This window comes from Ambystoma mexicanum, chromosome 10 (assembly GCF_040938575.1).
Source record: "Ambystoma mexicanum isolate Mex_15411 chromosome 10, UKY_AmexF1_1, whole genome shotgun sequence".
Lineage (NCBI taxonomy): Eukaryota > Metazoa > Chordata > Amphibia > Caudata > Ambystomatidae > Ambystoma > Ambystoma mexicanum.
The window spans coordinates 1,496,571,731-1,496,643,819 of NC_090932.1; the positions used below are offsets into that span (position 1 = coordinate 1,496,571,731).

The 72,089-nt window shown below is 46.6% G+C and overlaps 1 protein-coding gene across 1 annotated transcript; it reads right to left on the bottom strand.

Moving 5' to 3' along the window:
• Positions 1-1,913: 1,913 nt before the first annotated feature.
• On the bottom strand, positions 1,914-39,938 carry LOC138493045 (hydroxycarboxylic acid receptor 3-like). The gene is made up of 3 exons (XM_069620278.1): positions 39,170-39,938; positions 4,851-4,933; positions 1,914-1,949 (listed from the first exon to the last, which is right to left on the bottom strand). Exons 1-3 carry the CDS (start codon positions 39,936-39,938, stop codon positions 1,914-1,916), a joined length of 888 nt encoding a protein of 295 aa, XP_069476379.1.
• Positions 39,939-72,089: the final 32,151 nt, after the last annotated feature.

Consider the following 72,089-nt stretch of genomic DNA (forward strand, 5'->3'; position numbering starts at 1 on the left):
AGGAGGCGGCTTAGCCATCATCGCTAAAAATAATCTCACCATAAAAATAGAAACGCCTTCAAACACCAAATCCTGCGAATCCTTAACTGCTAAACACTCAACATCATCCTCTCAATCTATCAATATACACCTCGTCTATAGGCCACATGGTCCCATTGGAAATTTTGAGAAGGACATCTCTATGATCCTCTCAAATAATCTAAAAAACTGATTGCAAGCCATCATACTGGGAGACCTGAACTTAGGCTTCAATGACCATAAAGATTTGCAAGCGACCAATATCGCCAATGTCATCTCAGAACTAGGATTCACCCAAAGAATTTCACAACCTACCCACGAAAAAGGCCGAACACTCAACTGGGTAGCCAACCACAACTGTAATATAACTATTACTGATGTCAGCCCACAAATCTGGACAGATCATGCGCTAATAACCTTCCTCATAAATGAAAGCACTACCCAACCTAAGGAAAATATATTGGCTCCCCCTTTATCAACTAGAAATACAAAAAACATAACCTCGGACAATCTGCTACCACTTATCCTCCCAACTCTAAACTCCCTATCTGAATCACTAAACCCCTGAGCTCTAGTGAATGAATTCAGCTCAACCATGGCCATAGCCTTGGATACTATCGCCCCTTTGAAAATGAGAAAAAGAAAGCCCAGAGCACATTTAAACACCTGGTTCACCCCTCACCTCAAATCCCTAAGGATTGAAAAACGCAAATGTGAATCCGCCTGGCAACTAAATCCATCTGAGACTAATAAAGCAGCTCTCGTCAACGCATCTAAGATTTACAAAAATGAAATTAGGAGAGCTAAAAAAGAGAACTTTAACAACAGAATACTGCAGGCTAAATCTGGAACCAAAGCGCTATTCATTATACTAAAGGAACTGGAAAACCCCATCCCTTCTCCGGAAAACTGCGACAAAAATAAAACGTGGTGCTCCAACATCCAAACAGCGCTTAACGACAAAATAGCTACACTCCAAACTAAAATTGAGAAAAAGAAACAAAATATTCCTCCTTCAACTAATCAAAGAGGTAAACCACCTACTTCTACCAAACCAGAACAAAAATTCAACTTCACCAAAGTAACTATTTTAGAGATTGAAAATATAATAATCTTGCTCAAACCTTCTAACTGTCGAGGTGACATATGCCCAGCCCAACTGATAAAAGATGCGGCCAGAGACCTATCCCCATTTATTTCTAAACTCATTAATGCTTCCTTTGCATCAGGCATGATCCCAGACAGCCTCAAACAATCATGGGTCCTCCCCCTCCTTAAAAAGCAAACTTTGGACCCGTCCATCCCGACTAACTACAGGCCAATTACAATGGTACCATTTCTGTTAATAATACTAGAGAGAGTGGCTTACTTACAGATCCAAAAATACTTGGAGCTGCATCAACTATTAGGTACCAGACAATCAGGCTTTAGACCTCAGCACGGTACCGAGGCTGCGCTTATCGATCTCAAAACCCAGGTCAATGAGCTGAGAGATCTTGGAAAAACAGCCTTACTCCTCCTACTGGATCTCTCAGCGGCATTTGACTTGGTAGATCATGATGTGCTCTGTACCCACCTGGAATCTGCGGTCCACTTCTCCACACATAACATCAAGTTGTTCTTAAGTGGCATAACTGAGGGTTATCTCTACCTCAGCAGCGACTGACCCAGTACCTATCACATGTGGCGTTCCCCAGGGATCCTGCATCTCTCCTACCATGTATAACATTTTCACAAAGCCTCCGTTTGATGATCTGGACCTTCGGGGTGTCACCTACACTAACTATGCAGATGGCACTCAGATTCCCATCCCACTTTCGGGGGATTATGAACAGGATTTGGCCCTGGTTAATAAGATATACCTCATCATCCAGGCATGGATGACCCGTCATGGTCTATGCCTGAATGATGACAAAACGGAACTCATCATTCTGGGGAATACACAAAATATCAAAAGAATGAACAATGACTATTCATCATTTGTTATAGACGGCAACACCATTAAGGATCAGAGGTGATGGTGGGTGTGAATGGGCCATGTCAAAGCAACAGCACACAACACACTCACTACACATATTGACAAGGCGTATTGGCTTGTTGGCAATCATTAGGCTGTCATCGCCTTTCCCATCCATCCAATTCCTCGTATGGTCTCTCTCCGTGAATATGTCCACATTTGTCATTTTTGCATAATTATTGATTCTGTTCAACCACTTCCGTGCAGCACGTCATGTACCTCAGAATGCAAGTACACTTTCAGGCATGTACTGATTCCCAAAAATATTTACAATCTAATCTCAATGCAGATTAACGTCCTTACCTGTGTCAGCCATACCTACCAGGTCTGCGGCCCCTGGCAGGGTCTGCCGTGTCGGGCACACCGGCTGTGTCAGGACAAAGACTATTTTGCAGGCCGGTGAACATTGCCACCTGGTGATGGCACCCACACACTTACACCCGGACAAGCCACAATTGCATTTAGCACTTGTCATTACATTGACATTGATAACTGCAGACGTATATCCCTAAGACATCCATTCACACTGACAATGCGCGTTTTAACATGCCAAAATATGACATATGCTACGTCACCAGCAATTAGCATGTGTCGTTTTGCATTGTTTAGTGAACACTATACAGACTGTACCAAAATGATACGGGCACAACTATGACATTGTACCCTTTCTGTCTCTCCTATGCAGGTGATGCTGGATATCCCCTGATGCCATGGCTGATGACCCCTGTGAGGCAACCACACAACCAGCACAAGCCGGAATTCAACCGTGACCATATCAATACTCGTACAATTGAGCAGATATTTGGCATGTTAAAGGCAGGTTCCGATGCTTGAGCAGATCGGGGGGCGCACTTATGTACAGCCCTGAGAAGTTGGGAAAGATAGTCCTGGCCTGTGCCATGTTGCACAACATGTGTATCGGGCGCAACATCCCACTGCCCCTTGACATGTACATGCACCCACCAGAAGCGAAGGAGGATGAGTGTGATGATGAACTGCCATTTGCACATAGCTGTGATGGCACGGATGGCCATATTGTATGCGAGGAACTGATTTACCACTATTTCTGATCACTTCACACACTCGCGTGGCACAGGCCAGCCAACAGAATAGCGATGGTAAGTAGAGAGTAAGAGTGAAAGAGAATCCCAAAAAGTATCCAGTTTTTGATAAAGTAAATACATTTCTCACTTATACTGAAAAAGCAATGTCCAGTCATGATTTCTATGCAACACCAACTGTAATGTGTACAATGAAAATATTTACAAATGTGGAAAAACAATAACTTGCAATACTATCCCTCCCCACTCCCTCTCCCCAACTATCCCTCTTCACTCACCCTCCCCAACTGTCTCTACACAACAATTACAGCCCTGTAATTCAATCAGTTGAGCAACAGGTAATGAGTTATAGGATGAGGGGAGCTGCTCCTGGCCCTGTGCTACCACCGGCTATTCAGAAACATGTGGCACCGGGAGATAGGCCACTTGCTTGGCCGCAGCATCTGAGGCAGCATTGCCGAGTGAGACCTCGACTGTGTCATTAGTATGCGTGGTGTATTTCAGAACCGCCGTTAATGAGGGCAGGGACAGTGCTTCAATCAACTTGTCCAATAGTGCTGCATGCTGTAATGGGGAGCCGTCTGCTCTCCTAAACCCTCTTCTTTTCCATCACGCTAGCCCTGAGTGCACCTTGGTGGTGACATGGATCGAATTAGAATAAGTTGTTAAGCGACACCCCTGGGATGCTTGAAGCACCTCAATTAGCGCTATAGGCTCTGCAGCTTGGGCTGAATAATACGTGGGTAGTCTTTTTTGCACCAGTGTCTCATACACCCCGGCTACTAGGCGGACCACTGCCTCACTAGTATGCCTCAACCCTGTCCCCTGGTCTATATTTGCTGACCCGCCAATTAAGAGAACCCCCCGCACTCCTGCCCGAGCGGGCTATCTCTTGCTTTCGGTGTGTCATCCTGTTCCCCTTCAAATGTCACACAGTCATGTCTGGCAAGGTGTTTGTCAGTACATATATTTCAGTTAAAAAGGTAGCAGGATTTACTGTTTTGCATCTCACTATGTGGATGTTTGAGCTGGACAAGATTACCTCATATTGTGAAACTTTTTTCAATTGTCAAGGCAGCGGCAGCAAGCGCCTGTTATATTGGGATCTGTCCTTGCATTACTGAATCTAACACACTGCTGTAATAGGCAATGGCTTGTGGCCCATTGTGCTCTTTTGTGTAAGTGCTGCATTCATCAATTGTCCATTTGAATGGGAAAACAAGCAAAACTTGTGTGTGTAATCTGGGGCTGCCAGTACTGGGGCAGTTGCCAGTAATGTCCGATTCAACCGCCTCCTCACCTGACTCATCAGAACTTAGGTGCATGGAGGAATTGTCCATGGAGGAGTGTTTTGTGAACAGATGGTTTAAAAATAAATGTACTTATATTTTTTAACCAGAAACCTTGAGTCAGTGTTTGCTTGAGTCACAGTAATTGTAGTCCTTTGTGTAATCTCTACTACTGCTCATTTGCTCTTGAGATAAGTCTGGCTACTCAGCCATTGCTACCACTTTTTCTGTGTAGTACAAGCTTGTACCAAAGGTGAAATTGTTCTACCACTTGTAGTCTTAATTGTGTGCAGTGGTCCCAAAGGGCACTGCACAGGATTCTGCCAAACACAGGGTTGACCCAAAACTGGAATCCGGGAGGAGAAAAGAAAAGAGGATACGAAGAGCAGAAATAGTAGCAGAAAAACAAAGATACTTCACAGCAAGCAGAGAGGAGAGAGTACATAGAGCACTCAGCAAGAATACAGCATCTGGCCCAAAGTTCAAAGAATAAGCGTGTTGCAATGCGCGGCGGTCAAGTCGCACAGCAAAGATGTAGCCAGCATAGCCTGTAGGTAAACAAAGAATAGACAGCTTAATGTACGTTCACAGGCAGCGTGACGGGAATATCAATGGCGCTGGAGACGCCATCTCTTCCACAGGCTCCAGGAAGGGCGGCTGATGACAGCAGCCCATATTACTTCTTTTAAGTCATTGAAGGTAATCATCATGTCCTCCATCGATATTATCTTTTAGTCTGTCTTTTGTGCTTCTTTGAGGCTCTTTAGCAGGGGCGTCTATGCTGCATAATCTGAATTCCATGCTCGACAATAATTGCAGAGCCCAAGGAATTTCTGCATTTCCTTAACAGTGGTGCACCATGGGGCATTGAGCACAGATGCTGCATGTTCTGGTATGATTTTCTGATGGAGTCACTTCTGCAATGCTGCTCGTGTTCACTGCACACTAGTAAATCATCCACATACTGAATGATGGTACTAGGCACATGGATGTTTCCTAGGTCAGCATGAACAATTCTGTTAGAAATGCTGGGGTACTTGCAATACCCTTGTGGCAGTCTTGTGTGTTCAAAGTGCATTACGCTATGCATAAACATTCATCTACATACCCCTGCACCCAGACTCACATGGTGAGATATTGTGAGTCTGGGTGCAGGGGTATGTAGAAGAAAGCGTTCTTCAAATACACCACTGTGAAATGTGTTGCGTGTTCCAGGATGCTGCACAAAAAGGTTGCATGGTTAGGAACCATAGGAAATTCTGCCAGTACAATATAATTTAAGGGGCGGAATCCCTAAATCATTCTCCAACTCCACTCCCCAGTCGCTGTTTATTTGGGTATATGGCTGTGTTGCATGGGGAGGCAGCGGTCACACTATTTCCCTGATTGAGCAGTGCAGTAATGGTGTCTCATATCCCTTCCACCGCCTCTTTTGATAGGGGATATTGCTCTACTCAGGGCAGCACTGTGCCTTGCTTGAGTGTTATGGTTACGGGTGTCACTCCCTGCAAAAGTCCTACATCATGGGCACTGGTTGTCCATAGTTGCTCAGGGACCTGCTCTATGTCTTTGTGTGTAAAAGGGGGCGGTGCAGCAAGGGACATCAAAGAACATTGCACTTTACGATACTGCACCATAATTTCACAGGGAATACAAATAGCCAGCACTATTTCTCCATCATCAACCCGATCCTCAAACTGTTCTGCATCTGATACCTCTCTCAGGGGCACATTGGGGTCGATACACAACACATTGTGCCACTTGCACCCATCTGAATCAGTTCGGATGACAACAATTATTTTTTTGCAGATACCACTAAGCTTTGTATATCCAATGAAAGTATTATCCCTGCTACTATCTCTGGGGTCACAACAGGCCTAAAAATGAAATCAGATGATATTTGCCAACATGCTTTACCAATTTGGGGCACGGCATCAGGTAAAACTGTGATCCCGTACACAAACATATCAGGGTCAACTGAGATGCCGCGAACCACCACCTCCCCACCTCTTGCGTGTATTATAACCATCGCTCTCATTGCTCACATCCCTGGAGTGGCACACCCTCTCCCCCTATCTGTAAAGGAGTTGGTATATTCAGTTTGCTCAGGAGGTCACGCCAGAGCAAATTTAAGGGGGAGGTTTCTGAATACAATAATGGTACAGCCACCACTTTCCCTCCTGTTTTGATTGCTAACTTTTCTGTGTATGGAACCGAAGAGACAGCCCCAGAGAAGCCCTGCGTTTCAATCGTTTCACCTGACAGAGGGGAGTTTCCTTCACTGATGCACGATTTAGTGGCACCTTTGTCGAGCATGAAGATGAATTGTTTGTTACCTATCTCAGCTTCCACCAAGGTTTCCTTGTCAGGATGGGTAGTCCTGGACAGGAAGTGGCATGCAAGAGCTTTCTGTGGGCTGCCCTAGTCAGGATATGTGTTTGTACCCAGGAATGTGAAAGGATTTCCCCCTCACACTCACCTCCATTTGGGACCGTGTTTGCTGCAGGTGCCCCATATGATTGGTTTTGCAGGGTTGCTTGCATTTGAGCATGGGGCGGGGCAGACAGCTGTGCTTGTGGGGCTTTGGAGGTAGTTGTGTGTATGCCTGGTGTATTCCATATGGGATGGACATGGCCATTGGGGGCGGGAATTGAACTGGTTCTGGTTGCCGTACTGGTCCTATGGGGGCATATGGATTGTATCCTACAGGCATTATGTTCTGCTATTCCCTTGTAAAATGACCCCACTTCCTACACGACCACCATTGCACTGGCCCTGACCCCCCTCAGCCCAATTCCTCCATAACCACCTCTGCCCCCTAGAAACCCTCATCTTCCCTGCTGCTGACCTCCTTCGCACCACTCGGAGGGCTGTGGCTGCTGACCACCGTCCCACTGTCCTTGTCCCCCTCCTGGCCAAAACGCCACCATCCTCACGTGTGTCCGCACTGCTGCTTGCTCTGTGGAGTCTGTCTGTGTCACTGCCATTACCACCCTTTCAACTGCTATCTTAGCTAATTTCTTTTGTACTAGTTTTGCTTCCTCAGCCTGCAATCTCTGTGCTGTTTTATTTTCCCTCTCTTTAATTCTTTTACAATGGTGTATAATTATAGTCTGTATTTCGGCCCACCCCTTTGCCTCGATACCCACTATCTTTTCGAGCGCCTTCTGTACCTCTTTGGGCCAGCCCCTTTTAATGACAAAATAGAAAAGGAGAACTGATCGGTACCACTTGTCTCCTGTCTCCGCTTGCCACAGCCTTAACCCACACGTTCCTAGCCTGATCTCCCACAATGGTAACAAGCACATTTTTCATGTCTCCCACCGCCAAAGGGATCCCGCATGTCTGCTTTTCAAATGCATATATCCATTTCCCACCCCCAGTGAGGGGCAGGAGCGCTTTTATCAAATTTTTCTTATCCATTTGGGCCCAAGGCACATAATGCGCCCTTCCAGGGCCTTTATGCAATAATGGCAGCTGCCTGCCCAACTGTTGCGTCGCCTTCCGCCCATCAATTCCCTTTTTCCTTGCTACTGCTATCCGTCCAAACCTGTTCATCAGTTGTGGCCCCCACAAGCTTTCTACCCTTGGTGAGAGCTCTGGCACTTCCTCTACTTCCCCTACCTTGTCCTCATATTTATCCTTGGTGTCCCGCTCTCCCTCCCGCAAGTCTGTGTTTGCGTCCCTGTCCAACCTCACTGTCCTATAACCTACACTTTCTGCTCCTCAATCACCACTATTTTCCTTCTCAATACGCATATCCTTGATAGTGGTGCTATCCACTCTAAACAAAATGTCTCCAGCACTCCACATGTCCAATCCGCACCCCAGTTTGCTCTCCCTCAATCGTGCCAATTCTGCCTGCATTGCTTCTAACGCCTACTCTAACTCCTTCTGTGATTTGTTATCCAGTGGGGTGACAGTGTTAGGTGTCGGTCGATATGGAGCTAGTGCGGTGGCGGACTAGCCTACGTTGGGTTTGTATATCCTGTAGCTGGGTGGGTGGTGAGTGGGTGGGTACAGCCCACCTAAGGGTGAGGGCTGTGGTGTTTCCTCTGGTGCTGTGGCTCTGGCTGCATTTGGGGTGTCACTATCAGTCTACTGCGGCTTGCACCCAGTCTAAAATCCCTTAAGTTTTTTGCCCTTGTACTTGACAACCACAAATGTGAACGTTTGTTCCAATATCCCCCTGTCATTCATTCCCTGTTCTGGCCATTGGTGGGACATCCCTCCCTGCATTTCCGCTATCCACTGCTTGTGAAACTTCTCTATCTTATCCTTGTACAGCGGCAAGACACTGCACATGTACTCCAATGGAGACATTACTCCTATATTGATTATTTTGAAGCTTATCCACCCCGCACAGTTTTGTCACGAATGTCACTACCAATCCTTAGTCCCGCCTCCCCATTACCCGTATCCACCCCCCATCCCAGCATACACTTCCCTACTTCTCCCACCTGACACCAACACCACTTCCACAGGCCCTCTCTCAGCCTCCAACCACTTCACAATAATAATTTCAATACAATAAAACAACAAGCTAAAACAACACGCCAAAATAACAACCACTACTCTGTCTCCTTCCCCCCCACAAAATATATATATATATATTTTTTGTATTTTATTTTATTTATAATGCGCACCTAAACCAGGGGTAGCCAGGCGCAGAGGCAGCAAGAGAGTTGCAGAACTTAGTTACATACAGTAGGGTGAGGTCCAGCTGCGGTTACAGTGCCGGACGTATCACGCCGAGTAGGAGGGGTAGAACATATTCACATACATACATATACATATACACTATGGGCAATACTATATACATATTTACATTCAATGAGGTAAGGAGCCACGTTACGCATCCGGGCATCGGAAAGGTCGTTATGAGTCGAGAGTTTTGAGCCAGTGGATAGTCCTGGCTCTGAACTGGTGGTAGGGTAGGTCCTTCCTGCAGGTAAGAGGAAGGGAGTTCCAGAATTGTGCTGCTTTTACTGGGAAGCTGTTGCCTCCAGACGTTGTACGTTTGAACCTAGGCACCAGAAGAAGGTTGGAATTGGCCGTTCTCGAGGGGCGAGAGAGGGTGGGTCTAGTAAATTTGGAGATGAGGTATTGAGGGGCTGCTTGGTGGAGGCATTTATGAACCAGAGACACCGATTTAAGGAATATCTTGTCCTTGGTGGATAGCCAATTGACAGATCTTCTGGAATCAGAGATATGGGCTTTCTTCGGGATACTGAGGGCCGCTCTAAGGGCATTATTTTGGAGGATTTGGATTTTGTTTGAGATATATTTGTTACAACCTACATATAGAGCGTTGCAGTAGTCCAGCTTGGACAGGAACAGCGCCCTGGCCAAGGTGGTACAGTTGGTGGAGGAGAGAAAGGGTTTGGCTGCCCTAATGAGTTTGCAAGTGTAGGAGGTGGCGGAGGCCATTGCATTCACTTGTTTGTTGAAGGTAAGGGTGGAATCTAGATGGAAGCTGAGTGTTTTAACCTCCTTAGCTACCTTGATCTTGTTATCGTCAATTATGAACGATGAGTATTTGTGGTCCAGCTTGTTGAGGTAATGTGTAGAGCCTAGAATAAGGAGTTCCATCTTGTCATCATTCAGGCATAGACCGTGTGAGGCCATCCATGCCTGGATGATGAGGTACACTCTATAAACGAAGGCCAAATCCTTGTCATAATCCCCCGACAACGGGATGAGGATCTGGGTATCATCGGCGTAATTAGTGTAGGTGATACCCAGATCGTCTAGATCTCAAAAAGGGGCTTCGTGAAGATGTTATAGAGTGTAGGGGAGACGCAAGATCCTTGAGGCACGCCACAAGTGATAAGTGTAGGGTCGGCTGCTGCTGACAGTGAGAAGACTCTCATCGTGCGGTTATTAAGGAAGGATTGGATCCAATTGGTTGCTTCTTGAGAGAAGTGGGCAGCTTTTTGTAGGTGGTTGCACAAGATCCCATGGTCGACCAGATCAAAGGCCGCCGAGAGATCAAGGAGTAGCAATAGTGCTGTTTTACCCTGGTCTCTCAGCTCGTCTATCTGTGCCTTGAGATCTATAAGTGCAGTTTTGGTTCCATGCTGTGGCCTGAAGCCCGATTGTCGGACACCTAGGAGATGGAAGTGCTCAAGGTAATGTTGGATCTGTTGGTACGCTATTTTGTTGAGGATTTTAAGAAGTAACGGTACTGTGGTAATGGGGCGGTAGTTGGTTGGAGTGGATGGGCCAAATTCGTTTTTTTAAGCAGAGGGGGGACCCAGGACTGTTTTAAATTATTAGGTACGGTGCCTGATGTGAAAGACGCATTTATTAGTTTGGTAATAAATGGTGCGAGATCACAGGCTGCATCCTTAATCAGTTGCGCGGGGCATAGGTCTCTGTGGCAGTTTGAAGGTTTGAGGGTGAGAATAGTATTTTCTACCTCTTTGGTAGATACTTTATGGAAATTAAAGGGGGGGTTGTGCGCTGGGGGGGATGATTGAGTCAGGTGAACCTTTTTATGGGTGACATTCCTCGGTTTAGTGGAGGAGAGCAGAGATTCTTTTTTAATGCTCGTTTTAGTCTTAAGGGAGGTGCTTTTGTTTGCTAGGGCATTTTGTATGCCCGTGCACCAGTTTTTATCTTTGATACACGAGTCGGGCACTTGGATTGGGGATTCAACCTCTTTAAGTATTGTGAAAAGCTCTCTCGTGTTAGATTTAGCTTGTGAGATTCGCGTACTATAAGACGTTTGTTTGGCCAATATAATTTCCTTTTTATATTGGGAAGCTAGACTGCTCAAGTTTTTTTTGTTGTTTTCTGAGGGGTGAGCTCGCCAGATTTTTTCACAGCGTCGCTTTTCCTGTCTGAGGGCTTTAAGATGAGGCGAAAACCAGGAGTTGATGTGTTTCCGGGACTTGCTCTTTTTTAGTTTCAAAGGGGCTATGGCATCGAGGGATGAGAGCATGATTTTATTATAGATGTCCACCATCGTGAATGGATCTATGTGATCCTGGATGGCGTTCAAGGTTGGTGTGATTAGCGGGATCACGTTTTCAGGGGTGATGTTTTTTTTATTTCGGGAATGGACAGCTGGAGCTATGCTGTTAGCTTGTGCTAGGGTTGCCTCTAGGGTGAACGAGATCAAGAAATGGTCTGTCCAGGGCTGCGGGAGTATGGCAGAGACCAGGACTGGGCAGTTATGCACAGCTAGCCAGTCCAGAGTTCTCCCTTTGATATGGGCGGGCTCAGTGATCTTCTGGGTGAAGCCCAGTTCCTCTAGGGTGTTATTGATTGTACTGGCGTTGGCGTCTGCAGGGTCGCTAAATCTGAGGTCAAAGTCTCCTAGTAAGATGCGTTGTGAGGAGTTTTTAAGATTGTTTGATAAGATGTCTGTGAGGTCTTCTTCAAATGACCCTAAAGGGCCCGGTGGCCGGTAGATAAGGTGAATGGAGATGGATTGAGTATTAGATAGTGTTAACTTGGCGGTTAGAGATTCACAGGAGCTAACATTGGTGGGGGATTCAATAGTAATCGGGAATTTAGTTTTGGCTATGATGGCAAGACCTCCACCTCTAGAGATGGTACAATCAAGTCTTCATAGCGTGTAGTCATCTGGTACCGCTAGCATAATTGCAGGGCCTGCCGTGGGGTGAAGCCAAGATTCAGTGGCCGCTAAGAAATCCAGGTCTTCGTTGTGTAGCAGGTCGGCAATGTCTGATGCATGGGCTATCATGGAGCGGGCATTTATTAGTGCACCCTTGGTCCCGAGATCTGCTGGGTTTAGGGGTGGTGACACAGATTTGTGCATACTTTTCTGGTCACGGATGGGCTCGCGGTGGAGTCTACTGTTCAATTGAAGAGGGTGTAGGGATGGATTCCTATTCACCTTGTTGTGGGCTGGTTTAGATAGAGGGTCATAGAGCCTTGGGAGCCTGGCACGTAATCTAAGGTTCCTCATGAGAACAGGGCAAGGTGTGGAGGTCATTTCAGTTAGTGTGTATGGGTTATGTGCGGGCTCAAGTGCTGGTAAATTGGGTAGCATGGTTGGGTATTGGCTGTTCAGAATGTGCAGTATTGATCTTAGTAACACTGTGTAAAGTGCCTGGAGATACATTGTGATACTGGCCAAGGAGGGGCTAGTACAGTGTAGTTGTTGTCCGGTAGCGTAAGGTCTAGTGTCATCTAGGTGATGGGTCACAGCAGTGTAAGGGATGGCAGTTCAAAAGCAAAGTAATAATTCCCTAAGTTCGATGTTAGCACTAGGTCTACCGGAAGACAGTCTGTATGGTGCAATGGCAAGCGACCAAAAGGGTCTCAAATAGGTCACAGGGTGCAATGGTAGGCGGGCGACCGAAGGGTCTCAAATGGGTCACAGGGTGCAACGGCAAGCGACAAAGAGGGTCTCAAATGGGTGCAATGGCAAGCGACAAAAAGGGTCTCAAATGGGTGCAATGGCAAGCGACAAAAGGGTCTCAAATAGTTGCAATGGCAACCGACCAAAGGGTCTCAAATGGATGCAATGGTAGGCGACCAAAGGGTCTCAAATAGGTCACAAGGTGCAATGGTAGACGACCAAAAGGGTCTCAAATAGGTCACAAGGTGCAGTGGTAGGCGACCAAAAGGGTCTCAAGTGGGCCATAAGGTACAATGGTAGGCGACCAAAAGGGTCTCAAATGGGTGCAATGGTAGGCGACCAAAAGGGTCTCAAATGGGTGCAATGTTAGGCGACCAAAAGGGTCTCAAATGGGTGCAATGGTAGGCGACCAAAAGGGTCTCAAATGGGTGCAATGGTAGGCGGCCAAAAGGGTCTCCAATAGGTCAGCGTCCAAAAGGGTCTCAAATAGGTCACAGGGTGCAATGGTAGGCGACCAAAAGTGTCTCAAATAGGTCACAAGGTGCAGTGGTAGGCGACCAAAAGGGTATTAAATAGGTAAGCTTCCAAAAGGGTCTCAAATAGGTCACAGGGTGCAATGGTAGGCGACCAAAAGGGTCTCAAATAGGTCACAAGGTGCAGTGGTAGGCGACCAAAAGGGTCTCAAATGGGTCACAAGATACAATGGCAGGCGACCAAAAGGGTCTCAAATGGGGGCAATGGCAGGCAACCAAAAGGGTCTCAAATGGGTGCAATGGTAGGCGACCAAAAGGGTCTCCAATAGGTCAGCGTCCAAAAGGGTCTCAAATAGGTCACAAGGTGCAATGGTAGGCGATCAAAAGGGTCTCAAATGGGTGCAATGGCGAGCGACCGAGAGGGTCTCAAGTAGGTTACAGGGTGCAATGGCAAGCGACCAAAAGGGTCTCAAATGGGTCACAGGGTGCAATGGTAGGCGATCAAAAGGGTCTCAAATGGGTGCAATGGTAGGTGACCAAAAGGGTCTCCAATAGGTCAGCGTCCAAAAGGGTCTCAAATAGGTCACAAGGTGCAATGGTAGGCGATCAAAGTGTCTCAAATAGGTCACAAGGTGCAATGGTAGGCGACCAAAAGGGTCTCAAATAGGTCACAAGGTGCAGTGGTAGGCGACCAAAAGTGTCTCAAGTGGGTCACAAGGCACAATGGTAGGCGACCAAAAGGGTCTCAAATGGGTGCAATGGTAGGCGACCAAAAGGGTCTCAAATGGGTGCAATGGTAGGCGACCAAAAGGGTCTCCAATAGGTCAGCGTCCAAAAGGGTCTCAAATAGGTCACAGGGTGCAATGGTAGGCGACCAAAAGTGTCTCAAATAGGTCACAAGGTGCAGTGGTAGGCGACCAAAAGGGTCTCAAATAGGTCAGCATCTAAAAGGGTCTCAAATAGGTCACAGAGTGCAATGGTAGGCGACCAAAAGGGTCTCAAATAGGTCACAGGGTGCAGTGGTAGGCGACCAAAAGGGTCTCAAACGGTTGCAATGGTAGGCGACCAAAAGGGTCTCAAATGGGTGCAATGGTAGGCGACCAAAAGGGTCTCCAATAGGTCAGCGTCCAAAAGGGTCTCAAATAGGTCACAAGGTGCAATGGTAGGCGATCAAAAGGGTCTCAAATGGGTGCAATGGCGAGCGGCCAAGAGGGTCTCAAGTAGGTTACAGGATGCAATGGTAGTCGTTCATGTTTATACAGTAGGTGGTAAAAAACACACTGTTCGGGGCTGCTCAGCGGGTGTACTTACAGGCAGTCCGGTCTGTCCTTGAGGATAAGGCACAGGCGAAAGGTGGGCATCAAATAGTCCTGGTGATGTAGAAGAGCTAGGTCGAGAAGCAGGGATTTTGGCCCTGGCCTCTGTCACCTCTGGACAGGCTCTGGACAGGCAAGAGCCTTAGATGGTGAGCCTTTGAGGAGTGGGCCGGCTTCCACCTGCCGGTGGATGGATTGGTGCATATGAAGCACTCGGCGACCAATCCATGGGTCAGGAGGCGGTCTCAGGGCTCACTGGCAGGATGGTGCAGCTTCGTCAGCAGGAGCGGCCATCTTTGGCAGATGCACTCCTCGTGGCTGCTAATGGTGGCCAGTGCACGAGATGCACTTTGGTGCATAAAGCAAGAAGATAAACGCACATCTAGCATTTACCTGAAATGCCACAGCAAAGTCAGCGCGTTCCGCTGGGCTGCATGAGTCCGAGCTCTCTAGTTATACAGAGATCCTACTTTTGTATCCTCTTATCACAATAAAAAATGGCGCCACCTTCTCCCCTAACTCAGAAAGGATCCCACACTCCTGTTTCTCTCCTCAATATCCTTACAATAATAAAAAACTGAAAAAATACAAAACCGCCACGGGGGCTTTCACTCTCTCCTCTCACTCACTCACATCCCATAGCCGCATTTGTTCCGGCCCTCGTTCTTTTCCCCCGCAAGAGCTGTACTTACTTCTGCTTGTTCACCCGAGCTCCTACATCACGGGGTCCCAATAACGACCTGCGCCTACCTAGGATCTTTCTCCGCTCCAAAGACCAGACAGCATTTCTGTATAAACTGCTCCTGTACACCACTGCTGGTGGCACGCTTGGGATTGGTCACTGCAGTTGGGCGCGGCCCCTCCAGAGAGGCGGCCTTGAGGCCTCTGTCTTCACAGGGGTCGCTGGGATCACGTCAGGGTCACCAAAAATGTAGCGAAACCCCTCAAACCTCACACCAGAAAAAATACAACCCACTAGGGAAAAGGCCCAGCACACCTCTTGCAAGAAGAACACGTTTTATTTCTACAAAAAAATAAAGACGTGCAAGCAAAGGATTCTGCTGCCATGGCTCGCTCTGCCATAATTAGGGCAAACAACACTTTAAAAAGGCAGAGGGACTCCCAGACCTCCTTTTGCATATTATGAGGTACTTGGGTCTCACCCTAAGGTACCTGGGTAATCCAGAGATGACCCCCTGTTTACTTTGCTGAGAGAAGCACAGCTCCACCTCACTGATGAGGCACGACTAGGCCGAAACACGTGTCTTGGGTTGCTGTTGGTACTCTTGTTCAGAGGAGATTTGCAGTTCGGTGCCGGGCTGCCTTTGGGTGGGACAAAGACTGATATGCATATGGCAATGTCTCCTCTGTGAAAAGCGCAATGAGCTACAGCATGGTTGAGACTCTACCGGGGGCCATCCACTCAAGAATATGTCAATGGGCTGTATTTGTGCCGGTCGCGGAACTCCCAGACCTTCTTTTGTATACTTTAAAAAGGCACACTGCGTCATCAGTGACGTAGGTTACATAGGTTGCAATTCTGAAGGGCTGGTTGACGTGACTGTTACGCTCACCTGGACCCCACAGGGGTGTCGATCGGACCCAGACAGCTGCGGTCTCCTTCAACGTGATGCGTATTGCAGAGATGACTGTCTGGACTGGCCCGCCTAGTCTTGTCTGCTGGACCCGAAGAAGTATTTTCCTGCAAGTGGAGACAGGGATTAGCCACCTGTGGGTTTTAGTGATGGCCTCCCAACTGTTCTCGCTCTCCCCCACTAATCACCTCCGATATCCCCTTAGTAACCTCACCTTATGTTCATAAAAGATGAGCTCTCCATCCTGCGTGTCTTGCAGGGGCGCATAGATACCAGTTACTTCACTGGTTTGAAGGCGTTGGGAGAGTTCCGGTAAGTATTGACTCTGAAGTCCCTGGCGGAATTGGTAAGTATCAAGTTCAAAGAGTTCAATGTGCCCGATGTTCACTCTTGTCCCCTTCCTTCCTTAAGTTGCAACTGAGTTCGTGAGAAAAAGGTCTCGTAGCTGCTGCTGGCGTTCAGGTAAGAGTCTGTGTTACCCAACGCTGTCCGGTAACCATTGCATGCGTTAACGTGTTGTTTTTCTCCCTCTTTACAGATGCAGCATATGAAAATGTGGAGAGTTATGGAATAATACCACCGGTGGTAAGTCTATGGTGGTAAGAGGTTGTATTTGTTGATTCCCTTGGCTCACCTTGTTTTTTCTTGTGTCCCCTAGGTGTTGGATTACGGCGAAGAAATGATGGAGACAGTGCCAGATTGAAAGATACTGTGAGAACTGGTGAGTATGGCGCCGTGCTGGAGCTGGCGAAGCGACGCGTGCAGGCCTGATGTACTTTCCAGGTCCGGAGATGAAATGGTTCTGGAATTAGGTGAGGAATTTGAAATAAGTTTGTTTTCTAACATTGTCCTTTTCTTCTTCTTTATTCTAGGAGCTCCGGATTTGAGGCGGGCGTGGCAGAAGACTGGATGCTGGCTGCAGGCACTCGGGCGTGGCAGAAGACTGGATGCTGGCTGCAGGCATGGTGAGCGTCATGCTGCTGGATGCAGAATAACGCGAAGCATGTGCTGCTGTTCGGGTGTGGTTTAAATAGCCTCCAAAGTAGTTCCAGGTAAGAAGTTCCCTAGAGCCACGCCCGAGTAAAAAATAGTCCCTGTAACAAAATAGTCCCATCCAGGCCTCATGTAGGCTTGGACTCTTTTGCAGCATGGTCTGCATCAGGTAAGTAAAGTCTATGGGCCTGGCGCCTATGGCGCCAGGACTGATTTCTATGATGAGCCTGGTGCCTAAGGCACCAGGACTGAACCCAGACAGCCCCTAGCTGGGGCTGCTGAGGTTTAAACAAATGTCTGGATGCCTGCTCCCGGAGCTGAGGGCCTTGGTCCTGATGCCCGGGGGCAGGCATCATGACAGCGACCCTATACATAGGCTACCTGCTCTATAAGGGATGCCAGTTCATTGGTCCCAGACCCTTCTGTCCGTCTTTTTCCATGTGGGTTCCTCCTGGTGCGTCATTCGGCAGATAACTGCAGTTAATTGGCAATTATGAGCAGAAAAACAATGCATTCTCTATTTCTGCTATAACGAGCACCTGGCACTGTAGACCTGGGCTAGGAGGATACTTTCAAGGTCACTATGATTTGCAACCCCAGCTTGATCTCAGACACGGCCGCACCCTTCCAAAGCTCCCCTCTCTGGTTGTTAGGTTTGTCGTCTTGCGCCTCCCCACACCTCACAGCACAAATCACATGACGTAGTGGATAGGGGGAAGCCATTTCTGCTTTCAGATCTTTTCTGACCGATTGGTGATTTATCAACTTCATGGTTGGTGGTCTGGGACCGGCTAATACCTTTGAATGTGGGGATCCTGGGATAGGGGCATCTGATCACTATATCCTAAAACTAGGACTGGGACAGCCTTTCCTGCTTTCAGATCTTTTCTGATCGATTGTTGATTTATCAACGTTATGGTTGGTGGTCTGGGACTGGCTAATACTTTGGAATACGGGTTCTTGGGGCAGGGGCATCTGATCACCATATCCTAAAGCTGGGACTGGGGAGGGTTGGAGGCCCGTGCCCTCCTTCGTGTGGGATAACTTTTGGCAGAGAGCTCTCAGCCCCCTCATGGCCTTGCAAGGCACATTCCTCCTGGGATGCAAATGCTGGTAATTTGAGACAATGAAAGCCTTATGAATCTCTGCGACTCTGGCCTTTCTCACTGCTGCCCATGTTCCAGCTCATTCCCGCATGCGCACACACAATTCTACGTTCGTGGTCTGGATCTACTGCCCTGGCTGCAGCGCAATGTAAGGCCCAGATCTCAAAATGGCTGCTATTTTTAAGATGGTGTTTTGCCACAATACACACTATGCCCCCACATGCACTAGCTCGCCCTTGGTGCAGCTCTTAACACCACCCCCTTTCTCCTTATGGCCTGCCCAAGTACTACAGCCTATTCCAAGGCCTCTGCCTCACCCTCACCCTGAACCTCCTGGGAGCCTGGGACGATGGCCCCTGCTTCCCAACATTGGTACTGTAATTAAAGGACAGTAGATAATGAGTTAATTCCCAGAGAGATGGATGACTTTGTAAAGCTTAGATGACCTGTACTTTGGAGTAGACAGATTCAAGGTGCCGTGTCTTTATTTCGTATCAACCATCCTAAATATCAAGTGATTACAGGTATGGTCTTTGAAAATAGGTGTGGTTAGAATCAACACATTTGTTGTGAATGATAAAGATTGGAACCTAGTGGTTCTGAGTAGTGCTGATGTGTAATTGTGTGTTTATTGGTTTTGTTTTGTAGTGGTTTCCATTTATTAATGCAGTGTAGATTGTGACACTGTGGCCAATACTTGTGAGTACGTGTCAAGAACATGGTAGTAGAACCCTTGTCCGCCATATGAGTTTCCCATGTGTATGGGTGAAAAGATGTTGAGGAAATAAAATTGTTATTCATCACCCCTGAAGAACGTCAAGCATATTGCATGTATGACAGAAACATGTTGGTTATAGGTGTGAATATTATCACATGTGGTAATATTGATATTTAAATATCAGGTGTATCTGTGATTTTGATACTTGGACAGACAGAGGTACAGGTTATTAGCCAAAGTTTTATTTTAGATTATAGGGTTGATTTTTATGATATTAGTTACAAGTTTGGACACTTCTAAACTTTATATTAAAAAACACTTTGTACTATGTTTTATACAATTGTGTTCATGTGATTTGTATTTTTGTATTGGAATACCATTTATTTTTTGTATTTGTTCGTTGTATTGTTTGGCACTACTGAATGACAAATTGCCTTTTATGTTCATATTGCAGCTACAGGCGGGCAAGTCACTGGGCTGAGCAGGTTCCTGGCACAGTTCTGGAAGTTAGTGGGCCAGGAGGTCTGGAAGAGGGCACACTGCTGGCATGCCTTCATCAAGCCGTGATAGCGGTGATGAACAAGAAGGGGGAGACCCGCTGACCAATGTGGAGCACACCGACCAATCTTGCCGATCAACGCAGAAGTGAAGATCCTCGCAAAAGCTCTAGCCAATACATTCTTGCTGCTAATGGGTGAAGTGAGACACCTGGATCAATGTGGGTTTGTACCGGGCAACGCAACCATAATGAATATCCAACGCCTCTACAATGCACTGGACATGATCTCCTCCATGAGGGGCCCACACGCGGTCATGGCGATAGATGCTGAGAAAACATTTGACTCAGTGTGGTCGTAGTATTTATGAGCAGTAATGGATACCTTTGGATTTGGGCCCAGATTTGTGAGATGGGTTAAGTTGCTGTATTAGGACCCAGAGGCAAGGGTAAAGGTCAACAGCTAGATTTCAGAGACCTTCCCACTCCAGGGAGGGACAAGGCAGTGCTGACCACTCGCACCATTGCTTTTCTTGCTGGCCATGGAGCCCCTGGCAACACAAGTTTGATCAGACCCCGAGATACAGGGGTTTGAGAAGACAGGAGGGGGAAGATCATATTTCATTATACGTGGATGACATCCTTATCTATTTGAAAGACCTCAAAAATGCAGGGCCTCAGGTCAATCATTTCTTTTGAGAATTCAGGGATGTAAGCGGGGATAAAATCAACTGGGAAAAGTTGATTATAATGCCAGTTAAGGAGGGTGACGCGGCGATGGCAGAGAGATGTCCCCTCGTGATAGAACAGGCTTCCTTTAAGTACTTGGGCATTAAGGTGGGAGTGGAGAGTGCTCAGTTTTTCCAAAATAATCGTGACCCAGTGTTAGACAGGCTGCAAAGCGACACAAAACACTGGGCGATGCTCGTGTGCTGTCTTTGGTAGGGAGAGCAAATTTGTTCAAGATGATGATGATGCTGCCAGGGCTCCTATGCATTCTTCAAAGCGCTCCATTGGGGGTTCCCGCTGGGATTTTTCAGGGCATTGAGGGGTGCAGTGGGGGCTCATATGGGGAGGGAAGACTCCAAGGATAGCAAATCATCACTAACCAGGTCAGTATGGGATGGTGGACTGTGGGTCCCAAATGTACAACATTACTACTGGGCCTCACAGCTACTGGTGATCAATGAATGGCTGTTACACGGGGGCGCAGGAGAACCCCTTATAGAGCAAGAATTGGGCAGGATGGGCTCAGTCCCTCACCTACAGGTAATTTGTGGTGGTCAGGCAGAACACAGGCTCTCGAGGCCCGAGGCCAGAGTGTTGGATGCTAGGAAAACTGTCTTGTAGGCCATGGGCTGGGGTTGGTAACTAAGGCAGCACCTATATGGGGCAAAGCAGATTTGCCGGGAGTCTGGTAACTAGGTAACCAGTGGAAATGGCTGAAGAGCAGCATCATACGGTTAGCACATATTGTGGAACAAAACCAACTGGCATCCTTTCAACAACTGCAGGGTACTTACGTACTGACGGAGAGGGACCGATACACATACATGGGACCTATCAGACAGGTCGCCTACAGAGGCTAACCTTATGGAGGGAAGGGGGAGACTAAGGAAAAGGGGATCATTTGTTTGTACAAAATGTACAACTTCACCTCCAAGCCTCTTCGAAACGGAGGGTGGCCTGGGAAGGAAATCTGGGTCCCATCAAGGAGGAAGACTGGATGGAGGCCTTGGGGTGCCCAAAGTGCTGTGGGATCCTTTTATCACTCGATTTGGAAGTGCCCCATAGTAAAATCCTTCTGGGACTAGGTGAGAAATAAAACAACCTACTAAACGTGTGGGGAGACTCAGGCTTCAGCACGAGAAATGCATCTCCTACTCCACACTGCTATGATGCTGGGCAAAAAGAGGCTGGTGAAAGAATGGGGTAACACGGAAACTACCAGCTTCAAGCAATGGCTGGAGGGCATGGACTATCATGGGGAGCTAGAGAAAATGGTACATAGAGACATAGGGTACCCCCAGAAGTTTCCAAAAATGTGGGTGACATGGTTGGAGACGGGATATGCTTTTGCGGGTGGGCGTAGGGAACGAGGGGTAGATTTAAATGTCCTCCACAGCTGATTTCTATTATGATAACTTGTCCGTACATTTGACCTGGGGTTTCCTTTCATCTAGCTGAACTCCTTCTTCCTCTTCCTCGTCTCAGTAGTTGAGGCTTTGTGGGAGTTGGAGTCCACATGAACTTTAGATCTTTTAAAGTTGTATTGTTTTAGATCATTGCTTGATTAAAAAAAACATAGACAGGAGATGTTAAGTGAGCATTATATGTACATGAAGTATAGTTTGTGTTCTACTTGGATTGTTTTGCAAGAAGTTTTTTTTTTAGTCTTGCAATGAGAGGGATTTTTGAAGTGACAGCAAGCCATCAGTAATTTAAGAATTACAGGGTCTTCTTCCTAAAGAAGGCAAAAATGCCATGTGTCTCCTGATGGAGTCACCACATTTCCCTGGCAGCCATCTCCCTCCACGTGATCTTCCCTCATAATACCACCCCTAGTGTCAGGATCAGGTAGTGACTGCCGTCCCCTGGCCACATGGGAGGAGATCTTAGGCTGGGTCAGTGATGACGCCAAAGGATTCATCAGAGTATATAATCATCCAAATAGTGGTTAATGGTTGTGAAAATCCTCAGTTCAAACTTTTACAATCGTTTTCATTCTTACTTCCAAGCACACGCCAGCTACTGAGCCACTATTACAATAATATGTAGCTGTTTAGTCAATTTACAGAGCCTTTTTGCGTCATCAGTACTTCTTGTTCCAGACACTAGGAGCATTTGCTTCAAGGTTCTCTGACAGATGTTGCTATATGCAGGACATAGGAACAAGAAATGTTTATTAGATTTATTTTTCTCTGGGCAGAATCAACACTACATTTTCAGGGTTCCAGTTGTTCACAGACTTTCCCAGCAGCAAAATCTCAAATCTAAATATTAAATGTAACGCCCTCTTGGCTGGCAGAATCTCAAAATCATCTGTTTTTAAATTTAAATTTGAATTTAGGAATAAACACGCTCCAAACCAAACAAACCGTATCTGGGCGCAGATGGAACAAACGGTGACCAAGTCTACCGACTAAGTAGTGTGGTATCAGCTCAGAAACAACACAATTAAAAGCAACATAATCACCAATTGTTCCATTAGCAAAAGAAATAGATCTTCAAGACCTTCTGAAAGGCGGTAAGAGTTTTTTGTTCTCGGATTTCCATAGGGGGACTGTTCCAAAGCTTTGGGCCATAAATACCAAACCTTCGATCTCCTTTAGCTAGATACCTCGATCGCGGAACCTGCAAGAGCATCTTATCGCGGGAACGTAACTGACGGCATGTTATATACATCTTGATTTTTTCCTTCAGATAACTAGGTGCCAGCTGTTTCACACATTTAAAGGTAATACAAAGAATTTTGAAGTCTATACGTTCCTTTACGGCCAGCCAATGCAGTGACTGCCTTAAGTTAGAGATGATTTTACCACCCCAAAAACAAGTCTCACTGCCGCATTTTGAGCTATTTGCAGTCTCCGGATTTGGGTGGTTGGGATTCCTGTCAGCAAGGAGTTACCATAGCCCAGTCGTGAGTTGGTAAGAGTTCCCACAACTGCTTCAAAATCTTTATCTGACAAGTAAATCTGCCAGCTCTCACTATTAGAGGCCTTTGCTACATACTCAGACCAACTGCTTTGGGGATTGTTTTAAGAGCGTCCTTAACATGGGTTTTGTCTTCTTTTGTGATAGCCTCAGGTTTGTACCAAAGGATCAACTGACCGAGTTCTTCTGCCATTGTTTTTACATAATTTGCCCATTTAAAAGATCTCTGGGGCTTAACATTAAGAACCTCCATCAACTTGTTTCTGTATATTTGTAATGTTGGAGTAGTCCATAGCCGGATCTAATGTTATGTTATGTTAACATTTATTATAGCACTGAGGCATCTTGGCTCTAAGGCATGGGCAGTAGATTTAGATGGTAAACATGATTCTAGAATAGTGTGTTTTTAAGTAGCCAGTGACAAACAAGATGTTCATATACCTCCATAGCTGCAGTTATGGATCTATTCCCCAGATTGGCACTACATTTGGCAACCACTAGGCTGGTGGTTCTTGCTAGTGAAATGTCACTTTTCTCTCTTTATGTGCCTCGGTCATCTGTTAAGTTTAACTTGTATCCGAGGTAGACAAACTGTCTGACTTCCTCCATTTGCCTTCTTATCTCAACTGTGTCCAATTTTCTTACAACTTTCTTTTTTAGGCTACAGAATATTGATTTTGTTTTTGTCATGTTGACTTCTAGCACCTTGTTCAATAAGGTTTGTTGTTTCCTAACTCCTACCAGTGTTTTGGATATTGGCACTGCTTCATCCGCACACAAAAGTATGCTGATTTTCTTTCCGTTCAGGATTGGGGCATCTTCTTCTAATTTGCTGTGTTGTGAATATACAAGCAAATGAGAGTGGGGCAATTCCCCCAAAGCCCTCCCCTCATGCTCCCTGCTGTTACAGTACAGGCTGATAATACATTTTAAAAGCCCACTTGCTAGCCCGAGGGATGGTTAGCTGTTCCATTGATCACTTGGGAATCTTATCAAAGGCTACCTTCACATCTAAGAAGAGACGGTAAAGTCATCACTTATTCGCATACACATTCTTGTGGATGATTAACATTAGCCTTCAAACTTGCTTCGTGCAGCCAACACCTTTTTGAAATCTCACCTGCAAAGGGCTTCGAATTCTGTTCTCTTTCACACATTCCTCTGATCTCTGTTGTAGGACGTTTCCATATATTTTGCCTGTCACATCTATCAGGGATAACTATTTGCATTGGTTTTATCTCCCTTATTGAAGATAGGAATAATATCTGCCATTCTTCCTGAGTCAGGTACCTTTCTCCTGGGTCTGGCAGCATTTACTAATATACAGATATATGGTACCCAATGAAAGCTATTGTCTTTAAAAGAAAATCCATGTGATCTTGTCTGGGGCTGTACATCAATTGCCCTATTAACTTCCTCCAATGAGAACGGCTCTTTGTCATTTATTATTCGTGATCCTCATTATTTTGTTGCTCTTGATAGATGGTAATAAAATGTTTGCACCATGGCGCTTCAGTCACATCCCCATCTACAACAGCCTTTGTTTCTTTGAATGAGCAATTAGTCACTCTGCAGAACAATTTACGTTTAACAATTTATTATTTTTGTTTTAATCACAAGGGCAATTTTCCTAAATCTTAGGTCTTCATGCCAGTATTAGGCATTTATAGTTATTCCCTGCATTTCTAATTGCTCATTGTCCCTCCCTGGATTATCTTTACTTAGGCCTAAAAGCTTTCTTTTCTGCTCTCTGCAGTCTTTGTCATACCATCCTTTGCCCTGTTGTATCCCTTTTCTTGACGGTTTATGTCAGCTAGTAATAAGAGGATATAGTGTGGTGCCCATATCTTAATAGAGCATAATTATTTCTATTGGATCTTGGGTGGGATTGCCTATGGTAGCATCTACATAGAGCAAAGTGACCTGAAGAAGATTTGAGACGGTATTCTTGTTATTATGTTAGTCCCATGGTATTCTAATATGATCACTAGGAAGATCATAGCTTTGAGACTCCCTGTTTTCATTGTGATCCCTCAGCAGATCTAAATATAATATTCCCATAGGTGATATTTGCTGGAATGTCCCTATCCTCCCATTACAGGCTCTTGGGTCAATTGTGAAAAGGCATTGCGCCACCTCATAAGCATGATGGTGCCAGGTCAGTATGGGATGGGGGACTGTGGGTCCCAAATGTACAACATTACTACTGGGCCTCACAGCTACTGGTGATCAATGAATGGCTGTTCCACGGGGGCGAAGGAGAACCCCTTATAGAGCAAGAATTGGGCAGGATGGGCTCAGTCCCTCACCTAGAGGTAGTTTGTGGTGGTCAGGCAGAAAACAGGCTCTCGAGGCCCGGGGCCAGCGTGTTGGATGCTAGGAAAACTGCCTTGTAGGCCATGGGCTGGGGTTGGTAACTAAGGCAGCACCTATATGGGGCAAAGCAGATTTGCTGGCAGTCTGGTATCTAGGTAACCAGTGGAAATGGCTGAAGAGCAGCATCATACGGTTAGCACATATTGTGGAACAAAACCAACTGGGATCCTTTCAACAACTGCAGGGTACTTACATACTGACGGAGAGGGACCGATACACATACATGGGACCTATCAGACAGGTCGCCTACAGAGGCTAACCTTATATATATAAATTGCGCCACCTCATAAGCATGATGGTGCACTGTCTTTGATATCATAGCACTTGTCTCTCGAATGCCCCAAATCCCATCGTCATCGTCTGTGAAACCATCCAATAAAGGATGGGTGAGCTGACATGGCAGATCGCCAATTAGTTGGGGCTCACGCCAGGGGAATTCTAGGGAATTTGAAAGGGAATGGTAGTTAAAAGTATAAGTGTTTATTATAAATAGAGGGGTCCCTGTTGGGATCCCTATCAAATTTACTCTGGTGTCTGTGTCCATTAGTGACCTAAGAATTCATAGTGTAGTCCATCTCCAGTTCACAGTGATTTTATTTGGCAGGTGCACCGCCCCTCCCTTCCCAGCGGGACTGGTGGGTGGAAGACGATAGTAACCATGGCAACTGACACTGCTCCTGTGAAGGGAAGGGTACACCGTTGCATGGAGCAGGGCCGGGAAACAGGGGCTACACTAATATATATGCTTTTTCAGAGTCCAAACACTATGTAAACTTTCATCTAACAACCTTCCTAGTAATCAACTGTAACCAATTATTAAACCGTTCATTGAATTATCTTTCCATGCAGGCAATACTAACTGTAAACAAAATTAATGCTCTGTATGATGCCTTCTAGCCACGTGTCCATAGGTTGCAATTTTTTAGATTGTTATTCCTAGATCTCGTCAGCATTTCCCTTTTATGTTTGTTGAAACAGATAGCTATCAGGTAAGGTTGCCACTCCGAACCCTTGCAATCCTCTCCTCAGTATTGCCAAGAATAGACTAAACAATAGTCTCTACATTGGAATGGCCGAAGGCCTCACAAAAAACTACCACACATCCAAAATACTGCAGCAAGACTACTCCTAAGACTAAATCGAAGAGACCACATCACACTGGCACTGAGAGGTCTACACTGACTACCTGTAAAGAAATGCATCAACTACAAAGCTCTCTGCATTGCTCATAAATCAGTACATGGAGCGAATTCCCACAAGCACAATCACCCATTACCAGCCAAGAAGGGACTTAAAATGGAGCAACAACCTCCAAATAGAAACAAGACAGTACGAGAAAAGGAATTTCGGAGGAACTGCCTTCTCCTATTTGATAGCCACACTAAACTCCATACCGAAGGGAATAAGAATAATGGAAGGCCACCTAACATTCAGGAAACAACATAAAACCTGGCTATTAAACTCACCAAGATAAACATAGAAGCGAGTCTCTACTAATGATACGTCTGGACCAAAGCAAACATTGGACAATACAGAATCAAGAGCAGACAAAAACTACTCAACACCACACCCAGCGTTCACTCGAAACCAACTAACCACCCAACCTTCTCTTTTCCACATCCCCCCAATTCTCACATACTACACATGCCCAAGAGGGCTAGTGAACAACCCAATAAAAACATGCAAACCACACACCCCTATCTAATCAAACTCCAAATCCAATACCTGCAGACAATAAACAACCCAGACACTGGACACCACTCTTCCGAACACAAGCCCAGTGCACATAACAAAGCACACATAGAAAACTCACACACACAGATGCCAGTTTCTTCTGGTTCTGCACACATCAACAGATGAGCGCAACCTGTATCCTATCCTTCTCTCCCTAATTAACCAACCCTATCCACTTTTCTTATAGAGCCACATGAGCACATGGAGACCATGCAAATGGCAGGGATGTGCGGTGTAAATCAACATAACACATTGTAGGCTGAAATCCACTGTTACAATGATGACTTCCTTGCCATGGACCTTGGACATACTAAATACACATCAGTTCTTCAATTTGTCTGATAGTTTCGATTCCTTTGCAGCCACCTTTACTCTTATATATGTTGACTAAGAGGATATTCACATATTTATTGAGAGATACGCACACTATCTTCAGATCTGGAGAATGTTTGTTTCTATTTTATATAGATAGGCCACAACTTTGTCTGCCCTTTAAACCTTTTTTGACCAGCTGGTAGAACCCCCTGCAGCCACCCAATTGGACATCTTCATCTGCCCAAGTTTCTTGAATGCAAATAATTTCCATTCCATTTATTGAAGCCTTCACTCCTCGTCAGGGAGATATGTGCCCAGCCCGCTATATTCCACGCCATGAGCTTTATCTGATAGGTATGCATGTTACCTTGTAGTTGAAGAGTACTATGTTTGGGCTTTAGGGGGAGGGAAGAACCTGTCTTTTATGTCTTGCTTCATTGCTTCTATTTGTATTCCTTTCAATTATATTATCCCTGAGAGTGCCTGTCTGTCTCCTAGTCTAGTCTGACCCTCTATGGTTGCGTACATGACTCCTATCTGTCGAATGTTCTTTGAGGGTTGTAGGGCCTGGAATTGGATTGAGGACCTGCTAGGTGGTACGGTTCTGCATCTTAAGTACAATAATCCCTCTACTGGAGACTGATCTACTAACCACACTTCGATGTGATCATTGTTGTCATTGGGGGAGAGATACATGTGGCGCTAATACAATCCTTTCTCACAACTGATCATTGACATCTACCATGTCTTACCCAATGTACAACTTTATTCACCAGTGCTTCCTTACTTTCACCTGATTTCAGTACACGTGTCATAAATACATCATTTTCGTGTACTGGTCTCTTATTTTCAGCTTCCAAATGACCTGGTCTAGATGTCTGTGTATGGTCTTTGGCCCACCTAATTGCCCTCCTCCCTTCTATAAGCATTGCTTTTTTCCATGCCCATAAATAGGTGTTGGGGGAGGACTTGCCAGGTGCTTATCTATCGCCTTTCTTACACCATCCAAGGCACTGTCCTGCCTAATTGCCACAATCTCTGTTTTGTGTTCCCCTGCTTTAGGCTCTCCTCTGGTAATGTGTCTGTTCTGGGTAGATGTTATTTTCCCATTGAGTCCCTTCGGTGGAGCAGTTGGCTCATCCACCATTTCCCACACCTCCTTCTGCATAACTCTCTTAATTTGCACATTCCTGATTACATTTCTCCAATAGCAGAGCCCATAGCCTCCATCCATGCCTGCGTAATTGACCTTAAGGTGTTGGTAACTCTTATACAGTTGTTGCATGCATTTAATGTCTTTCGCCAGGGGTCCCTCAGTTATTGGTTACATTCAATTTGCCAATTAAAAGATTCCCCTGTGGACAGGCATCCCCTAATATTTCACAAGTGCCACTGATGGGTGCAAACTTGTTGGGACCATTTTACATCTTTAGCGATCCCCAAATACTCGTTTTTACCATTTTTGTCCATTACAGGCGTCAGCACAAATACCAAGTTGTCATTATTCTGCAGCCCACAGTCACTATGGATTTCCACTTGAATGCTAACATTTCTCCATCCCAGTTATCCCTGCAGTTTAGTTATTTCATACTTCGCCAGGTGAAATTGTTCTGCATTTCCACTGCTTTGACGTCATTTCCTTTCCCTATGTTTATAAGCAGACTAGATTGACGTCAGGGGATGCTGCCCCTCCGTGTCAGGCCTGATAGCAGTTACCTGTAATTCGTCTGTTTCTCCTTGATCACCTAAATCGTGTAGCAGAAGCTCGATCTCCTGCATCGAAATGTTAGCTTCCTTGAAGGGCGCAGACATTATTTTTGACTTCGTTTTATTTGGGGCTGATAGTAGTTTTCCAGGTCCTTTCTTTTAGACATTATGACTTAGTAGTGTCAGCTCTTTAGCCATCTTTGATGAATCTAATTGTCCATTTATCAAATATTCTCAGTGTCCTTTCGGTTTGCCAGTAGCCATAGGAGGGGTACACCCTGTGATGTCACGTGTATCGCGGGAGACTGAGGTCACGTGCTGGGGACGGGGCGGAAGAATAAAGGACTCGCCGGAACTGCGCATCAAGAGTCAGTCTGGGTTTATGCATCTCACGAGCTGGTCCTGTTTTATATGCCTGCGCTGCGAGTTACAGGCCCGCGCAGGCCTACATGCCTCAGTCGAGTCCCCTCACCACCGGAGACTCGAACAGAACACACCCTGTCATATTCCAGTTTCAATCCAATCCACATTGTTATGTAGAAGGGAGGCTTAGGGTGGGGGGAGAGGGGGCGGTGTTGCTCAAGCATACACAGTGGAGGCTTATGAAAAAGAATTGTGCCTTAAGGAATAAATATAAAAATTTAAAGAAAGGGGTGATGAAATGTCAGCCACTTCACTGGTTAGACAAAGAGCGTTGAGGGAATTGAACGTTGGTGCTCACCCGTATTCACCCCCAGCACATCTTTGCCATTCAGCCAAACGGCAGGTTTGGCGCAGACCCTCCCTCTTAATTCCTCATTCCAGAGAGGGGCAAGGCCTGTGATTGCAGCACACTGCACGAATCAGCTGAGTGGTTTGCAGGATTCCTGGAAATGATAGCCAAACTGTGGCTTTGGCTTCAATAAATGATGTGAGCAGTAACATAGGGGATTTAAGGTCACATAATGGGAATATGGCTGAAGAGGCAGTTCTGTGTCAACATCCCACCCAATGCAGGCCGCTCTCCCAAAAGATCACCCTTTTTGGGTGTCGTGGAGCAGACTGAAAGGGTATGATTTTCCTTCCTTCAGGATAAGGAGACCTTGTTAAAAACCTCCAAAGGGGGGGGGGTATCGAGAGGATGATGCCTGGGGGGGGGGTGGGGGGGGACAGGGTTGCACAGGAAAGCAGAGGTTTTTATATAGATGCCGGAAATGGCAAGGCAAATGGAAGATTTGTTTAAGGGCTATGCTAATATGGGATGGACATTCTGGGTTGGGTATGTTGTACTATATTGTGTTTGCCTGTTTTGGCCATCATGTATTATTCCTGCCCTGGAATAGATCTGGCAGAATAATGGGAGTGCTGGGTATGAGTAAGTTAGGTTGGTTCTGATACACGTTTATCCATGCTGGGCACACTCAGGTCTCGGACAGAGAAGGTATCTGTGGGAAACCCCCTCTGTGAGTTTGAATCTTTTTTGTCGCTGGTTTTGACTCGGGAACGAGGAGGTAATTAAAACACTGGGTATTTCTAAGTTCTGAATCCCTATTAACTAGGCACAGACAGATGAGTGCAGGCTGAGTGCCCTACATTCCCGTCAGGACCACGCTGCAGTGTCTCTGGATGATAACCCTTTCCCTCTCAGGACTGCGGAATAGTGGAGGCAAAGAGTGAATGGTACAACAGTGCCTGAGTAAGTGGGGATTTGGAATACCGGGCAAGTGGTGGAAAGCTAGGAAAAGAGATTGGGAAGGCATTGTCAAAACAGGCAGAGGAAACCCCAAAGGTGTCACCCGCCCATTATGTTCATTATTTTTTAATTCTTTTTTATAAGCTTTATTTATTTGCAATCTCCGAAAATAGTACAATCAAAAGGCTTAGCTTATTTTAGATGTTTACAAAGGAAAGCATTGTAACTAACTAGTTTCAGGGATCACATCCGTTTTTCAGAATTGTATAAGTTCTTTCCCTCTCCCCCAATATTCATCAACATAAATTAACATTGGTGGCTTAATGCTGTTCCTTGGGATTTACAATCAGTCCGTCGTCTGGGTCTCCCTCCTGAATGCTAGATCGTATCAATAAATGACTCAATAAGGGAGGTCTAAATAATTCTGCTCTCCACCTGAGACATGTTCATAAAATGGAAGCCACACTCCAAGACATTTCTGGTACGTTCCATTGACCAATGCACATACTTTCTCCATCGCCATTGCTCCTCAAATCATGCGCACTATCGGCCCGTGCTCTGATTTCTGTGATAAGTGATGGCTGTGCCCCACTGGTGTTGTATAGTCCTTCCGCCACCGCTCCCAGGATCACTACTGAAGGGGTGTGGGGGAGTTTTATTCCTACTATGTCTTTAAAATGGCTTGAAATGTCCTTCCAGAAGATTTGTCCTTTTGGGCAAGACCACCACAAATGCCCCAGTCACCCACCAGCCGACATGTCTGCCAACATAGAGGATAAACCTCATTGTTGATTTTGTGTAATCATTACAAGGTCATGTACCAGTGAAAGCACATTTTAAATGCTGACTCTTTAAAAGCAGTACATTTTGATGCTTGAGGGACTCTACTCCAAATCAGACTCCAATCTTCCTCAGTTACCATACTCCCCCACTCCTGTTACCATTTGGCCATGTATGGCAGTGTGTCTTGCAGTAATGCTTTATCTAAGAGGCTATAGAGCCTTGCAAACCCCTTCTGTGGTAGCCCTTCCCTGATTGTGGTTTCCAAGCCCACTGGGGTTCATGTGCCTGCCTCCTTGACTGCCCTGTGTGAGATCCAGTGTCTGTGCTGTACATATCAGAAACGTTTTTGTTCTGTCACATGAAATTTTGTTTTGCTATCTTCGAACAGGAAAGGGAATCCCCCTTTGATAAAAGTCTGCGAGAGTTAGTGTTGCTTGGCCAGTCCAGTTTGCCCAGCCCAAAATTAGCATTGTGCCCCATTGGAGTATATGGCCCCAGTCCTGGTTTCAGTCCCTTCTCGCGTAGTGCCTGGTCCCACTACCAGATGGAGCATTTTGTGGTTTCCAGTAATGGGCCTCTCACCCCACAGGCCGCATTGTCTAGGAACATAAGGTGTCCCATGGGTGTTGCTCTGTTGAAGCTTATACCAATCCTTACCATCTTTAGGCAATGCTAAGTTCAACATTGGAGCTATTTGTTCAGCCAAAAGATATTGTGCCCAAGCCCCACAACAATGGCGGTCTGAAGAGAACTCTCGTGGGCACCCTAGTTCCCCTCACAAAATAAAGGAGAGCATCTCCCTCTGCAGGCTTTTCACTATTTGAGTCAAAATCTGAACTGGGAGTAAGTTAACTACGAATAGAAATCTGGTTAACAGGGTCATCTTAACTGCTGCTATCCGTGAGAACCAAGAGAGTTCTTTGAGGTCCCATTTTGTAAGATCGCTCGTCAGTTTTTTCCATAGTTTGGGAATATTCGCTCCATATAGGTCCCTAGAGCCCCAAGTTAATGTGACTCCTAGATATTCTATTTATTTCTATTGGTATCCAGACCAGTGGGAAACACCTACCTTATCCATCCACCTTCCCAGGGTCCTCTGTTATGTTAGTTGCCTTTGATTTTGAGTAATTTATTTGTGAATGCTGAGGCCCTTTGTGAATTCTTGAAGCAGGGACATCACTAATGGCATGGAGGCGGATGTAGGGCGGAGGAACAACGTGATGTCTGCTTACGTGATCTTATGCGTTTCCTCTGTGGTAACAACCTCACAGATGTCCTCGTGGCTTCTGACTGCCTCAGCCAGCGGCTCCATGGCCATTGCAAAAATCTGTGGTGAGATTGGGCATCCTTGTCGTGTGCCCCTTCTCACTTTCATCAGAGTGCTTTCCATTAACCATCTGTTAAGTGGATGGGATCTGAAAATGACCATTATCATGTGGATAAAATCCAGCCCACATCTGAACTTCCCCAAAGTTAGTCCAAGCTATCGAAGGCTCTGGTGGCATCGAGAGGTGCTATAGAGAATGTTTGACCTGTTCTCTGTCCCCAGAGCATCACATCCACCGCCCTTCTGATATTTTATTGGGTATGCCTTCTTCAGATAAAACCTGCCTGGTCTGAGTGTATAATCTTGGCCAACACCCCCATTAGTCGTCTGGCCAGGACCTTTGCGTAGAGTTTGGCATCGCCATTAAGTAACGAGATAGGTTGTTAGCTGGCACAATCAGTTGGGTCTTTCCCGGATTTCAATATTAAAGATGTCATAGAGAATCCCATATCCTTTGAGATCACTCCAGTTTCCCTAATCTTATTGAATAGTTTTGTTAAAGGTTGAATCAGTATATTTTGGAATGTCTTATAATAAGCATCCCCAAAACCCATCTGGGCCCGACGTCTTAATACCCGGAAGAGACCCAATCAGCAAACCTACCTCCTACCTAGTGATTGGTGCTTCCAGAAGCTGCCTGTCTTCCTGCGATATTAGGGACAATTCCAGTCACCCCATAAAATCTTGTTGGTTCTTCGGGTCTCGGTCCTCCCCTTTCAAAAGTTGTGTATGAAAGGTCACCATCTCATCATCCTCCCTATTTTTAAGGTCTCCCTCTCGATTTCTAAGTCGTGTTATAACATTTTTGGTCTTCTACTTCCTCAATTTTGCCACCAAAAAACCATTAGCTTTACCGGTCCCCAAATGGGTTGTTTGGTCTGGATGAGGAGCTACGCCGATCTGGCCGCCAAATGGGCTTCATCAGGCCTGTAATGCTTTCAGAAACCCGTGGGATTTATGTATCCCTCAGCCTCTTTCCCCTCTTGTTCCAGGGCAATATGCTGGAGTTCTCTTTCCCTCAAAAAGGCTGTTGTCTGAGCAATAATTCCCTGTAACGCTCACATGTTATCCACGGGGACGTCACTCAGCCTGTTCTAACCTCTTACGACCTCAAACCCTTCCCTGGAGTCTACTCGACTGGAGACTGCACCTGAAACACAGGATTGGTAGAGTTGAACTCCCTATTGTCTCTGTGTGCTTGAATCCTTTCTTCCCCGGGGTCCAACCCTTCCCTTTGATCCACAGCTCACCTTGTTTTCTTGGAAAGTGTTCTCTCCATCCCGCTATCAGCGCAGGGGTGCGTTGATTGATGCAGGCTCATTGCTGCCTAGTTACTTCACTGGCAAGAGTCCGACAGGTAAGTATAATGAGTCTTTTGAACAGTTCTATAACTTCGTTCCTTTCCTTCCTTTGATGATGGTCGGCGTCCGGGGATGGCGATGTGCTGCTGAGATGAGTAGCGCTGAAGGTGAGTGAGAGCGCGATGCGACCCTTTCGTATTTGTATTGAACTGAGTTCTTTTTCTGTGTCTTTTAGGTGCTGCGACGTTTTCAGCGTGGATGCCGGTTATGAAGAAATGCGGTGAGTAAGCGCGGTATGCGGCGCCTATAGATGTTTCCACGCTAACCTGGAGTGTCTTTTCCCTCTTGCAGATGGATGAGAAGTTCCGGAGACAGAGTTCCCCCAGAGCGGCTGGGATTCAGGTAAGCGTTTGAAGCTCGTACAGTCTTTAAAAATAAGCGAAGATTTGCTGAATGCTTACTAATGCCTTTTTTCTGTTCTTTTCCCTTTTCCTTAGGAAGCGGCGTGCTGGGATGGGAATGACACCACAGAAGATGCCCGCAGAACAGAAGCAGCAATGAATGATGGGCAGAAGCGCTGCACGGTAAGGCTGTTCCTAACGGTGTTCTTGTTCTTGCAGGAGCTGAGTGCAGAAGAAAGATGCAGGCCTACTGGAGACCGATCCGAACCCGGTGAGTGTCACGCTGCAGGTGCATAAAACACAAAGCATGTTTCTCAGCCTGGGCGTGGCTTAAATAGCCTCTGGGTATCCCAGGTGTCTCTGGGCTGAACCACACGCAAAAGACTAGACTGCACATGCAGTTCTGGGAACCGAAATATGTGGGAGCATCCATCTTGTCCCCATCAATGCACTACAAGTCCAATCCCCAATTTTATCCTATGGGAGTGAGTGAGTCTGGTGCCACAAGCGCCAAGTCTGACTCCAAGTGGGTCTTTGGAGGGATGGAGAGGCCCTTGAGGGCCATGTAGGTGATCGTGGCCTGGCTCCAGCCTGACATCTTGGAGGGCTGGGGACATGAGGGGCAGGAATCGTGACAATCCCCTCCTCATTACAGCCTCGCTAGCATCCCAAATCATTCTCCAGTCAGCATAATCTGCATAATTTTCTTGAAAATAATTGCACATTTCTGTTTCAGTGTGTGCTTTCAGTGCCACATCTTGCAATATCAACTTGTTCAGCCTCCTAGACTTCCGTTCCTTCGACAGAGGTGTATGTGGTTCAACCCCTTGAGAATGACCGGCACATGGTCTGTCAGGTATCGCAACCCTATTTCTATCCCTATTACCTGGGGAACTAATGTGTCCGATACCAGGATTATGTTTATATGTCTGTTCGTAAAATCCCTGCGTGTGCTGCAAAGTAACTTACCGGCACCGTTGTTACCGGACCAGCATACTGGCCGTTCAAAGGGCACAGCGAGTAGAGCGCTCGCTTTGACATTCGTGCAGAGCCTGCTAACGCAGGTTCGAATCCCGGCGGGGCCAAACTCAGCCTTTCATCCTTCCGAGGTCGATAAATAAGCACCACACACCGTGGGTAATAATAAGCAGCGCTCAGATACCTGAGGGTTCGTAGCGCTATATAAATGCCAAATTATTATTATTTTTATTTATACTCATAATGAGGCCCATAGTATGCCTTTTGGGTGGTCCATACTTTTTGGCCAACTCTGGAAGTAGCAAGGATTTATGACAGCGACAGGCACCTCTATTACGAATGGACATTATTTAAAAGCATTGCTAGATGCATTATGCTTCCTGATCAGCTAGTCATCATTAAGCGTGCTGCTCATCAGTCCCTAGATGACCCAATCCATTGTGAAGATCAAATAGCCAAATTGACTGCTTCATCAGATTCAGAAGATGCTTATATACTTACTGTAAGGCCAGTCCTGATTAGCCTCTTCATGCGGCTCTGGAAGAGTTGTCATAAATGCAAAGAAATGCTCCTTCTATTGAAAAGGAAGATTGGATGAGAAACGTGTGCTGATTGCATGAAGACTCACTGTGGAAAGATGACCAGGATAGAGCCAAATGCTTTGATCTCTTATTTAGTCAGATTGTATCATGCGTTGCACCTGATTTTTTTTTAAAATGGCCCAAGAATATATATTGCCAACAGTATATTGTATGCCTACAAAATTATGTGGGAAATATGTGCCTTCCAGCCCGGGAGCTCATCCTCCTCCTTATGGACCATTTATGAGCCTCCAAATTGACTTCTTTCAATTGCTGCATCACAACAATTGGCAGGATCTATTTGTTCTTTTGGATGTGTTATCTGGGTGGATAGAGGTTTTCCCATGCCAGAAGGCAGATGCAATGACAGTGGTAAAAGATGTTGTGCTTTGGTACCGCGTACCTATTAGCATTAACTGTGACAAAGGCACTCATTTTGTGAATAATGTCATAAAAGCCCTTCTAACCACCTTAAATGTACAGCATATTTTTCATTGTCTCCACCACCCTCAAGCGATAGGAGCAGTTGAGAGAAGGAATGGTGTAATGAAAAACAAGCTTACTAAACGGTGTAAGGAAACCAGGCGGAAATAGCCTGAGGCATTACCCATGGTATTATTGAGTATGAGGTGTACCCCAAATAGAAAAACAGGGCTTAGTCCATATGAGGCCTTTACTGCTGCCATATGCAATTGCCAATATCCCCACCTGTTAAAATTGTATGTAATATTGTACACCTGACTTATGATAATTTCTTCTGTCAGTCTTACCCACAGTCAGTTAAACACAGCCTTGCCGACGGAACCACTTGCATCTGGTCACTCTTTGCAGCCTGGAGACCGTATCTTCAATAAATTGCATCAATGAAAATCAGCCTTGGCCCCGAATTGGAAGGGGTCATATTTAGTACTTCTGACATTCAATTCTGCAGTAAAAGCCCAGCAACACTCAACATGGGTCCATGTCACCCACTGCAAAAGGGCTGTTGCCCTTGCAGATTGAAGATGCACCTATTTACTTACTGTTTTACTAACCTGGGTATCCTTTATATATTCACGGGAGGATAGCTCAGTGGCAACGTGCTTTCCTTGGAAGCAAGACGACGTGAACCACCAAAGATTTGATCCCTGGGTCCGCACTTAGAAACCTCTGGGTATTAAGGGCGTTATAAATAACCTATCATATCATATTAGTCTTGGCTGTATCTAGTGCTTCTATAGCAGACCGTAAGGCAGAGGGGGGGAGCAGGGTGCGCTGCTATAGTACAAAGATTGGAGATGGGCTGCTGCCGCCATGAAGCTCTTTTTCAAATTCCCATTCCAGCTTCACAATACCAGGACAATGACAAGAGTATATCTGAATTGAATGACATTTTCTGAAAATGCATATGGATTTTTGATGACACAACTTGGCAGTGATGTTTGGCCTTGATGTTTGCTACTCATAGCTGTGAGTACCATATCATACACTTGGGCACATGATTTTGATAGCTTTTAAATGCTTGCCAAATGCCTATGCAAAGAAATCATTAAGATTTGGTAATGCTTATTTTTACATACAATACAAATACACAACTAAATAAATAAACAATGTCATTTTCATTAAGCATAGAGTTCAGGCACTTTACCAATAATATAAATGATGAACTAGAATGTAGGAGAATTGTGGCGGCTATTTGTGGACAAGATAAATGTTGAAGATATTTCTGGTATTGGTGGAAGGATGGATAAAGGGTGGTTCAGCGTTCACCAACAAGGCCATCCAGATGCAAATCGGGTAGTCAGCAGCAATGCCTGGATCAACAGACACAGCGTACAATGACATAGGGGAGAGATTACCAGTGGCAATGTGGAGTTCAGTGGCAATGCAGGTGCAAGAGAGAGGACACAGCAAGTTGATTTGTGGTGAATACTTCCCGTCAGTACAGCAGCCAGTGAAAAGTGAGTCCAAATTTGGGAGAGAGATGGCAGATAGTGGTAATGCAATGCTCAGTTGACTGAGATTTCTACATGAAGTTGGCAGATAATCAGTGGTGATGAAGAGTTTAATCAACATGGAGTTACTCATGCGAGTGGAAGGGCACATAGTGTACAGTGTTGCAAAGTTCCATGGATCGGCTGTCTCATATGTGCGGGTCCCTCCTTGAGAACGACTGCGCCTCCGCCTTGCAACGTGAATAGGCAGGGGTGGATCACCAAGCTTCTTTTGGGAAATGTCTCTGCAGATATATGTAGCCAGTGATTTATTTACTCCGAACTAATTTTTAGCAAAGAATGTACACGTTAAGCAGGGTATGGCTTTCAAGGACAGCAAGAAACATTTGGTGCTGGTGAAACGGGGCGCAGCACTTTTCAGGCTGATCATAGCTCAGAGACACTTGTCTTTTCTATTCCTGGACGAGCTCTATGGAACACTCTTCCATGGTTGAAATTAGAAAGAGTTAAAATCGTCTCTCCTTTTTCTTAAACCCAAAGAGCTGACTTGTGGATGTTGTCATGTAAATTACTCAATGTTGCAGTTGGTGCAAAAAACTTATTGTAAATTGCCGAAAATGAAGTTGTACAACATACAAATATTTCTTTAAAACTTTAAGTCAATAATAGGTTAGTACAAAGATATTCCACAAGCAAATTGTGAAGCCGGTGGGTTGTGCCACCTACTGATTTCTAACAACAGACACACATAGCACAATGCAATTTTTATTTCATTGGCACAGATTTCCAGCTGCTGCTATCATGTTGACCTTTGTCATTTGCTCAGCGGTGTCTACATTTGTTGATAACAATGAAAATACTATGGATATTTAATGCACTTTGAAAAGTGGGACTTGAGAAGTAAAAGACCAAGGGATTGAGGACGCTGTTAAAGTAAGTCAGAGAAAGGGAGAAAGAGAAGAGCGCGCACGCCGCCCGGAAAGACTCACATCGGCTTAAGCCCTTGGAGATGCTGACCGCAATGATGGCCACAGTGCTGGGCAGAAAGCAGAAGATGAACACAAAGATCACGGCGGTCACTGACTTGACGGCTCTTTGGGTTTTGCCCTGTCTGCCCATCTGGTTCGTTTTTAGCTGCCGCACGATGGACCCCGTGCAGAACAGGATGACGACCAGGGGCACGGCAAACTCGGCCACAAAGAAAATATTGTGCCAGATCAGAGTTGAACTAAGGTTCCTGTTGAAGTCAAAGCTCTCACAGAGTGTTGTGTTGGTGACCTCTCCATTTATCAAATGGGTCTCTGTTAGAATGTAGATGGTCATTGCAACAATCACGCTCCACATAAGTACAGCTAACACAACGGCTTCCATCTTTGTGGTGGTGTTGATCCTGTGGTAAGGATGCACCACTTTGAAATATCGATCGACTGCCACCAGCGTCAGGAAGAAGATGCTGCCAGCTCGATTAAGGGAGACCATGAAGAGCATCAGGCTGCAGGGGGCATTGCCAAAGTGCCAGTTGCTGCTCTGCATGAAATAACAAGCGCGAAAGGGGAGGCAGAAGATGAGCAGCACGTCTGCCAGGGACAAGTTGAAGAGATAAACCGTGCTGGCCTTCCATGATGTCATGCGGAAGCAGAAGATCCAGAGGGCCACTCCGTTGCCGAGCAAACCGATTCCAAACTCAACCAGGAGCACCAAAGCCAAAGCTGCCGACTGCTGGGTTCCAACGAAGCGGCAGGAGTTGTTTACGCTCATGGTTCCTAAAATGAGACAAAAATATTTATTTGTGCAGGAGAATGGCTAAATTACTACTGATCACAAATCCCACTTCAGAAAATAACCAGCAGGACGCAAGTACACCACTATTCCTAAAGTACACATGCTGATTCCCTAGGGAAGAATCAAGCATCAGTTTGGTTTGGGAACTTGTAGTTCTCTTACTTTCTAAGTGAAACTAATCTAAGTGACGTTTCCTGGGTTAAGGATTGTGACTTCAAAACAACATGCAAGGAAGGAGTATCCATCGGTGACAATATATCACATGCCAAAGATTGCTTCAGCTTTTCCAGCCAGGACAACAGCTGACAGTTCACACATAGCATGTTCTGCGCATCTTACCTTCCTGCCACCATCTTCCTCCTGCCCTATTCGGGTCTTGCATTGAGTTGTTGTACTAGGCCAGTTGTGGCAGACAACCAAAATATCCAATTAGGATTCTATGGAACGAAGGACTTTTGGTTTATGTCACAGAAAGCACTTACAGACAGTGTCTGAGTGAACATTGGGGAACAGGTGATGCTATTTGCAGTTCATTGAGTGACCATACCTCCATTTATATATGTATATATATAACCTTTGCTGGGTTACCTCACCAAAACCAGGCTATAGGCATCATATGACTGTAGAAGTGGCGTGGATAGACACCCAAGGAGATCGGGGTTGGGCAGCGAGAAGGAGAGACTGATACAACATGACATGCTGTAGAGAGAAATGTTGCTTAATAGTCCAGTTTGGTAATATTGTTTTGGGGGAATTTTGTGAGGTGCCTTTAGGGGTTTCTATATGAGACACAGATGCATGTGATAAAGGACTTTTGTGCTGTTCAGTATTGTTTGGCCAGTTACATTGACTGATAAAAGGCTTCCACCAATACATTATGTACATGGTGTAGTTGGGCGGTTCTTCAGTATATGGATGCAGAATAGAGGATACCCCTGAACCCCATATTTGGGGAGATTGCTCGTTTGGCCACACTCGACAGTAGAAGAATGTGGAATCGCGTCAACTGAACAAAGAACCAGAAGTGGATTTTGGTTGGTCATTCTGCCACACTTGAATGGGAAATGTGGCAATTCATGAGACAGAGAGGAATATGGGGTTATTGACTGTAGGGCAAGCATAGTCCTCTTGAATAATAAGCCAGAAGTATTATCCAGTACTGGGCGTAGCCAGTCATTGAGACTGTGCCCATGCTCTAGAGCTGCATAGTTGCACTGACGTTGGGCACTAAGGCCGATTCAGACAATCGGAAGACATATCACTCCTTTTACCCAATTGGCTTTAAGAGCACCGATGGCCATGCACAACTATTCCTGGAACTCCATCCAGCTCATTGCAATCACCACGCCTGCAAACTGTTAACAGTGCCTCTAGGCTAAGCTAGTGTGCACTAGTCAAGTATGCAGACTCCCTTTCAATCATGATTCTTCAACTTGACTTATTGGAAGAATTCCACTGTTTCACCTTTTCATCTAAAGTCATGTTTGTGGGTGAAACTGTGCACCAATTGTATACGCAGCGCCCACCAAAATGCATTGTGAAAATCAATTGCTAGCAAAATAGGCGAGGCTGGCTCTTAAAAGAGTTGCAACCATTTCATACCAGTCATCAGCCCTTTGCATTGGGTCATCCCATTTCCCAGACTAGCATTCAAAGCGCCATGCAACACTTGGAACATTGTATATGCCCTTATGCCTTCCTTACTCTGACTGAGATAAAATGCAGTGATATTGCCCAACACATTCTCCAATTAGTCTTCAGAAGGCTCCTGACAATCTCTGTCAACTCTATTTGGGAGACTGACCATCCCCTTTCCAAGCAGCAGGGCTTGGAATTCATGACCCAATCCTGAACAACACATTAATGTTTCGAAAAACCAGGCTTTTCCAAGGAGCACTGAGGGCTGAATCTTGTGGATAGTGGTTGAAAGGAGGAGGGCTGGGCAGTAGCAGGATAGCTGTACAGCGGTATCCAGTGAGATTATCGCTGGAAATAACATCGAGGGCAGAGGCGTTACTAGGGGGGGCTGAGGGGGCTATAGCCTGGGGTCTTTTGGTTGTAGCCCCGGATATAAGCTCACATGCTACAGCCAAAATGCTAGCTAGCCCTGAGTCCCGCCAGTCCTGACATTAGCTTAGCCCCTGATCTTTTCCAGACTTAGCAACACCCCTGATCGAGGGTGAATCGATATTTTCTTCAACGATAATATCACATCTATCCGTGTACAGCAAGCACCTGCTAAAGAGCATGGGACGTGTAGTAAGGTATAGAAACTGTTACAATGGCAGAGGAGATGTGTGAAAGAGAACAGCTGGTTAAATTATAGCAACATTGCTTGTGTGTGAAGGTTAATACAGCAGTTTTTACCGATTATGTACTGTAAGGGAGCACACATAGAAAGCAATGTCGATTAACACATTTCTTCTTATTATTAAGTTTATTGAATTTTATAGAAAACATACAAGCAACAAACTTATCAGCATTGTAATCGTAGAACTCATTGCATAGAATCCACACCCCATATCCATCCCCAACCTTCACAGAATCTAAAAAGCAAAACAGGCCAACTTATTATCACATGTCATCCAAAAACCCACCCCACATATCATCAAACAATTTCAACTTTTTGTTCCTGCGAAGGATAACCTTCTCAATTCTGGCCACTTGCCTCAAGTCCTCCACCCATTCTGAACAGGTCGGTCTCTCATCACATTTCCATTTTCTCAAAACAATTTTTTTCGCAGAATTTGTAGCCCTAAAAAACCAGCATTTCTGTGGATAAGTGAGATCTTCCACTTTATCATCCTCACCCAAGATGATAGTGTTATAATCAAAATCCTCTTGCAGCAATATAACCTCATTAATCTTCTCAGTGACACTCCTCCAAAATGTCCTCAGTTCATAACAGTCCCAGATCAAGTGTTCAAAGGAGCCGACATCATGCTTACACCTCCAACAGGACTCTGAGTCAATCATCCCTCTCGCATAAAGTCTCTGGGGAGTCCAAAACACTCTATTAAGAATTTTGATTTGGCGGCATTGTTCTCCAAGATTAATGGATGTCAGAGTTACGTTTTTACAAAGACACCTCCACCTCTCCACAGTCATATCAGAGCCAAGGACCTCAGACCACTTAGTTAACAACCCCTCTGCTGGCGTGTACTGTTGGGATTAACACATTTCTTGAAGGGGTAGTGTGACTCCTACACGAAGGGATCCTCTTTACAGCACGTGTGTCTCGTTTGTTACAAATCAAACAAGCATTGGCAATGCCAACAATTTGGGTTCTGTGTAGACTCAGGAAATGCACTTTCCAGGCACAGCCATAGTGGTATAAACTGCCCATTGATGGTAGCAGGTGCAAAATGGTGCGAGTACCCTGGCATCTAATAGCAGTGCCTCACAAATTCCTAATACTTATTCACAAGCCAAGACTGTCAGCTTTGCCAATGCTTGTTGTTAACAGGACTTCAGTGAAGGGCACGCATAGTGCTTATAAATCGAGTGGCTGAAGGCAGACCTGGTTTAGACATTTTTATCACACCAGTACTGTTTTTATACCTCCAATGTAGCCATTAACGTTCAGAAGACACTGAATAAACACTTGCATGCACTTTGAGAGCAAAGTGTGATGGTAGGGCTTGATTAAAGCGAGCTGAAAGAGTCCCCATGAAGAGGTGTTTTGGGCGGGGAGGGGCAAGAACTGGGTGGGAATGGCCATACGGATAAGAATGGCGATGGGCAGTAAAAGGGTGTGCAAATAACCAAACAACACCTTGAAGCTTTGTGTCCCTCCTCATATGCCCTTTCTCCCTAGCTGTACTATAATGTAATAGTTCTGCCACCGAACAGCCCCAAGTAAAAATGGAAAAAATGGTAGAATAGTTGAAAAAAGGCCTAACCTTTCCTATAGCAGTTTTGAGTAGACTCTGAAGAACAGTGGGTCAGTTTGGTGTGTCCATTTGAGGTTGGGGGGTGGTGTGGCATATACAGGGTGCAAAGAGCATCCTGGCATGACTCTTTGCACCCTGTATATGCCACACCACCCCCAACCTCTTGCCCCAAAACAGGCCCTCCTAACATCAGGGTGTGTTCTCTGTTTGGTTTATTTTTGTTCTGCAGCTGAACATGCCGATGGGTGAGGGGTGCACCTATGGAACGGTGTGTCTAGCATTCATTCCTCTTCCTGTAGTGCCCAAGTGGTGAAAGTGTCAAGGTCCGGAGGCTCCACTTGCTGCCCTAGATATCCGACTGTACCCAACCTGCTTCAGGATACCCACTGGAAATCGACTAATTCCCTCAGCATGAATGGCTCCTGTGGTCACACTGGAATCCGTCAGGAGCAGAAATCCACCACCGGGGAGCAGGTATCGCAGGGAGAAGCAGAAGAGTTCAGATGGACGAGCGGCCACTTGCATGATAAGTGCTGCCCAATGAGCGAAGGAAAGAGAGTGCAAAGGTCAGCTGGGATGAAAAAGGAATGCAGCAGCAGCATGCACCCTTTTGGACATAAAAGACGAGGAACTACTGAATTTCTTGATGTCCTGGGTATCAAGTACTTAAATTTAATTTGATTTGATTTGTGATTTGTATCGCGCACCGGACGAATTCAATCATAATTGGGCGCTGATGTATCAATTACAGTTCATCTGTGCCTTGACCCATTTAATCATTTGAGATTGATTTGCACTAACTTAGATCCATGATCTCTAGCAAAACAAGTGGGTCTTCAGGGCCCTGCGGAATGCCGGGAGGGTTTAATCTCACACATTTCTCTGGGTAATTTATACCATGCTGTTGGGCCATTGACTTCAAATCTACGGACCCCTTTGCTCACATACCTACTGCATGGTACCTTAAGCAGATTCTGATCTGTTAAGCGCAGCTGTCGATTTGGAACATGCCTCTTGATTTTATCTGCTAGATATCTCGGCCCAGTCTTGATAACACACTTAAATACCAGACAGACAACTTTAAACTCAATCCTCTCCTTTACTGCCAACCAATGTTAAGCTCTTCTTAGATTAGAGGTTGGGGCTGATTTTTTTACCCTATACGCTAGCCTAACTGCTGCATTTTGAGCCACTTGCAATCTTTGCAGCTGATAGGCTGGTATACTCGACAGCAGTGCATTCATCTAATGCCTGACAAGTACAGCCTCGTGCACAGCCAGAAATGCCATCCGCTCCTAGGCTTAATTATACAGCACTGTGACTCCATGTTGCCATTATGTTCGTAATGCTCCAGGACACATGCCCAATGTCACATTGACCCGGAAGCCCCCGCGTGGATGGCTGCTGCCAACTCGCCTAGGTGCCATGCTCACCCCAAGCTTCCCTGCTGGTTATGACACCCAGGCATGGCAGAATACTCTCCACTCTCAGAGCCCTGGGCTTATCTGAAAACTGACACTAAAAAGTGCAGATCAGCTGGGGAGAGTGAACAAATGAGGCAGGATTGAAATACCTTTATAAGTACTGATGGAATCCCACCATTGTTGGTGACACCTTTGTAGTAAACACTACTGCAGATTAATATGTTAGCAAATAAACTAATCTCCTGGGTTCTTCGCTCTCTTAAACAGCATAATTTATTGCTGTTGTTCTTTCACCATTGCTTGAGTGGCAGAATCTATGGTCAATGCATTTCGGACACAGCGTCCATCATCAGGGCGGATTCTGTCAACAGTTGGAATAATATTCCTGGTGATTACACCCTATCCTCTCATTCCCAAGTCTTTAGCATGTTTGGGTCACAAGAAGACTCAAGTCTTCTGTGTAAGGATCTCTGGGGAAGGTGGAAGGGGGAAACATTGGGCCTCTTTCTGAGTCGGGCGGTCTGGTAAAAAAGTGCCGGTATCCATGGATGCCAGCACTTTACCAGACCGCTATTGGTTTGCCAGTGGGGCACCTGGGTCTCCAGCTAAATGCTGGACGTAAGCCATGCGCCCTACGGGCCAAAAAAGCCCTCATTACTGCCATCGGCAATGCCGGTGGCAGTAATGATGGAAAATCTCCTCATGGAGTCCTATGGGAATCCTTGAAAGGGGATTTACACCATCCCGCCGGAACTCGTAATCCGGCAGCAATGTTGCCAGACCAAGTGCCGGTAAGGTAAGTACCAAATGCCAGTATCCTGGCGGCTCTACCACCAGGATACCAGCATGCTCAGAATGAGGCCCATTGTATTTACGAGACCTACCACTAACTGAATAACCTTTCCAGTTATGTTTTGTTTTGTTATTTTAATAAGCGTTTGTATTGTGTCCATCACCACCGTAGGGGTTTTATGGCCACAGGCATATTGAGATAGTGGCAGATTGTGCTCACCAAGGGTAGCCACACTGTGGTATGTGGGGTAAAGGAAGTGGACAATGATATGAGAGGATCAGTGAAGCAGCAGTAGAGTAGAAACAAACAATTGGTGGATGAGGGTGAGGGTGTCTGATTGTTCATGAAGGTGTGTATGTGTAATCATTGATAATAGTTTAAAAGCAGTGCTGATCATGAACAGTGCGAAAAGAACATGTATGTGATACCAAATATTTCCATGAAGGCATTTTTGAGTACCTTGCTGTGTCTTGTCTGATGCTAGAATTAATCAGTGCATGATTGTGTCATGGACTTGAGAGGTGCTCAAGCAAGCCCTTGAGGTGTGGAGGCATCTTGACCAGATAACGTTTTAAATGGTTCACCCGATCACCAAGTGGATAATCTTGGAGATCCAAGCTAACAGAAGTGCCCAAACCCATGCAGTGAAAAAAATAATGAATGGATGAAATGGCACATTTGAACAACTCAGATGTCCAAAGCAGCACAATAGAATGGTCTTGGCCACCGGTTTTGCATGTAAAACACAAAACACCAGCTGTTATCTCCAGTTAAAAGACAGTCAAAGCTAAAGGGTACCAACAGGATCAATGCACTAAACAACAAAGCTCCTACTGGACCTAGGGAGCCAACCTAAATGGAAAACTGTGAGCATGAAGATACAGTAAGGACAACTGATACTTGTCACCTATAGATTATTTTGGCGGTGGATTTCTCAACCTGTCAACACTTTTCTTTACAGTCATCTCTGCTATGCTCACGTTTTCAGCACCTTAAGCACAAGTCTGTTATATTTTTCATGTAAAGGATTGGGAAACAAGAAAAATGTGTTGTGGAGAAAACAAATCCGGGGAAAACTCAAGGATGCATAGCCTACAAGCTGCAACGTTAGAATGCCTGAGCCACAGAAAATGCACAGTTGCTCTAAGGTAATTTAGCAGAGATAGAAAGTGCCATCTAATAAGTCTGGGTAGTATTGACAAAATAAAGTCATTCTCAAATTCTGATTTATCCTGTTTTTCTGCCCATTACTTTGAGGGTGATAACCAGAGGAGGGAGAGTTGGTCGAACACGCAAAGCTTTAGAAACAGATCTCAGAACTTAAAGCTATACAGGGAGCTTCTATGAGAAATATTTCTCAGAACACTGCAGCTATTGAACCCTCAAGCCAGAAACACATGCACTAAGAGTGCCTTCTTCTAAGAAGTAAAATATTTAATACTGGGAAGATATACAGTAATCATAAAGACCACCTACCCCCTCAGGTACTTCCACAATAAATTCCAGAGCAACTGCGTGCCACAGTTTTGAAGCTATCTCTAAGGATACTAGCATGCCCAAGAGGTGTTGAAGTAAATACCTACTCTGGACAGGATTAAATTCAATATAATTGCAACCAGTTATGGATGAAGTCGGATAGCAAAATGATTATAAAAGTAATTCTAAGATAGGGTTTACTCCCTTATGCATAAACAGCATCTTGGCATACGCTCCAAACTTCTCCCTGCAACTCACTACAAGCTACAAACAGAACATGTCTCCAAAAGTAAAATCCATCAGTCTTAGTTCATTGAATTTTAATGTAGCAGAATACAAAAATCTGTGCTCATACACTCAGCACCTTCTTCTCCATTGAGGTAAAAGTGTGTGCCAACCCAGCCACCTGTTGCGGAAGTATTAGGGATAGAGATTGAAGATCCATGTAGCTCCCAATAACATATCTGCCTTGACAATACTGGAGCCCGGAATATAAATTGTGATAAAATCATACTGGGCAGTGTCCAATAGGTATGTCAGAAGCATCAGACTAAATAATATCACAAAGAAGTATCTAGATGATCCTAAAAATTGTCCAGACGCAAAGGCCTCTTCTTCTCCCTCTTTCTGATGAAACCTTTGTGCCTGTCTTTTTTGCTCCAAAAGACAAGTCATTTCAGATGCACACTGCACATAGTTCTGAATATGGTATGCACAAACAGACAGACAGCAGAGATAGACAATCCAGCTCACCTGACACCTTCTTATGATACACTGATAACCCCTCAAGGGGAAAATATAAAACAAATTGAAGCAAAGGTATACAACATTTTCCTTCTCAAAATCACACTTTTCTGGGTTTTCTGCTAACTGGTTCAGGTGAAAATGCTCCATAGCTATCTTGACATGCTGAAAATATTATCGTTAAATGCTATGGGCGTCTATGTTGATGCTGATGTTCCATAAGGAATCATTGCAGACTCCGCCCACCCCAATATCATCCACATACATAGTCAGAAAAAAATAGAACCCATAGATTTCTGAAATAGTGACATATAATTGCATAACACAAATAGGGTTTAGCAACACTCAAAATGGCAATCTTATTCCAAAAGTGGCATTCCAATCATTACTAGGCCTAATTTGCAGGTAATGAGCCCGCTGTCATCCAACATAGTGAAATAATGCACTTCAGGATTACAATTCAAATGTATTTCTGAGCAAACTAAATAAATAACAAAGCTCCACCTGAAGACTTAGAAGGAACAATACACCCATCACTTAAACTGACTATCAAATACCCCTTCAAAGCTCTCTTTCCTTTGCAAGGTGTATATACATCAAATGGAACAACAGATCCTGGCTCAATTTATATCACACACACTTCCCATCAGGAAGCGTAGCATGATTAACAGGCTCCTGAAACACATCTCCAATAATTCATGATAGTGAGTTGCAACCACTTAGGTATCAGTTATTGCCACCTTTCTGAAAGGGGCCACCTCACAAGTCTTGGGCCATTCTTCAGCCAAAGCATAACATTCGTACAGAAGTCCCACTTAATGTTGATCCTAAAATGACTGACCAAATCGCCAAGTGCGTATAGGGATTGAGCATCTCTAATCATGAATCCTAATTCCTACACTACTTTCTCGGATATCATGAAACGCATGTAAGCTCCACTCTGCTGGTGCAACGTGAGGAGCATTGTGATCCTTGCTCTCTCGAGATTCCACTCAGCTGAGTTAGCATTTAACCGCAATCACTACCAAAACATCCAAACTGCCAAAAAGCAATTAAGTTTGTGGTGCACGCTTTACAAATTGAAGAAACCTCAACATACATTTAAGAGATGAGATGAAATAAAAAGGTGGTATCCAAGCCAAACCGTTAATGGTCTCATATGTGCGCTTTCAGGCCCATGGGCTAAAACTGTTGAATACACAGCATGGACCATATCCACCTGGGAATTGGATATTCCAGGAAACCCGAAGCACTTACAGGTCTGACCTACATATATTCCTGAGGCTCATTCCCCAAAACCAACAAGGCAATGGCCTCATGCTTCTTCCCCAGAAAGCAAGTACTGCACTCCCTATAATGAACAACCTGATGCCAGCCGGATTAGCTCACTGAGTATGAAAAGCTAACTGAGGAATAAACAATACAAGTTTTCCTTCTGAACACGAAGGGGTGACTTTGATTAGCAACAGGTTTACAAGATTTTTGTTAACCAAATGCTTCCTGTTACCACAAGAGAGACACACGGCAAATTGCTTCTGACTTCTCGCTTCCCTTTAAGATAGTTTACATAGAGAACCAGTCAGCATGACACATCTGCATCAGATGACTAGGGATAGTACAAAACCTAAACTGACCTTTTCAATGCAGACACTTGTGGTATGCTGTAAATCCTGCCCTAAGTGACTCGCAGAGCTCAGTACAGAAATAATGCAAACTGCACAATAAAATCCAATATGCAGTACAAATACATCAACAGCATGAAAAGAAAACAGAATCCAGACAAACTAAAAACTACCTAACATTTTCATAACAAAAGCAAAGGGCCTCATTACACGGAAGGCGGTAATGGTTAACGGCCACCGTTAATGGTAACGGTGGCCTTTAACCATTACCGCCTTACTACGAGGTCCCTTAGCGGGTTGGTGTTTTAACGCCTGCTTTTTGCAGGCGTTAAAAACCAACCCGCTAAGGGACCTCGGAGCTAATTACGGCACCGCAAAATTGCGGTGCCGTAATTAGCGCCTTCCCCATTCCCATAGAGCCCTATGGGGCAGAAATGGGAATGGGGAAGGGCAATGGCGGAAGGGGGATTTACCGCCCCACCAACCTTGGAATGGGGCGGTAAATCCCCTTTCCGCCAAGGCGGTGCCGGTAATTTACCGGCATGGTCCAGGGTGCTAATAGCACCCTGGACCACCGCCTTCCGTGTAATGAGGCCCAAAGTCTTCAATTCCCTCTAGAACCGAAGAAGAGAAAAGAGCAAGGCAAACTGAGGCAGCCAGGAGTTCCAAAAGCGAGGAACTGCAACAGAGAATGGTTTATAGTTAATATGTTGAATGACATATTTTCGAATGCAATAATGTCGAAAAGAATGCCGAAAAAAATGATTTCGTTTTTTATTTGTTCTATTTTTTTTATTTTGCCCCACCCCCCCAGCAGCCCCCCCCAGCCCCCGGTCTTTTTTTATTCTACAGTGTATTTTTATTAGCTAACCCAAAAAAACATATAAATAAATAAAAAAACACATTCGCAATATTTTTTTGGCATTATTTTTTTCCACATTTTTGCATTCACATTTTTTTTCCCAACATTTTAACTGGATACCACAGAGAATGAATTATTGAAGGTCAGTGCTGTCCTGACCCGGCAATCTCTAAATCGACCAAAGACATAGGGCCTCATTACGAGTATGGAGGCAGCCAACCTTGGAGGACCCGGTAATTCCTCATGCACAGAACCAATCCCCATTCCCATTTGAGCCCCATAGGGCTCAAATGGGAATGGGGATGGAGCTAACAACGGGCCCGTTATTAGCTCCTTGGTCGCCTCGCGGGACCCGGAAGAGACGTCTGGTGGACCTCGTAATCAGGCATCCCGTAATGAACAGTGCCGGTCCCGTACCGCCACCCTTCATTACGGGAGCGCAAGCCTCGTAATGAGGCCCATAGTGTGAGTAAATGCAGAGCCACTAAAGGGCATCTGTTTTAGTCAGCTAGAGAGGCTGATTCAAATGAAATGCTTTGAGAACTAGACAGACACGCATAGATACATGCCTCAAAGGGCAGCCATTGAGGCTCGCGAAACACAGGTTATGTATGAGTGCATTTCTTGTTTTCAATGATGAAATGGGCAAAAGAGCGCATAGTTGATTTTAGTTGCAAGAATGTGCTCTTGGACAGTCCAAATAACCATGAAATTCCCTCCATCAATGTACAAGAAAATTAGATTGAACGGTAGCAAAAAAAAAGCTCACTATTAAGAAGGAATGTTCCTGGGACAAAAAGAGAACATTGTGATGAGCGACTTGGATCTTTGGCAATATGATCTACTAAGAAACCCAGAGATGTCACTCGACAATATGGGAAGTGAAGCAATCACTCTCTAAGACAGCTAGACAAGACTGCACAGTAGAATAATTAGTGTCAATATTCCCAGTGGAAACATACAAAATGCCATTTTAGATGGATCACATTTAGGATTTGCAGCCACCATCTGTCATCAGTTATGGAGAGGCAATTCTTGAAGGGTGGACATCACACTGAAATATAATTGTGTATCATCGGCATACTGGTTGACAGAGATCCTGAAGACGGCATCATATCCCCAGCTGCTCCATGTAAAACATAAATTACTTGGCAGCTATATATAACCCTGAGGCACTCTACAGACCGGGGGGGGGGCATAGAACTCCATGTGTATTCACTTTGTGAATGCAGAGAGGAAAGATGAGAAGTTCTCTAGTAGCACTCCTTCCATCTCCAAATGGGTTGCTAAGATGGAAAGAGGTGCCCCAGGGTTTGCAGTATCGGAAACCCCTGGCCCATTCATTAAATGCAGCAAGCTTGAGCCTGTGGGAGCTTGTGCGTGTATTTCAGGGGTGCGCGAGAAGTTCCACACGCGATTGGCCTGGGCGCGTGTATTTCAGGGGCTCGCGGGTGGATTCACACGCGATCGGGCCTGGGGGAGCGTGCGCATGTATTTCAGGGGTGCGCGAGAAGTTCCACACGCGATTGGGCTGCGTGCGTGTATTTCAGGGGTGCGCGGGAAATTTCACACGCAATTGGGCTGCATGCGTGTATTTCAGGGGTGCGCGAGAAGTTCTACACGCGAATGGCCTGGGTGCGTGTATTTCAGGGGTTCGCGAGAAGTTCTACACGCGAATGGCCTGGGTGCGTGTATTTCAGGGGTGCGCGGGAAGTTCCACACGTGATTGCCCTGGGCGCGTGTATTTCAGGGGTGCGCGGGAAGTTCCACACGCGATTGGCCTGGGCGCGTGTATTTCAGGGGTGCGCGGGAAGTTCCACACGCGATTGGGCTGCGTGCGTGTATTTCAGGGGTGCGCGGGAAGTTCCACACGCGATTGCCCTGGGCGCGTATATTTCAGGGGCTCGCAGGTGGTTTCACACGCGATCGGGCCTGGGGGAGCATGTGCGTGTATTTCAGGGGTGCGCGAGAAGTTCCACACATGATTGGCGTGGGCGCGTGTATTTCAGGGGCTTGCGGGTGGTTTCACACGCGATCGGGCCTGGGGGAGCATGTGCGTGTATTTCAGGGGTGCGCGAGAAGTTCCACACGCGATTGGCCTGGGCACGTGTATTTCAGGGGCTCGCGGCTGGTTTCACACGCGATCGTGCCTGGGGGAGCATGTGCGTGCATTTCAGGGATGCGCGAGAAGTTCCACACGCGATTGGGCTGCGTGCGTGTATTTCAGGGGTGCGCGAGAAGTTCCACATGCGATTGGCCTGGACGCGTGTATTTCAGGGGTGCGCGGGAAGTTTCACACGCGATTGGGCTGCGTGTGTGTATTTCAGGGGTGCACGAGAAGTTCCACACGCGATTGGCCTGGGCGCGTGTATTTCAGGGGCTCGCGGGTGGTTTCACACGCGATCAGGCCTGGGGGAGCGTGTGCGTGTATTTCAGGGGTGCGCGAGAAGTTCCACATGCGATTGGGCTGCGTGCGTGTATTTTAGGGGTGCGCGAGAAGTTTCACATGCGATTGGGCTGCGTGCGTGTATTTCAGGGGTGCGCGGGAAGTTCCACACGCGATTGCCCTGGGCGCGTGTATTTCAGGGGTGCGCGGGAAGTTCCACACGTGATTGGCCTGGGCGCGTGTATTTCAGGGGTGCGCGGGAAGTTCCACACGCGATTGGGCTGCGTGCGTGTATTTCAGGGGTGCGCGGGAAGTTTCACACGCGATTGGCCTGGGCGCGTGTATTTCAGGGGCTCGCGGGTGGTTTCACACGCGATCGGGCCTGGGGGAGCGTGTGCATGTATTTCAGGGGTGCGTGAGAAGTTCCACACGTGATTGGCCTGGGCGCGTGTATTTCAGGGGCTCGCGGGTGGTTTCACACGCGATCGGGCCTGGGGGAGCGTGTGCGTGTATTTCAGGGGTGCGCGAGAAGTTCCACACGCGATTGGCCTGGGCGCGTGTATTTCAGGGGCTCGCGGGTGGTTTCACACGCGATCGTGCCTGGGGGAGCGTCTGCGTGTATTTCAGGGGTGCGCGAGAAGTTCCACACGCGATTGGCCTGGGCGCGTGTATTTCAGGGGTGCGGGGGAAGTTTCACACGCGATTGGGCTGCGTGCGGGTATTTCAGGGTTGCGCGGGAAGTTTCACACGCTCGCCTACAACACGTATTCATGGAAACGAACGTGGCCAATCCGGAAACACGTACGCCAGCAGGAAGTAGGGTCCACCCGCACAGCATAAAAGTGCATGCAAACAACAAACAAGCTCAGACGCCAGGATGAACATACCGTTCCTAGCAGCAGTGGCCGTGGGATACCGCAGGAGGAGGAGGAGGAGGAGGATAATCCGGGCCAGAATTTTTACACCCAGAACCAGCCTTTTTGGGATGCCTGATGACCATGTGTATGGGAGGTACAGGTTTCCACCTCACATAATACTCGACCTGGTCAGTGAGTGGGAGGATGACCTCACATCAACCACCCTGTGCTCCCAAGCACTCAGCCCCCTGGAGAAGGTCCTCAATGTACTGCACTTCCTGGCCACTGGATCATTTCAGCGGACAAGTGCCATAGTGGGGTGTGTGTCACAGGCCACGCAGTAACGCTGCCTACACCAGGTCTTGGCCATCATCACTGCACGCCCATTAGTCCGCAGGCACATATACCTGCCCAGAACACCTGCAGAAAGGCAGGCTGTTGCCCAGGACTTCTACAGGGTGGCACAATTCCCCAAAGTGCTAGGTGCCATTGATTGCACCCATGTGGCTCTACGTCCCCCCAGGGCAACTGAGCACATCTATAGAAACCGCAAGCACTGGCATTCCATCAACGCCCAGGTAGTATGTGATGCCAAGGGAATCATCACCTCAGTAGACGCCAACTATCCAGGCTCCACACACGACAGTTTCATCTACAGAATGTCTACCCTAAACCGGGACATAGAAGCTGGGCGGCATGGCGATACATGGCTGCTCGGTGAGTATAAATGCCACTGCGCATGCATGCATGTCAGATACTGAGTAATTTCACAACCCCACTGATGATACCCATCCCCACCTCCCCAGGGGACAGTGCCTACCCTCTCAGCACCCACATGATGACACCAATTCGGAACCCCACCACGCCACCCCAGGTAAGATACAACACAGCCCACATTGCAACCCGGAGCATCGTGGAGCGCACATTCGGAGTGCTCAAGTCACGCTTCCGCTCCCTTGACCGTTCTGGCGGGCAGCTGTTATACGCTCCCCCAGTAGTGTGCAGGATCATAGTGGCAGCATGTGTCCTGCACAACGTTGCAACACGCCGGGGCCTGGCCGTGGACATGGTGGTGCCCCCACATCCCCAACCACATGCATGCCCACTGCGCATGGGAGGGGAAAGGGCACGGGGTGAGGCAGCCCGTACGCAGCTCGTGGCTAATTACTTCACATAAAATCACACCCCTGTGGAGTGCACACAGCCTGGCACATACCAGCTGACAATCAATGATGATTGTTACTGACAATTATGATGTGTCAATGGACAGTCAATTGTCACAACCATACCAGCCTGAGATTGTACATCTGGAAGTGTTCCATTGTGTGCTTCCCTACCTACACAAACACCACCAATGCTGTGTTCAAAAGACACACTTCTATGCTGCTAAAATCATTACCCCCTTGCAAGACACAACATGACAACAGTGCCATGTCACTCAACCCCTCCCCAGTGTTAGGGAGAATTCTCTGTTTAGGCTGAATTTCCTAACCTAGTGAGTCCCCCAGCAGCTTTGCTGGATTTTTGGGGTTTATTTTTTTCTCCTGCCAAGAGTGAGACTCTTTTACCCTCACTCTTGGGCATGACTTGAGAGTGTTTCTGTGACTTGCTATGTGCTTATGGGCTAGGGGGTAATTTTTCCCCATAGGCCATCATTGGTTTTTGAATGTGTGTTACCCAGCACCCTCAGTGCAGTAACACAGGGGTGTCATAGAGACCCCCAAACATAGACTCCACACCCTGGGACTGACTACTGTCTCCCTGGGTCTGTAAAGTCACCATTGACTTTACTAGTCTTAACTTAGGAACTTAACCAGTACAAACCATCTTACTGTGGAAGTACTGGTAGGGGCAATTAGATTGCCCCTGGGTCTGTTGTCGAGGGGGTACTGTCCCGTCCCCCCTCGCCGAGTTCTGGCTGGTGGCAGTGGATACCACGGAAATATTCCACCAGAATATTCCCCAATGGGATTTCCCATTGTTTTTAATGCACCACTTTTTGGTGCAATGTTAAAGATACCGCCGGTTTATTTAATTAATATAAATTCACCGGTTGGGATGTTTTGCCAGAACTCACCGCCAAAATGGCGTCTAGGTTCACTTCAGTAACCCTGAACCCGAGTCGAGCCTTTGTTCCACTTTTGGCGGGCTGCTGCACAGAAGCCCTCCAAAGTGGTGCCATTCTGTCTGGGTACCACAGGGGGTGTGGGAGGGGGTTTAGGCGCCCTGGACTGAGTTGCCTTGCCAACTCATGTCGCACTCTGGTGTGATTGGCCCAAGTGGTGAGCCACCCCGCTCACCACTTAGCATGTTTGAGTGACAGCTAGGCTGTATGAATGGGGGTTTGCTGCATAAAAGCAGGGTTTTTGGGACTGGTTCTTCAGAAGTCGCCACAGGACCTAAGAAGCCGAAGAGGGAGAAGCTGAGCCGACCTGCCAAGACGACACCACCGGTGGAGCCCTGCGGAACCGTCTCACTACTTTTTCCCGACGACAGAGGAAATCTCCCACCGGAGAGTCTTCTTCCCTTAACTGGTGGGGACAACCAGTTGCTGCCTTCTTTTCGCTGTCCCGAAGCATCTCGTGGCCGCCTTGCCTGTGCCAAGCACCCCGGCAACCGGGATACCACTTTTTACCTCAACCGCGAAAGAGGGGTAAAATCCTTTGTGACCGGAAAACTCCACGGCTGGCCTCATCCCTGGTAGTGCAACGACCTTCAGCTTTCCTCCACGTTGAGATCACCTCTTCCTTTGGACGACGCCGCGACTTGCACCCACTACCAGGAACAACTGCCGCCGCTGGAGGATCCTTTGCACTTTTAAAGGTACTGTGTTCCGCCCGGCTTCCCTTGCCACCGATTGTACGGGGTAGATTTAGCCCTCGGCTCTCGAACCTGGGTAAGCCTGGGACACGCTAACTAAACTTTTCTAAATGTAGTAAAACCTTTTCTACTCACCTGCAAAGACTTGTGACATTGTGTGATCTTGGGCATATTTTCGCCTGGCTCTCTCTAAAGCGGGCCTCGAACCAATTCTCCTTGTTCCACAATTGACTGCCTTTCTAACCTTATGTGAAAAGTGTTTTACCTTGCTGCTTTCTTTATTTCTGCCTTTTCCCTCCCTTTTTCAAAAACTTGTTGGAGTGCCATCTAACGTTAAGCGCTCACCTCTGGTTGGAAATAAGTGGTGTTAACTTAGACTTGTCCAACAAATGACTAGGGATGTACATATAAGTAATAGTGACTGTGTTTTGACTTTCTTACCTTTTTCTGTGCTAGTGTAATTTATGAGTGTGCCTTTAAAATAAGTAAGTATATACTTTTACACCTAGCTCTGGTCAGTGTTTGCTTGTACTATTGTGCCTCTGTACCTATTGTGTATCCTCTATATACTGCCTAACTCTTCTTGAGGGAAGTCTGACTGCTCAGCCACAGCTACCACAGTGAATCTGTGTGGCACAGACTGCTACCAAGTGGGTTTACTGCCAACACCTGTAGTCTTAAATCTTTTGCAGTGGTCCCAGAGGGAACTGCACAGGTTTCTGCCTAACACCCAGCACCGCCACCCAACACACCATGGCATGACATGCCATGTGAGAGCAAACAAAGTCATCCCCCAAACATGACACATGTCACAAAGTACAGTGTCCCTAATGGAAACTGGCCACACACAATATGCCAACATAAATGTAGTAACAACAACACACATGACCAAATACTTACCACAATACAATCGACATAGCATAAACATGACAGTACTAAAGCAAAGGATACGTAGTCTTACACCATGAGAATGCCAGCACATCCACCACCTCCAACTGTACAGTGTTGTTGCCACGCACATCTGGAAGTCCACTGCTCACAACATGAGCTCCATCTCCAAAGTGGACAGCCTTGTGAAGAGATGAGGAATGAACCTGCAAATTAGGAGGGAGACATGGATGCACAAGCACACATCAATACACCATGCAGTGCACAATACAACAACAATATGCACTAGGAATGTATACACAGTATTGACTACAGACTGCCCACACAGCTCATGGGAGTCCAACGTCACTGTGTAATTCACTGTCACTTGGGCACACCCTTTGCAAGCCCATGGAAACGGGAAGCAGGAGGGGTGTGTGTCTCACTGACCCAAGCATCTAACCCAAACTCAGGACAAGCCTGCATGTGCCCAGCCGGAATACAGTGGATGCCCACGGGAGCCACACAAGGCAACACACTGCAACAAACAATCAAAAATCAAAAATGGCCATGTGTGGGCCAGGGGGGGTGGGGGAAGCCACCCAGGAGGTCCGAGGACAGGGTGCCCACCAACAGCCACCTGCGTGAATGTTGCGAGAAAAAAACACCTCCATGGGCTCATGGCCTGCACGGCTACTAAATAGTGGGAGATTCACTGCTGGATTCGCTCTCCTCAACCTCTGCTGCTGCTGCCACAGGAGGTGGTGGTGCCATGGGAGGCAGCCCACGCAATGCCCTAGTTTGGTCCTCCATGGCAGCAAGCATGCGGGTCTGGAAGGCCTCGTTCTGTAGGGATATGGTGCGGAGATCCCCATGCAACACCCGACGTGTTGCCCGGACCTCCGCCCGAGTTGCCTGCATCTCTGCTGAGAGCGTACAGGTGACGCGCTCCAGCAGCTGTTCCGTCCTGGTGACAGTGGAAGACTCAAGGTCCACAAGAGTCTGCCTGAGGTGCCGGACCTCTCCCCTCAGGGCTTCCCTCTGTCCCTGGGCATCTATAGAAATTGATTCCCTCAGATTGTCGAGGGCCGCCTGTCTGTCCCTGTTGGACGCCAACATGTCCTCCCTGACTGATTGGCAAATGGAGTCTGTTGCCTGCTGTAGTAGCTCCATCTGCCTTTCTGGGGGGACAATGGAAGTGGCCACCCTCTCCATGGCTTGAGCAATCATTTCGGATGATGCTGCCTGTTGGTTGGCCATACCGTAAATGGATTGCTCCCATGCGGTATTGCCTGGTGGCGGACGGCCACCGCGTTGGCGGGCACCACACCTGTCTGGGGCAGGGCGAACTGCGCCTTGCTGTGTCGGCACTGCCTGAGGCTGCAGGACTGCATTTCCCCTCTGAACTGCTGGCCCAGGAACAGGATCAGATGTTGCGGAGTGTGGCCCTGCATCCGTAACCACCACAGGCGCACCTACCAGCACTGACATCCCCATAGTGGGCTCTACCCCTGGTGAAGGTGGGTCGGACAGAACAGTATCCCTTCCATGAACACATACCTGCGAATCCACATAGGCCTCATCCGAATCAATACCTGAAAAGAGTTCTGGGGAGGTGCAGCCAGGGACACCCCGGGACAGTATGGCCTGCAGCAAGAGAGGGATCTCCCCCACCACCAAACCACGTCCCCCACTGGTGCCTGGTCGTGCTTCAGATCCCTCCTGGGCCTGCACCATCTCCTCTCCCTCAACAGCATCAGGTGCGTCATCCTCTGCAAAAACAAGAAAGACAAAAAATGGAAACAGGCATTAGCACCATGGCACGCTATTAGGCCAGACAAGCTACAGTACCAGTACTTGATTTACACATGTCCCACATGACTATAACCCTCCCATGCATGCACTGTCCATGAGTTGGAAGGGGAGGAAAATGTCAGACACTGATGACACCAAGATGGGAGAGCAACACATCAGCTGCATGCTGGCTAGCAGTGCCATCACACATTGGCCTGTGAGTGGCATGTCCAATACACATACATAACACATGCCATCACACAGATGGCATGTACCATGGGCATGTCATATATGTGACAATGGGGCAGAGTGATGCGCAGTAGAACCAGGTGAATTCCTACAATCAGCCTGAATGAACACAGCTAAATACGGAACAATGTGGTAGCAAGATGCCACTTCAAGGGCAACTGGCGCAATGTAGTGCAAAACGCCTACTGTGGCCAGAAGGGATACTGTAATACCCAAATCCCGGGGCGCAGAATGCATTGGACGAAGCACATGGGTGGGACAAAACACTCAGGCACACACACCCTGACCTGGCACTCAACCAGATCCCCTCCCACAAACTACATACACATGGATCACACACACATGCATGTGCACTCACCGGACAATGCCTCGTAATCTGGCAGTTCTCCCACACCTTGGATCTGCTCCTCTGTGACGTAGGTCCCAGCAACATGCTCATGTAGAGTGAGTTCTATGTCCTCTTGTGGAGACCCACCTCCAGTCACCAGAGTTGCGGCATGACTTGAGGCCAGCTTTTTATTTGCCCTACGCTTAAGGTCGTTCCAGCGCTTGTAGCACTCAACAGCTGTGCGCCTCATAAACCCAAGGGCACTTATGCTGTCCGCGATGGACTGCCAGTGTGCCTGACGTCGAGCAGGTGTAATCCTACACCCTGAAGTGACCAACATTTCGGCATCATGTTCGGACACATACTGCACAAGTGCATCCAGTTCGGCATCATTGAAGCTAGGCTTCCTTGGCGTGCCAGACCGTGTAGCCGTGTCGGGGTCATCAGCCTGTACTGGACGAGCACTCTTCCTCTTTCTTTTTGTGGGTGGTGGGGATCCGGAGTGCCCTACACTGCTCTGGACACTAGAGGCAGGAGCACCGGTGGACTGTGTAGTAGTAGTGTGCGATGGCACACTGACCACATGACTTTCTGCAGGCATTAGCTGAAGTGTGATGATGGCAGGGGGAACCTCAGTCTGATGTACCGGGACCAACACTGTCCTTGCTGGGGGAGTCAGAGCTGGGGTGGACGGAGCTGCAGCTGCCCCTGCAGCCTCCCCACCCCGCCTACTCGGGGCAGCAGATGACATGGCTGCCCCTGTACCACGTGGCCTGGTGACACTGGCTTGCGCCGCCACCCGTGGCCTAGACTTGGCGACCTGGAAGTCAGCCTGGGAGTCACCCTGTGCTAGGTCAGGTGCCACAACGGGCCGGTCCAACAAGGGCTGAGCAGGGATGGTGTCAGCCACGTTTCCCTCAACCATTGGGGGGGGGATGTGTGTCCCTGACTGGTCCTCCACACGTGGGGGGCTTGGGGGAGTCTGCAAATCCTGGCCACGTCCCCTACCGCACCCACCAAGCCCACCTCTTGAGGCTCGGCCACCTTTGCCACCCTTACCACTTGCTCGCATCCCAGCCATGGCACTGATGGAGTTGTGCGTATGGGAGTTGCAGTGGACAATTGTCCTGGGCAATTGGGGGTCAAAGTGGTAGGGTACTAGATGGAATTCGTACCCAAGTGCTCTAGCAAGGCTGTATGTAACCCCTGGGGAAAGATGACGGGTCACGCAATGCACAGGCACCCCTAAAACAGAAAATGACGTGCACGCGACCCCTCGTAGACCACGTGCGTGGGAAAAGGAACCTGCACTACGCTGTGGCACCCAGAAATACAAAAATGAATGTATGCGTGTCACACGCAGCCTACAATGACCACTGAAGGGGTACGCTACACACGGGGCTAGCACAGTTGGTAAATACGTGCGCGACTCACCGTCTGCCTGGGAAAAGAGCGTGAAAAATACGCGCGTGTGCGCGTTGGCAACACCCCCGCCAAAAGAAGAATTGTACACTGTCTGAGGAGACAGGACAAAAGGAGGAGTCAACGCTGTTTGAGGAAACAGGTCGAAGAGAAAATCAGAAAAATACTGACAGAGGTAACAGGGAGTACGAACTAGAAACGCTGTGAAGTAAATCGTGTGTGAACCGACAAGAAGTACAGATTTCACCCACTCGCTCTCCACGGGAAGCACGTACAAGGAAACAACATACTACACGCACCTTTTAAACCGCACCGCACGTCCAACATCACTTCCGCGTATACGCACTGAGGCACTATCCTCCAATCACGCGGGCTGACACTCGGACGTGCAGTTTTTGGTCTTGTAACATTCCCCCGGGTACAGGGACACGCCCGCGCGTGTCACATCACAGACGCGCCTGCGCTGTCAGGGCCTTTGGTCCAATGGAATCGCGTACACAGGCCAATCGCGTGTGGAACTTCTCGCGCACCCCTGGAATACACACACCCAGGCCAATCGCGTGTGAGACTTCTCGCGCACCCCTGACATACACGCACACGCTCCCGCAGGCCTGATCGCGTGTGGAACTTCTCGCGCACCCCTGAAATACACACGCCCAGGACAATCGCGTGTGAAAACACCCGCGAGTCCCAGAAATACACACACCCAGGCCAATAGCGTGTGAGACTTCTCGCGCACCCCTGAAATACACGCACACGCTCCCCCAGGCCCGATCGCGTGTGGAACTTCTCGCGCACCCCTGAAATACACACGCACAGGACAGCGCACCCCTGAAATACATGCACACGCTCCCCCAGGCCCGATCGCGTGTGAAACTTCTCGCGCACCCCTAAAATACACGCGCACAGGACAATCGCGTGTGAAAACACCCACGAGCCCCTGAAATACACGTACCCAGGCCAATCGCGTGTGAGACTTCTCACGCACCCCTGGAATACACACACACGCTCCCCCAGACCCGATCGCGTGTGGTACTTCTCGCGCGTGTAGAGCTTTGCCGCACATTTTTTTCCTGCGCAGGGACGCTACCGCCTGCTTTCGTGTGGCGGACATGTATGGGCCTGTGCGCGTCTTTGGCCGTGCGCTGTTTTTCCCTATTCGATTCCATGAATACGTGTTGTAGGCGAGCGTGTGGGCGTTCTGCGCACTTGCCTCCTGTACTTCCCCCGTGACGCCCACATTTTCACGAGTTGTTCCCCATTCTGCGTGTAACGCCCCATGTTACGCCTACTTTTGTTATGTGCGCCGCGCTATGTGCGAATTCGCTGTGGCCTTATCGCACGGCGTTCGATGACCTGTGCGCCAGCGTGCGCCAGCGTGCGCCGCGCACTTTTTCAGCGCACATCCCACATTTTGCGCGTGCACGGGCTTCCATGAATAGATGTGCGATGTTTTCTGTGCGATAATCGCACTTGCACTGCGATAATCGCACTTGCACTGCGATTTTCGCTATTTCACTGCGAATCGCACGTTTTCACACGCGTGCGCCGTTTTTTCGGCGCACGTTGATTCCATGAATCGGCCTGTTAGGTTATACTGTAAAGCTACGAACTGTAGCTGACAGTTTCTTTAATTAGTCCCTCAGGCAAGAAAGTATTAGCATTATAACCAGTGAGGACCTATAGTGATGGACTTCACCAACTTCTGCTTTTTGCCCCGTGGGACAAAGGCACCCACCTGTTTCTGAGGTTTACAGAGGAAGATGGAGTGTAAAATATACAGAGTTTGTTTCCAAAGGGGAAACAATGCCCAGTCCTATGAAACGCCCCTTTGACTGTTCTAGAACCAGGCAAATATTCGGTGTCCGGTCAAAGGGTCCAATACATTGTTTCGAAAAAAATAGTTTCGAAAAAAAGGACCGAGAAAAAAAAAAGTTGAATGTCTTTTTACATTTTTTTTTTTTGCGCTTTTGTATCAGAAAAAAAAATGGGGTTTATGCCTGAGAATAGACTGCTTGAGCAGGATCACAAGGCTGCTCAACAATAATGTGTGAGTGGAAGTAGTCATTGCAGTCTCCAACCTTTTCACTTCAATTCCTGTGCAGCTCCCTTGTTTTGGAGTCCTACCTTACTGTCTACTATTTGCTGGAGGAGAAGCAGTTAAAAACTCCTAGGACCGCGGAGCGGAGCGGAGTGGTGTGTGAGTGGAAGCAGTCATTGCAGTCTGTGCAGTCGGCGGAGAGCTTTGATTTGCCTCTCACTGCCTTGACATTTAATACCGGCAAACTGAACTACATCGTGGCCGTTATCTCGGCGGAACATTGGAACATTGGTAGCACGCACAGTTCATTCAGCTCAACACAACTGTAACCTCGTCTGTGCGGCTGCTGGAGCTCTTTGTTCTTGTGCTCCGTGTCATAATTGTTGTTATCGGGGGCGGCGTGTGCGGGGAGTAAGTGGAGCTCCGAGCGGCGACTGCAGTCTTTCAGCCTTTGAGCCGCTCGGCTGCCACGCGTTTTGAATACACACGCGTTGGCACTAAAAGACGAGCATACCTTTGTAAACGGGTGCTCTGTCTAAAATAAAACCTGTGCGGTGCCTGTGGGCTCGTAGCCTTTGAGCTGTACGGGTAGTGCTCTTGATCTTTTCCCCCCGTCTTCCTCCTCCCTCTATTTTTCTCGTCCCCCCCGCCTTTCGGATCAGTGTGTTCCTTTTGGTTCATACACATGATCCAACGGACTTATGAAACTAAGGAGCAATTCGTTACATGATGATCCCAGAGCTCCGGAATGGGAGGAGCCCAAAATAGCAAAATGCCATTCAAGTATGGGCGTTAGAGGCCCTGTGGATTGACATCAGCGTGGGTCAGCCTACGGGGGTGGGGGTGCAGCAGACTCAGATTCAGGCTCTAGTGCATGCGGACGCTTGTCTCCCCTCTGTTTCCACTCCGGTGAGATGTGTCGGGTCCTGGACACTGAATTGTCTCTAGCTAACAATTGGAAAAAGGGACTTGAATACACAATAACAACAACAAAAATTCAGAAAAAAATCGAGGAGCACTTTGGGGAAAACAAAGTGGCACATGAAAGAGCAGCTCATTGAGACATTGATATGTCATCAAGCCCCTTAAGAAATAATAGACAACCTAATGAGACCAGCAAGCCCCCACTTGTTTTGGATACAAGTATCCCTATTTTGAGCAATTTGAATCTATTGGGTATAGAAACCAATCAAGAATCTACGAGTCTGGTGCAGGATGATCCGCCAACTGAAACATCATCAGTTATAATTGCAAGTGAAACGCAGGAGGCAATTATGGTTGAGGGGACCCAGCCGAATGCTAACACATTATGTGCGCTCAGTTATGTGTTGAATTCGCTGGTCTCTGTCTTCGAGCTTTTGAAAGCTGAAGTACAAATCCAATCTGGCTCCTTAATGGAATTAACGAAAGAGGTGGTTGCACTGGATGGCTCTATAGCGGGTTGTTGCAATGTTGTCAATTCAAGCGTGTTGCCAAAATTACAGATGATGCAGCTTGAATCTGTCAAACAAGGGCTGGATATCTCTGCAATTCAGAGGTCCATTGCAGACATAAATAAATCAGAAGAGGCTGATAGATCCCTATACAAAGCTCTACTAGCCCAATTGCAATTGTACAATCTGAACCCACAAGAACAGGCGGTGCCAGAGCATAAAGAGGGAGTCCCTCAACAAATGGATGATACATCTCTCTCGGCGTCAACTTTAGAAGAATTCATGAGATTGGCCAATGTGGAAGAGGGTCTTTTTGATGTGGTCCCAGTGGAGAAATCCCCCATGGTAAATATTGACAATCAGTTGGACCCCCAAGAGGGAGCAATTGAAGAAGTCAGTTTCATAAGTCCAAACTTAGGTGGGAAAAAACTCCGAAAGAGGGAAGCAAGACGGATAAAAAGACTTAAAGAAAAAAGATCTAAAAAAAAAAAAATCTGGAGAAAAAGTCAAAGAACCAACAGAGAGTAAAACAAAGTAATTTAGAGACTAACTCATTCCTAAAAAAAATTGGAACCTCTCATCCTTCACTGGCCTAGGAGGACCAAGAAATTATTGAATTGGCATCTCCGAATAGACCACAGGTAAAGAAGGGGGAGAAAAGAAGAAAGATATTCAAGAAGGACCTCTACAAGTTACTCACAAAGCCAAAACAAAACCCTGTTCCAACAGAAAAGAGGCGAATTACAGTATGTTCTCAAAAGGATCACAAACAGAAAAGCCTTTGGAGAAACAAGATGTGGTCCAAATACTGTCAAATCCGAAGAAAGGAGTTACTTTGGCTCCTATTTTTCTGAAAGTTAGATCAAATACGGGCCCTAACACATCATCGAATGAGGTTGAGCTCGCGGGAGCACCAAAATCTAACATGAAGATTGCCCCAATCTTTGTGAAAAAGTATCCGGTGCAAAAAAAACCTCTTATTGTCAAATGATTCCGAGTTGAAAAAGTCTCCGAATGTGCCCAAGAAAGTTGTAACTCCACCTTATTCACCTTTAGATGCATTGGTGAATGAAATTTCGCAGGTCAAGCCACAGAGGTTGCAACATCAAACTGCAGTGCCTGTAATTAGAACAAGTAATCTCAGTGAAAGTGTGGACACAACCCCAGACAGTAGGGAGGAGGCTAGGTCCCATAGATCTGAAATAAGGAAGGCAGTAGATGCCTATATGCAAGTGCAGTTTATTCCTCCACTTGTATTACCAGTTCAGACTACTTTGCCTTGCAGATCTATAAATAGTGACAACAAAATTGTGGGCTCTTGGGAGCAAGCCTCGAGGGACATTGAACCTGGGAGGACTGTCTCTGTGAACCCCGTAGTTGTGACACCTGACATTGCTTCTGTAAATCCGGGAAGAGATCTTCCGGTGGTGGTCACTCCTGCGGCTGCTTCTAAATTGGCTTCACGATCACAAATGAGCTTATCTAATGATTTCTCTAAAGAAGTATTATCGCTCATCAAAGATGCTCTGGGTGAATTGGGTCTGAATTTGAAAGATAAGAGTACTGTTGCCTCTGGTAAGCCATTAGAAGTACAGGAGAGCATGGTAACTGAAAAAGTTATTCCTCGGCTGGCTTTGTGTTCCATGATTCTGAAATGTATGCCCGCCCCATGCACTCAATATGATGTGAATCGAAGAGCCATTTTGGCAATTTTCTCTTATATTCAACTATTAGAAGATATTACATCTGTAGATTTGACTCTGGTTGAATTCACATCTAATCAAAATTTGAATGCAGTACGGGTGTGGATGCAATCTAAAGTGATTCGCAATCTTGTATGGCAGACTAAAAATTCTCTGTTCGATCTGGGCTTTCTGCTTAGTTTAGAGGTGGATAGTGTAATAGATCCAGTCGTGGCAAGTAGTATGGAATCTGTGGCAAAAGCTAAACCTATGTCTCTGAATGTTCTAGAAACAAAGCAACGATCGCAGGAGAGGATTTTTTGTGCTTGTAATTGTGATGCAAATTCGAACTAGCTAATCAGCCCTTCAAACTCTATTCCCCTTGCTTTGGTCAGTTGGAACTCGCGGGGATTTAAACACCTGTTGAATAATGATGAGAGTGGTTTAGGCAAGTTTGATGTAATTTTACTCCAAGAGACCTGGTTAATAAGCCCTATAGTTTGGTTAGGGTACCAGATACATCTGAACCCAGCCCGGAAAGCTGCAGGTAGACCTTCAGCCGGTCTTGTGGTGGCCTTGAAAGATGGACCAGGATCCTCATCAAAACTTTGGGCAATGCCAAATGCACCATGGGAAGTACAGAGGAAGTACTGTTTACTGGCGTGCCGTGCTCTGTGGAAATTGCCTGGGATTAACATCAAGCATTTGTTTGTGGCCGCACGGACATTCGTGAATTGCCTCGCTCGACAGCAGGAGGAAGTCTTTCTGCCGAACACCTTGGATTGCCTGATCTAGTGGCACTGGAAGAAGGACTGCTTTGGCTGGGCTCCGCCCTTCTGACGCCCACACCGCTTGGAAGCCTCCTATATTTACCCAGCAGGCAGCGCACTCGCGCGCGCACCGTGGGAAGTACAGAGGAGGTACTGTTTACTGGCGTGCCATGCTCTGTGGAAATTGCCTGGGATTAACATCAAGCATTTGTTTGTGGCCGCACGGACATTCGTGAATTGCCTCGCTCGACAGCAGGAGGAAGTCTTTCTGCCGAACACCTTGGATTGCCTGATCTAGTGGCACTGGAAGAAGGTGACTGTTCAATCTCCAGTATGCATAACGGGCACGCGATTACACTGTGCACTGAGTGTTCATGGGGTGTTCATGGGGTGTCTAGCCTAATTTTCATCTCGTGATACCATTGTGCACGTGAGAAGTGCACTAACGTTGTATGTGGGTGGATGATTAAGCTAGTATATTGATTGGCTGTTTTCTTCTCCCTTTCTTTGGAAGGACTGCTTTGGCTGGGCTCCGCCCTTCTGACGCCCACACCGCTTGGAAGCCTCCTATATTTACCCAGCAGGCAGCGCACTCGCGCGCGCACCGTGGGAAGTACAGAGGAAGTACTGTTTACTGTTCACTGTGCAGTGTGCGGTGCGCTGGCTGCTGGGGGGGGTAAGGCAGGTTGACTGCAATATTGGCAAAACCAAGGCGCTCTTTGGATTATTTGAACACTTGGTAATCAGCTCCTTCCATTCGCTTTAATATGGTGAATGGTCTCCGTAGTGGGCGAAAAATTCACAGCAAGATGAGCAATGAGATGGTTGATACTATGTTTACACATGCAGATAATGAGGCAATGGTAGACTCTGAGAGTGAGGAGAATAACTCTTCTAATAAGGTGGGAACATCGGCATGTGTAGAGACCCTTGGAGATTTAACTGGTAAAATAACACAGCCTGAGATCCTAGTGGAAACCATGCCCGAGAATAAGTCTGATATCGGACTAGTGACCTTTAACCTCAAAGCAATGAATCATGACTCCGATAATGGGGTTCTGAGTGAAACTTCAGGAGTTTATCCGAAAGGTGATTTATTAGCAAAGATGGGTATTTCCACCACTAAACCTCGATTCTCCTATGTTTCAATTATTGCACCTGCAATTGAAGCATTGTTGGACAGAAGGATGCGGTTCTCTAGAGGGCCCTCCACCCCAATTAAAGCCAATAAGTACTGTATGGAGGATGTACATGTGCATATTGATGCTGATTTAGAACCGTGCTTGAAGGATCAGGTGCATACCTTTTTTGACGATCAAATTTGTAACAATGAGGGGAATAAGGAACTTAAAAAGTTAGGGACCAGTTCTCCTTCAGAAATAAAAATTCCCTCTGAAGGGACTCCTAGGATGTCGGAATTTCTTCCAGCTTTGGTACCCTCCCCTGTTGAACCACAAATTACCTTGTCGGCCCTAGAAGCCGAGGCAGAAAGTAACTTAATTGAGTCCTCTGATATCGGAGCTGAGTTTCCGGTATTGTCTAGAATCCTGAATCTTTTAGATAAAGGACATGATCAGACGCATGTCCAACTTGGATATTCACACAGTTTGTTAACTGACCTTCTTACAAAGGTCAACAGAATAGAGGGGTTATTGTTCACGTGTGATATGGTAGCGGCTCTTTCTAAAGGGAAACAAAGAGTGAGCTCCTCGACGGATAATAAAGCCTCTCAAACACCCGCTGACCCACGATTGGGATTCATGGCGACAACTACTTTTGCTGCGGTTATGGCTGGTGATACTATCAAAAATTATCTGCCTGTAGCAGCAGAAATAAAACATCTTACTGAGCTGGTATCGGCCAATGCAGAGGCCATACAACAAATAATAGCCAGTATAACAAGGGGTGATCATAGTGAACAACTTTTAGATGTTCAGATGATTAGTGATGAGGTGATTGCTGTTCCGATTCCTTCAACACCTAACTTACCAAAAGAGGAACCTTTAGATAGTCCCTCAACTCTAACCAATTTGATTGATTTGGAAGATGAGGCTCAGTTAGGTCAGCAGGAATTGAGAACGCCGATGATTGAGGAACAGGCATATGAACCTGTCCTGTCAAGGAAACAGAAAAAAATGCTCCTGAGAGCTACAAAACGTAAAATAAATCAAGCAAAAATCCTAAAAGCAAAGAACCAGCAAATGCCTCTTAAAGTCACTCTTGAATCATTGAAGGTCGATCCAAAGAACTTGTCGCATGGTGAAGAGAGGATTGATTTATCGCAACTGAATAAAGAGTCAAGGGCAGTATTGAGCATTGATATAACACATAGTCCTGGCGACTCACAGCAATTGCCGAATAAAAAAAACACAGGAAGGGATTTGGGGGAGACGGCTGTGGGAGAGCAGGGTTGTTTGCCCAAACAAAAACAAACAGACTTGATAAAGTTCTTTCCTGCCTTATATATAAAGAAGGCCTCCAATAAAATCAAGGTGGCAGCTGTAAATAAAACCACGAAAATAACAGTTGCGAATAAACTTACTATAAATAAATCTAAGATAAATAGTAAAGGACAGGCAGACTTGGATCGGCCAGTGATGAATCAACCCCCCACTACAGCGGGAATTTCGCATAGTGCTAACAAAGCTCCTGTATTTAGGGCAGCAACTGATGAGGGGGACGAACTTGAAGAGTTGGGTGCTTTTCAAGGAAAGCACAGTATAAACAGGGACCTTGATAGGTCAAAATTAGAACCATTGATTCAGAGTGACGAGGTCTACGCTGAATCCTACTCTAACGATCAAGTGGCAATAAAAGACGGAATGTTTCTAACCCCTGAGCTGCCTTCTATTATGGGATGGGAAAGCAAACAACTAAACTCTTCCAAAACGAGCTTAAATCGCTCAGCGTTGCTTAAAGCCTTTCAAGAAATCCCAGCACTATGTACGATTAGAAGCAATGATATAGATTGGGTTCGTTTGGCTCATAATAATCCCACGCGGATGATATGTGGCTATCAGTCACACATCATCACAAAACTGATTTGGGCTCAGCGTGAAGACCTGGAATTACTGGGATTACATCCTTGTCTCTTTAATACCAGTGAACTTGCTGAAATTTTCATTACGACTGTTCCGGATTCCCCGCAAATAGCTAATGCAGTGGGTTCCCTACCACTGATCAATGAGGAGGTGCTGAAACAATTTATGAACCTAGCAGCATCCCTAACGGGTATGATGAGTATGGGGGCTTTGACTGCACCTGCCCCGCATCCTAAATTAGGAAAAAAATAGGATGAACATTTGGGGATTGGGATTTTCTCGTGGAACTCATGCGGTAGTGCTAATTTAAGGTCATGGAATGAGACATTAGATAGGGACAGTCGCCCTGGGATTTGTTTGATACAGGAGACTATGTGCATGGGTAACTTGGTCCTAGAAGGATTCGATGCTTATCTACAGCCTGCTAGAAGAGGTGATCAAGGCCGTCCTGCTGGCCTTGCTATACTGATTGATAAACAGTTAAAACTAGAATCCTCTATTGTGTGGGCTGATGAAGCCTTACTGGTGGTGGGAATTGTATACAAAGATATCGTGGGTCAAGAGATTCTGATTGTTGACTTATATTGGAATGAGGTAGTAATTTCTTTTGAAACAATTACTAATCGACTGAACCATATTTTCGAACAGGCTGTGATTCAGAACCTAACCCTGAATGTAATCATTGGAGGTGACTTCAATTCCACCTGTGTAGTCATGGACAAGAATGGGAAAGTGGCTATCCATGATGCAAAAAAAAAAATCCCAGGTAAATGGCTTAAGGTGGTTGGAATTCTTTCTCCAATGGGACATTCAATGTGTCCCGTTCCTACCTGGGAGCGCCCATTATACCTGGGCAAGAGGTACCTGTGCGTAACTTATTGATTATATTTTTGTGTCTACTAGGCTCTTAGAATTAATGGACCCCATAGCGATTTGTAATCCTGGGAAGGGAGATCATCTATCCTTGAACTCTAACCTTAGATTAAATGTGACACGCTTTGATAATATTCCCATACTTACTGCAATTGAATTTGATCGCGTAGGAGCCACTATTAAGTGGACTGCTAACACGTGTAATGAAGTTACTGCCAAAATCGAAAATGATATCTTGATCAACAGGACTTGGGTCTCTTGTGGTATCTCGGGGGTCATTGTTGAGATCCAGAATTCCATTAGAGTTGCTTTTCATATAGCTTGTTTGATGAAATATAAGGCTACTAAGCCTAGGAGTACGCATCACCATCACTATAATTTAAAAGTAGTCGCTCTAAGGAAAGAGAAATGTACACTGCTTAGACAGCTTACTAAATCCAATGTTCCAAACGAGGTTTTTAATGAAAGCAAAGCCCAAATTAACATGACCTATAAAAGACACCTAAAACTAATGAGGTATGAACTGAGAAATAAGGATAATCAACATCTAATTACTATATTATTAAAGAACAATACTAGACAGGTGTGGGCTACCATGCGATCCCTGTTTGACAATTCTGAGTCAATCGGAGAAGCGGCAATATCTGCAGTTGTCTGGATGGCGTATATTAAGGCTAAATTTACTAAACCTTCGGCTTTCTGCGGCTGTAGGGATATTTTAATCTTTAGGCCTACCCGGTGTGGCTGCCC

What these genes read in the sequence shown, in the direction of transcription:
- LOC138493045 (XM_069620278.1), bottom strand. Translation starts at nt 39,938, where the DNA reads ATGAGCGTAAACAACTCCTGCCGCTTCGTTGGAACCCAGCAGTCGGCA. An exon ending in CTCCAAGGGCTTAAGCCGAT is followed by an intron (nt 4,934 to 39,169) that starts GTGAGTCTTTCC and finishes GTTTACCTACAG; the next exon opens with GCTATGCTGGCTACATCTTT. An exon ending in TGAACTTTGGGCCAGATGCT is followed by an intron (nt 1,950 to 4,850) that starts GTATTCTTGCTG and finishes TGTATTCCCCAG; the next exon opens with AATGATGAGTTCCGTTTTGT.